At 45.6% G+C, this 71,382-nt stretch overlaps 2 protein-coding genes across 3 annotated transcripts in view; one reads left to right on the top strand and one right to left on the bottom strand.

Annotated features, from left to right (window-relative positions):
• Window positions 1–35,727: 35,727 nt before the first annotated feature.
• On the bottom strand, window positions 35,728–40,830 carry LOC118849623 (nudix hydrolase 24, chloroplastic-like). Of its 2 annotated transcripts, none has more exons than XM_036758546.1 (8): window positions 40,702–40,830; window positions 40,097–40,323; window positions 39,951–40,014; window positions 39,668–39,813; window positions 39,154–39,272; window positions 38,898–39,045; window positions 38,720–38,816; window positions 35,728–38,627 (listed from the first exon to the last, which is right to left on the bottom strand). In XM_036758546.1, the coding sequence occupies exons 1-8, from the start codon at window positions 40,802–40,804 to the stop codon at window positions 38,581–38,583; spliced, it is 951 nt and encodes a 316-aa protein (XP_036614441.1). In that variant the 5' UTR covers window positions 40,805–40,830; the 3' UTR covers window positions 35,728–38,580. The 2 variants fall into 2 exon arrangements, with proteins under 2 accessions (XP_036614441.1, XP_036614442.1); XM_036758547.1 differs by having other exon boundaries at window positions 38,946–39,045.
• A 20,862-nt stretch (window positions 40,831–61,692) lies between these two features.
• The window catches only part of LOC118850106 (extracellular calcium-sensing receptor-like), a 10,860-nt gene continuing 1,170 nt past the window's right edge, over window positions 61,693–71,382 (top strand). Inside the window, exons 1-4 of the mRNA XM_036759292.1 lie at window positions 61,693–61,965; window positions 63,861–64,781; window positions 67,461–67,688; window positions 68,616–68,739. Coding sequence (XP_036615187.1) covers window positions 61,693–61,965; window positions 63,861–64,781; window positions 67,461–67,688; window positions 68,616–68,739 — 1,546 coding nt within the window. The remainder of the gene's footprint in view (window positions 61,966–63,860; window positions 64,782–67,460; window positions 67,689–68,615; window positions 68,740–71,382) is intronic.

The following is a 71,382-nucleotide window of genomic DNA, read 5'->3' as shown; positions in this document are numbered from 1 at the left end:
TATGGATTTTTGTATTTTAATGTGACACAGTGGTCTACCAAAAAAAAAAAACCTTAGTTATCCTAATAAGGTTTATCATGAGCCAAATTTAACAAAAAATAAACTGAGGCATGTTTCTCCAAGCAAGATTATGGTTTATTGGCAGGAGTGTGACCAGCAAATGAAACAGGCCAATGGTTTGCCTTGGTTTCCAGCCAAAGACCCAGAATTGATGATGCAACTCATTTTTATAAGTATAGAACAAAGAACAGAATTGAAAAAATCATAGAATTGATCAGCATTACAGGGGTGAGGGATCATGATTAGAGGGCTCTCTCGGTCTCTAAGGAATATTTTTGTGACTTCATGGGTCTCATGCATCCAGAGGATGTAGAGTCACTGGCACCTGGGGATTAGATAAAAGCACCTTTTTAATTGGCAAGGATAATAAGGCAAACTATGGGACAAAATCAGCTAGTCTGCTTCTCAGGGATAACACACAAACCTTGCAGGTGATGCTGAGATAACAGAGCTTTTCTTTAACTAACAATGGTTATGGGAAAACTTAAACCTTAAGCGTCTAACCAGAGAGGGAGGCTGAACTTTTGAACTAATGAGATTCTATACTCAGAGACAAAGAAGAGGTTGGTTATGGAAAAAAAAACCACTTACAGAGTAAAAGTGAATATATAATACAAGCTCAATAATGATTCTCACAGGCCATTGTTTACCACTGGGGTGAGGTTAAAAACTGGGATTTAAAAAAAATTGTCTTTTGTTTCTCTTCCCCCAACCTTTTTTCCTCTTTGGTATTTCTGTGTTCTAAATCTGTCATTCTCTTTCACTTCTTGGGAGAGGTTCCCTATCATGGATTCAATTTTTTCTAATCTGAAAATTTTATTTTTCATATGTGTTATAAGCTCAAGTTGCTGATCTGTATTTATCGTTCATTTCTTCTTTTATGGATTTTATTTCTCTTCTGGAGTTAGTTGTTGTTTCTTGATGTCTGGAGAGTCCACAGGATTCTGTTTTAATTCAGGCCCTTTTAGCTCACTTTATTTTTTGACAAAAGATGGTGTATGTCTTTGGAAGGAAGGAAAGAAATAAGCATTTATTAAGTACCCACTATGTGCCATGCGCTGTGTTAAGCTATGTTCTTCAGCATCCCTCTCTTCTCTTTTCCCTTTTTAAACTAAAATTCTTTCCTTGATTCCACCAATAAAATGCACACACATGCGGATAAGTGACTGAGAGTTGTGTTTAGGCTAGGAAGGTGTCGGTGATCCCCGAGGCCACAGCTTGGAGCTTTCTTTGGGTCATGTTTTGGATCAAATACTTTACAGACACGATCTCATTTGATCCTAACCGGAACCTTGGGAGGTAGGTGCTCTTATCACCACCATTTTGCAGATGAGAAAATGAAGCGACTTCCAGGTCTCCCAGCTCTGAGTCTCAGGCTGGATTTAAATTGCAGTCTCCTGACTCCTGGCTAAGTGCTCTGTGCACTGTGACGCCCCCTAGCTGTCGTTCTTCCTTCACTTTTCAGGGGCTCATCTGTTGATTTGTCTCCTGGTCCACTGGGCTTTCCCTCCCCTTGAAATCTCTGGTGTCTCAGTCTTTATTCTTCTGTACAGGTGCCAGATACTGGTCCCTTCACAGCATAGACAATGCCAGCGTGTATAGACCAAGGACCTAATGATGCTAAAATAGCACAAGAAGCATGAAGAGCAGCTTGGTTTTTACAGAAAGCTCTGACATTCCAGATGCCCCTGATTTTCACCGGCCAAACTTGGGGATTGGTGTATTGAAGCTAGTTTTGAGTTTCCAACACAGAACTTAGCACAGTGTCTGGAGCAGAAGAGGTGCCTGGTAAATGTTTATAGACTGACTGATAGGAGATAATCAAAGGTTCGCTGCTCATGAGTACACACTAAATTTGTGTGAAATGATAGAACATGGATGGCCTTGGGGCTGGTAGCAGTTGGCATCTCTATTGCCTTGAGTTGCCAGAAAGCAGATGGAAGCCCTGCCTAACAATTGTAGTTGGAAACACTATGTTTGAGACAGAAGCAGTGAGCAGCCTTTGCCACAGAGACATAAAATGCTAAGGCTGCCATGTCACATTGGTTTTTCTTGGTGTTCCTGAAATCACTGATTCCCTGAGGAAATGGGAGGGATCTGAAGATAGGTGCACTGAAAAGTCCTTTCTAATCAGTCATTTTTCTGGTCTCTCTGAGAGGTCAAACAGCCTCTTGGTGAACACAGGGAGGTAGATGCATGATCCAGATGGATAATTTGAGTTCAAGAATGATCAGAATGGAGCTCACCACTGGAATGTGGAGGACTGAGCTTTCAGTTTTCCAGACACTGAAACAAAGGACTGGTCCTGGCAGCTTCTAAGTTTCAGGGAATGACTGCAAATCCCCAGCCATTGTTTCCTCTTCCTTTAGAGAGTATAGAAGGCTTCTCTTCCCCCCATTCTCTACACCTCAAGCCCATCTTCATCATCCCTCATTCTCCCCTTTGCTCCTTCTCCTTGCCAGGGCCAGCCCCTCCATCTGTACTTGAGTCTCTTTTAGGAGCTGCTTGATCAATCATTCCCTCCTCTTCCCTCATTTTCTATCCATCTATAGTCATTGGCTCCCATCCTACTACTTACAAACAAGTCTACACATCTCCCATCTTTCACAATCCTTCACCTGACCCCTATAATATATGCTATATGAAGGTTATAGATCAAGGCAGCCTTCTGGACGCCTTCTCCCATTCACAGTCAAGCACCTAGAAGGGACTGTTTACACTAGTTGCCTCCATTCCTTCCCTGACTGCTCACTTCTCAAATACTTTGCTCCCTGGTTTCTGACCTTACTGCTCACTGAAACTGCTTTCTATGAGATTTCCAACAATCTTTTCAAAGTCAAAACTAATGGTGTTTTCTCAATCCTCCTTCTTTCTCACCTCCACAGCACTTGACACTTTTTCTTGGCTTCCAGGGCATCCTCTCCCCCTGGTTTTCTTCCCACCAGCCTTACTGCTCTCTTCCAGGCTCCTCTCATGGATCTTTCTTTAATACCATAAGTATATAGAGAGATCGCTTTTCTTACCCCCTCTTCCTTGGTCTTTCAATGTGTTCAGGTGTGATTTCCATTCCATTCCATTTTTTTTTCTTCTGTGATCTTCTCTGTTCTTTGTTTGCTCATGAGCTTTTCTCCTATCCATAGACCTGATAGGTGCTTTTTCCATGTTTCTCTAATGTGGCTGTTATATGACCTTTTATGCCTAGGTCATGCATTCATTTGGAGCTAACCTTTGTATAAGGTGTCTACATCAAATTTCTTCCATACTGCTCTCTAATTTCCCCAAATAGTGAGTCCTTCTTCTAGTAGCTAGGGTCTTTTTGTTTATGGAATCCTAGGGCATCCGACCTGTTGGCTTGTGTATGTTGTGTGGATTACCTGTTCCACTGATTGATCCCCTTCCAAACCTCATTTCCTCCCTCTGGAGCTGATCAGGACCAAACATCATCAGTTCAGACTCTGTAGTGCTTCTTGCCTCTGTCCCTTCTCTCCACTCATATAGTCCCTCCCCAGGTTCAGGCTTTCTCACCATCTGTTTCTCTAGCCAAGCAGATGAGCATTTCTGGAAGAAGTTGCCAAAAGGAGCTTAAATTCAGAAGTGAACAAGACATCCTATAAAATCCTTTCATTTTATAGAGTTCCTGGAAGTTTACAGTGTGATTTGTTCAAATCACACATAGTAAGGAACCAAGCCAACATCTTAGTTCAGGTCTTCAGACTCCAACCCAATGGTTCCTTTCACTTTATTCCCTTCCCTAAACTAGTTTCTCCTGACTGTAGCCTTTTATTTATTGATTTTTGACTCCCTGACTCACTCTTCATGACAGACATTCCACAGTTTCTGCCCAAGACCTCAACCCTGCTGCCCTTCAAGAGATGGTCTCAATTCCTAGTTTACTGAGAAACTTGAAGCTATGTGATGAAAACATTCTCAACTCATGTTTTTCAGAACCTTGGACCTCTCTGTGCCTTCTCTCATTCTCTCCCCCTTAACTATTGTCTGAGAGGAAGATGTGGTCCCCATTTTTGTCCAGGATGAGGGCTTCAAGTATTATCTAGGTCCCATCTCTTCCTTTCTCCTCCCAGACTGCTACATCATCCATTCCACACTCCCTCCTAGCAGCTCTGTTACTTGCACCTCATCAGTACCTTCTGTAGTTCTGATTGGACAATAGAGCCATAAACTCCCCCATTAGGGAGGGAGGTGGGACTGACCTCTCCTCAAACATCTCATTTCTCAACTGGCTGCACTCTTTTTGGACTTCTTTGAATTCAATTTCAGATTTCTTGTATGTGTTGTCATCCCCCACTAGATTATGAGCTCCTTAAGGGCAGACACTGGCTTTCTTTATCACATCTGTGTCCCCAGTGCTTAGCTCATAGTGAGCACTTAATGAATGTTTCCCGATTGTTGATTATTGACTCTGTCATGGTCTTAAAGGATGTTTCATATTTCTGCCTTTTGCATTATTTATAACTTCTCTATGGTTGATTTTTGTAAAGGTAGAGTGACATAAAAAATAAATACGTTAATATAAGACCAGAGGTAAAGGGAGATCTGATCACCATGTTCAAGGATTGGAAGGACTATGGAAAGGAAGAGGGACTATTTTTGTTTGTTGGAATGATGGGGGAAGCTCAGAAGAGATAGTTTCAGACTGGATGCCTAGAAGGCCTTCCTAATAATAGGGCTATTCAGGAATCAGAGGGGGCACTTCAGGATCAGTGGATTAGGGTTCATGGGACACTTCAAACCAAGACTGGATGCATACTTACATCAGAGGGGATTCTTGACCTGGCTCAGGTCACACCGGATGAGCTCTGAGTAATTCAAGTCTCACATGCCTTACACAAAAGCATAATTATTAAGAAGCCACAGAATCCCTTGTCACTGTGAGTTTGGCTGTCAAAAGGTCCTCACCTAGAAAGAGCGCTCTCATTTAGGAAGGGGATATAGAAGAAGGATTTTGAAGTGATTCTGTAAATGATGAGAGAACAGTCAGTTGACTTGCAGCTGGAGAGCAGGGAGCACAGCAGTACCAAGGGCTATGCTGACCCCAAAGAAGGTGTGGTAACAGCTTGGGCCCTGGGCACAACCTCTGGCTTCCATTCAGGGAGGACCAACCAGCAATTAATCTGTCATAGAAGGCTGGCCACAGGGACTGGAGTCAAGTTAAAATCAAGTCAACTAGCAAGGGCCTACTAGGTACCAGGCACTGTGTTAAGTACTAGGGATACAAAGAAAGGTGAAAAAATAATCCCTGCCCTGTATTGGCAATTAAAATGGGCTCTTAGCATTTAATTCAACCCTAACCCTAACCCTGACCCTAACCCTAAATGCACCCTTGAAGAGTTTGGCCTTCATTTCCTTGATTAAATTAGGAGTCCTTGATGACCTCCTTGCCTCAAGGGAAAGCCTAGTTTACATGGGTTTGAGTGACATGTTTGTGATATCAGAGGCTTTTAGACCACGTGGGTTTAAGTCACATTTTTGTGACAATTTTAGGTCACGTGGGTGAGTTGCATGTGTGATTCACCCTTGACCGTGAAAAATATATAAAACCAGAGGTTGGCATTCTTTTGTTGGAGCTCTGACCCACAGCAGGAGTATTGTGTGACTCTGGGCCAGCCCTTGTCGAGCTTCCGGCTGAACTGAGATGTTGGTAACTATGAATTGTATTTGGTCTGTCTGCTGATGTTTGTAATTTGTTTGTATTTGCTCTGAAGTTCAGGGTGCTGGCTTTTCCCCCTGAACTAAGTGAATGGTATTTGTATGCTGGATTAAAGTAAGATTGCTAACTCCTTAACGTTGCTTTCCTTAGTAAAGCAGATCAAAAGAACCTGGGATTGCAGCATTCTGTGAGCTGGTTGTTGTTGGTTTTTCACCGCCACAGCAGCTGCTAGGAAGATTGTTACAACATGCCCTCAAGGACTTTACAGTCTAATGGGAGAGACCTCATGTAAACAATGATGTATAAACAAGATATATATGGATAAATTGGGGAAGATCAGCAGAGGGAAAGTGATAAAATTAAGGGGGATTAGAAAAGACACCCTGTAGGATATGAGATTTGAGCTGAGATTTGAAAGATGCCAGGGAAGACAGGGAGTTGAAAGCAGGAGGGAGAGAATTCCAGGCTCAGAGATGAGTGAAAATGCCTGGAGTTGGGGGATGGATCATCTTGTTTCAAGAATAGCAAGGAGACAAGTATCACTGAATTGAAGAGTATGAGGAAAGGAGAAAGATATAGGAAGCGTGGAAGGGGCCAGGTTAGGAAGGGTTTTAAAAACTGAACAGAGGATTTTATATTTGATCTTGGAGGTATTAGGGAACCCTTGAATTTTATTGAATGGGAGGGAAGGGTGACATGGTCAGACTTGTACTTTAAGATACATTTGATAGTTGAATGGAAAATAGACTGGAATGGGGAGAGATTGGAGTCAGGCAGATCCCTCCAGCAGGCTATTGTAATAGTACATACATGAGGTGATGGAGGTATACATCAGAGTGAGGGCAAGGTCAGAGGGAGAGACACTATGAAGGTAAAATCTACAGGATATGGCCACATTTTGGATGTTAAGGGTGAGAAAGAGTGAGGAGTTGATAATGAAGCCTAGTTTGAAAGCCTAAGTAACTGGGAGGATTCTGGTGCTCTTGACAGTAATAGAGAAATTAGAGAGGAGAGAAGGTTTAGGGTGTGTGTGTGTGTGTGTGTGTGTGTGTGTGTGTGTGTATGTATGTGTGTGTATGTTAAGGTTATGACTTATACTATATAAACTATATGAACACAATTACAAAACACTTCTTAAACAAATAAAGTCAGATCTAAACAATTGGAAAAATATTAATTGCTCATGGGTAGGCAGAGCCAATACAGTAAAAATGACAATTCTACCTAAATTAATCTACTTATTTAGTGCCATACCAATCAAACTACCAAAACTTATTTTATAGTGCTAGAAAAAATAATAAAATTCATCTGTAAAAACAAAAGGTCAAGAATATCAAGGGAATCGATTTAAAAAATGTGAAGGAAAGTAGCATAACCATACCAGATCTCAAACTGTATTATAAAATGATAATCATCAGAATAATCTGGTACTGGCTAAGAAATAGAGTGGTGGATCAGTGGACTAGATTAGGTAGACAATATATTGTAGTAGATGACCATAGTAATCTAGTGTTTGATAAAACTAAAGATCCAAGCTTTTGGGACGAAAACTCATTATTTGAGAAAAGCTGTTGGAGAAACTGGAAAACAGTATGGCACAAACTAGGTATAGACCAAAATCTCACATTGTATACTAAGACAAGGTCAAATGGGTACATGATTTACATATAAAGGGTAATACCATAAGTAAATTAAGAAAGCATAGAATAGTTTACCTGTCAGATCTGTGGATAAGAATTTAGGACCAAACAAGATATAGAGAGCATTACAGGATGTAAAATGGATAGTTTTAATTATATAAAATTAAAAAGTTTTTGCACAAACAAAACCAATGCAACCAAAATTAGAAGGGAAGCAGAAAACTTGGGAAAATTTTTCATAACAATTATCTCTTATAAAGGCTTCATTTCTCAAAAACATAGAGAATTGAATCAAGTTTGTAAGAATGCCAGTCATTCCTCAATTGATAAACTGTCAAAGGATATGAATAGACAGTTTTCAGACAAAGAAATCTAAGCTATTCGTAGTCATATGAAAAATGCTCTGAATTAGTCTGGTTAGAGAAATGCAAATTAAAACAACTCTGAGGAACCATGATATAGGCTAATATGATAGAAAAGAAAAATTATAATGTTATAGGGGTTGTGGGAAAACTGGGGCACAAATGCACTCCTGGTGGAGCTGCGAACTGATACAATCACTCCGGGGAGTAATTTGGAACTATGACCAAAGGACTATCACTACTACTAGGTCTGTATTCCAAAGAAATTATAAGAAAGGGAAAAGGACCTATCTGCACAAAAATAGTTCTAGCAACTCTTTTTGTGGTGGCTAATAATCAAAAATCAAAGGGATTCCCATCAATTGGTGTATGGCTGAGTGCATTATGGTATATGATTATAATGGAATATTATTGTGCTATAAGAAATGATAAGCAGGATGATTTCAGAAAAATCTGGAAAGACTTACATGAACTGAAACAAAGTGAAGTGAGCAGAACCAGGAGAACATTGTACACAGTAACAGCAGCATTGTACTATGATCAGCCATGGATGACTTAGCTCTTCTTCTCTTCTTCTTATCATTCTTCTTCAGTGATACAAGACAATCCCAAAGGACTCATGATGAAAAATACTATCCACTTCCAGAAATAGAATTAATGGCATCTGAATACAGACCAATCTACAGGATATACTATTTTTTCTCTTTCTTTCTTTCTTTTACAAAATGGACTAACATAGAATTGTTTTATATGATTGCCCATGTATAATCTATATGAGATTGCTTACTGTCTCAGGGAAAAGTGAAGGGAGGGAGGGATAGAATTTGGAACTTAAAACTTTGAAAAAATGTCTTTTACATGTAATTGGGGAAAAATAAAATACTATTTTAAAAAAGATAATGAGTTCAATTTCAGACAATGCGGAGCTCAAGATGTCTATGAAATATCCAGTTCAGAATGTCTGAACTGGGGGTATGCAACTGGAGGTTAGGAGATAGGATAAGTAGATTTGAGACCCATTTACATAGAGATGGTAGTTAAACTCTTGGCTACTGATGTTATTATCATTAAATAAAATAGCATGAAGAGAAGAGTGCTGGGGACAGAGTCCTCTGGGACACCCAATAGTTAGTGGTATGACTTGCACAAAGATCCAGAAAATGAGGTGTAGAAGGAAAGTAAGGGAAAGAAAAGGCATTTATTAAGTAACCCTTGCATGCCAGGTGCTGTGCTAAGCTCTTGTACAAATATCCCAGTTGGTTATTTGAAATGATGTGGACTGGAAGGTGAGTGGATGCCCCAGTACTGTGTTTTCTGGTCAATTGGAAGGATTGCTGCTCCAACTATCCCCTGCCCAGCTCTGCAGAAAATGAGGCCTAAGCTGTCCATAGCGAGGCCTTAGTTCCTTATATTCCTAGAATAATGCTGTCTCTGCTCAGGGCACCTGGACCTGATGGTTATGACCAACAAAGGTATTTTTCCTGTCTGGTCCACACAGGTCTGATAGGGCAGAATCCAGCCTGGGGTGTCCTATTCTTCCCTGCCACTTATGAATCCATTATCCATTTTCAGCCTCCCTGAGGCCACTTAAGGGTCTGAGTGATCCCTTTAATTATACCTTAGAGTAGAGGCCCTGGAATCTCAAGAAGCCAACAATTATCCAGAACGTATTATTAGAGAGTGAATTATGGAAGTTTGCACATTTGGTGAAACTCCCAGTATAGTAACAGATGCGGAAACTCTTGGAGAAGTCTTGGTCCACCCTATTTGCAGCAATGGCAGTAGAAATGTCCCTTCTGTATGTGAACAGGAAGACTTGGATGGAACTCGTGGTGGACCCCGATTTTCAGGCGCTGGAATCCTTTGCAAAATTCCTATTGTTGCTCTTGCCTGGGCCTGGCTGGAACCCCTGGAAAGATTCTAAAAGCTGACCTTCTGTGAATGACTAGAATGTGAAACCATCGACCAACATTTGACACAGGTTTCTGGTCATTATTTGCAGTGAAATACTTAAAAGAATAATGCAGTTTGATTCCCAAGGCCATCACTCAGCCTGTGTACACTTTGACCAGCGTGATGAACTCTCTCTCTCCCCTTCTCATGCCACCAGTGAGGCTTCTGGTTCAAGACCATATTTGTGCTCCAAAGAGCGGTATGCCTAATAGACAGCCAGACTGAGAATTTCATCTCCTTCTCCCTCATTCCCTTCATCCCTCCCTTTCTCCCTCTCTCTCTCTCTCTCTCTCTCTCTCTCTCTCTCTCTCTCTCCCTCCCCCAATCTGCCCCTCCTGTTTCTCTCCTATCCCTGTATTTAAAAAATTACTGACCATGGAGGAATGATCTGTGCCCAACCCCTGCCTCTTATTCTCTAATTACCACCTTCCTCAACCCTCTTCCTCCTCACAAACCACTCCAATTCCTCCTTCCCTTTTTACTATGTCCTCTGGAATACACATTTCATAATGAACAAATTCTTTGTCTTGGACCTCTGTCTCTCACACTCCTTTCACCTACTTAAGCAGCCAGGTGCTTTCCTGGAGCTAGGGAGATCTGAGTTCAAATGTGTCCTCAGACACTTACTAGCTGTGTGAGCCTGGACACTTAACTTTTTTGCCTCAATTTCCTCAACTATAAGATGGTGATGATTATAGCACCTACTTCCCAGGATTTTATCCTTGTTGTAAGGCTCAAATGAGATAACATTTGTAAAGCACTTAGCCTAATGCTTAGCACATAGTAGGTGCTACATAAATGTTAGCAGTTGTTGCAGTTATCTAATAGCTCTCATCAATACATAATGCTCCCTTGACACTACAAATTGATGTTATCCAATCTTAGCTGGGCCCTCACTGCAACAAGATGATTGTTTTCCTATAAGCAAAATCTCAAAGAAAAATGCAGATGAAACACAGTCCTAGCAAGAATTCCTAGAAGAGTTAAAGAAAAATATTTTTATAAGAGCAAAAATATGAGTTTAAATACAAAGTAATAGTTATAGAGGAAAAGTGGGAAAAGAAATGAGAGCTATCCAAGAAAGTTATGAAAAGAGATTTAATGGAGGCAGCTAGGTGGCACAGTGAGTAGACCACTGGCCCTGAAGTCAAGAGGACCTGAGTTCAAATCCGGCCTTAGACACTTGACACATGTATTAGCTGTGTGACTTTGGGTAAGTCACTTAACCCCAATTGCCCTGCCCCCCCCCCAAAAAAACAACAAAAAAAGAAAAGAGAATTAACAACTTGGTAAAAGAGGTACAAAATCTTCCTGAAGAAAGTAATTCCTTAAAGATTAGAGTTGGCCAAATGGAAACTAAAGACTCCACAAGACACGAAGAAATAAAAAAATCAAAATCAAAAGTAATTACAAAGGAAAACTGCCCAGATGTCTTAAAACCAGAGGGCAAGGTAGAAATGGAAAGAATCCATCAGTCACATTCTGAAAGAAACCCCAAAATGAAAACTCCAAGGAATATGGCAGCCCAAATTCCGAGCTCCAAGGTCAAAGAGAAAATACTGCAGATAGCCAGAAAAAAAGAATTCAAGTACAATGGAGTCACTCTCAGAATCACACAAGATTTAGTAGCCACCACGATAAAAGAATGAAGGACTTGGAATATGATGTCATAGAAGGCAAAGGATTTAGGATTACAACAAATAAGAATCTACTCAAACAAACTGATTATGGTCCTATGGGGGAAAATAGACATTTAATGAAATAGAGGACTTTCAAGAATTCCTTATGAAAAGACCAGAGCTAGATAGACATTTTGATATTCAAACATTTGAATACAGGAGTCAAAAAAAGCATAAAAATACAAATATTAGTGATAAATCATAGGAGGCTAACGAAGGCTAAACTATTTACATATTACTACATGGGGAGATAAAACATGGAACCCCTCAGAACTTTGTGATTGCCAGGGAGTCTAATTAGACAGAGTCTGAGTGTAATTCTATTGTATTTGAATGATCTCAAAAGAAGAACAGAATGAGGGGAAAGACTCCATGAGACCCATGAGAGGGTGGGAAGGGAGAGGAAAAATGGGGAAAATTATTTCCCATAAATGGGGCATACAAGAAAGAGTTTATAAATGGAGGGAGCAATTAAGGGGAGACAAGCAAGCAACACTTGGACCTCACTCTCATCTGTACTGGTTCAAGGAGGAAAAAATACACATACACACATAGTTGAGTACAGAAATTCATCTTTTCCAACTGGGGAATAGGCAGGTTGAGAGGGAATTCTTGAAAGACTCTAATGCAATTTAGGCACAAATAATCTACGTGGACACTTGGAATGGAGATGTCTCTAAATTTGTGTATCTCACATTTCTTTTGAGCTACTTCATTTCTGCTTCACTCAAAGAGCCCAGCGCCTTCTCTGATGTGGGTACATCGTGCTGGGCCAGTGTCTCCCAGGTCTCACAAGTGATTCCAAAGTTCTTCAGAGAGACCTTAACAGTGTCCTTATGTCATTTTTTCAACCATCATGTAAATGCTTGCCTTGTGTGAGTTCTCTGTAAAATGGGCTTTTAAGCAAATATATATTTGGCATTCAAACAACATGGCCAATCCATTGATGTTGCCCTCTTTGGAATGGAGTTCAAAGGCTTGGCAGTTCAGCTCAAGCAAGGACCTCAGTGTCTGCTACCTTCTCTTGCCAGGTGATCTTCAGAATTTTCCTAATTTCCTAATTTCAATTCAAACGGAAGCAATACAGTTTCCTGGCATGAAGCTGGTAGACTGTCCAGGTTTCCCAAGCATACAACAATGAGGTCAGGACAATGGCTCTGTAGACCTTCAGTTTGATAGAAGACCTGATAGTTCTCTCCCACACTTTCCTTCAGAGCCTCCCAAAGACTGAACTAGCTCTGACAATACATGCTGCAACCTCATCATCCATGTGGACATCCCTAGAAAGTGGACTGCCAAGGTAAGTGAACTTACTCACAGCATTTAAAATTTCTCCATTTGCTGTAACTGATGGTTCTGTATATGGATGGTGTGATGCTGGCTGGTGGAGAATGATTGTTTTCTTGATGTTAATTGTGATGCCAAAATTTGCATAGTTGGCAGAGAATTGACCCATACTCTTTTGCACTTTGGCCTCAGAAGCTACATTGAGTGCACAATAATCTGAGAACAAAAAATCATGCACTAACTCTCCCTCCACTTTAGTCTTGGCTTGAAGCCTTTGCAAGTTAAATAACTGACCATCAGTGTGGTAGCTGACCTTGATGCTGTTTTTGTCCTTGTTGAAGCATCCAACAACATCTTGCTGAAAAACCTGAGAATAAGCACACAGTTCTGCTTCACTGCATTGGTGCCTGAGAAAGTGCAAGAGCATTGTCTATTATCCACAACCCATGTAAGTATGCCATCATGAAACTGGCATACAATACTGATGAACTTCTCTGGACAATCCAATTTCGCCATGATCTTCCATAAGCCCTTATGACTGACAGTATCAAAGGCCTTGGTCAGATTGATGAATATTGTATACAGATCTTGGTTCTGCTCCTGGCATAGCTCCTGGAGTTGTTGGACGGAAAACACCATATCAACCATTCCACAACCCTTTCTGAAACCACACTGGCTTTTTGGGTAAATGACCATCTTTCAGGTGAAGGATCAGGGGAAGGAGGACTCTGGCAAGAATGTTGATGGCAATTACTAAGAGAGAGACCCTTCTATGATTGTCACAGGACAATTTATTTCCTTTTACTTTATAGAGATGGACAATGGAAGTGTCTTTGAAGTCCTGGGTCATAACCTCCTCTTGCCATATAACTCAGGGGATTTTAGTCAGCTTTTGTATGAACACCTTTTGCCTTGTAAATGTCAGCTGAGAATCAGTACCAGGTGCTTTGCCACACAAGGGGAGCCTAATGGCTTTCAAAACCTCTTCTTCAGTTTGGTTATAGAGGGATTGGCTTCAACCTGAGGTAAATGGTCAATGGCTTCAGCATTGGTTGATGATGATATGTTGAGAACACTATGGAAGTGTTCAGCCCATCTGTCCAGGATCCCATCCTTATCACTGATCAATGTGGCTCCATCAGCACTGAGTAGTTGAGGTGTACCATAGGTCTTTGACCTGTAAATAGCCTCCAGGGCATTGTGACAGTTTAAAAGTTTGAGAGACATAAATTCTGGGTAATTTAATCATTTTGTTAATAATGCCAGCATATTTATTAATAAAAGGATAGTCATTTGGCCATTTCTCTTAGACCAAAGACAATCATGGCTTACAGCTTATATGCCCTTTGGAAGAGGAGTGTTCCTGATGGTGGCAATAAACTCTGATTGATTAACAATTAATGAGAGAATGAATATGACAATGAGGGTCTGACCCTATTCTAATGAACTTTGATTATGTCATCTGCTCCTGAGTTCCCCCCAGCCTTCTATTCAATCTATTCAAAGAATTTGTTCTCACCAAAATCTGAGCAGAGCATAATGGCTTCCCCACCTGGGTGGGGTCTAGATAGTGGAGAAGGTTAGCTCAACCTTCAGAGACTGAGATCTTTGAATGAGGATAAAAGAAAAAGGGGAAAATCTGAATCTCCCCAAATCATTGGTTATTAATATTTCTCTCAGCATCATACCAACACTTTGGGTTGTTACTATCAGCATAAAACTGAGCCCACAATCCTGCATCTCTCCAAGCTTCACTGACACTTTACTTTTGATGGAGTTAAATGCTGCCTTCAAAGTGAAGGAAGAACTATCCTGCTGGAGTTCTCATTTTTTTGTTCAGCGGCTTTTGAATTTTTCCGTTATTTTTTATCAAACCAATCTTGATGTTTATGAGTGTTCTGGCCCAGATGAGTAAATGAAGTGCTGTGCACCACATCTCTAAAAGCTTCCCTCTCCTTTTTTTTACTCCACTGCTGCCAACAGTGTCTTGACTCAGCTTTCCCTCCTAGTTAACAACAAATTGTTCACACATGGAGAAGCACTCTGATCTGTTAACATTAAGTCTTCTGATAGTCATCTTGCCTTGGGGCCACCATTTTGTTGAATGTGAATGTCTAGTTTGTAGGTGATAAGTCTATGATCAGTCCATCACTCTGCACCACACATCACCTTCATCACTCTCACATCCTGTTTGACTCTTCTCCTCTAATGACATAGTTTATTGAATGCCAATGTGACTCACTGTGACAGTGAATCCACAAAATTTTATTGTATTTAGGCAAATGGAAGACAGTGTTGGTGATGAGAAGGTCATGAGACACACAAGTCTTCAATAGTAAGTGACCATTGCTGTTGTTTCTGACTTCGTTCCTTCTCAGTACTCCCCTTCCATGTCTGATAGTCTGTGCCTACTCTGGGATTAAAGTCACACAGAATCACAAGATTGTCCTCTTTCAGCACATTGATGATGAAGGTCTATAGGTCTTCATAATTTTTCTAAATCTCATCAGGGTTCATTACAGGGGGTGGGGGGGAATAGGCACTGATGATGGTGGTATATTTTCCGGCAAGTGGCAGGAATTGTGTTGTCATGAGCCTGTCATTCAGTCCTTTAGGGAGGCATACAAGCTTATTGACTAGATTAGATTTGATTGAGACACCTACATCAGCTTCACAGTGCTCCCTATCACTGCAGCCACTCCAGAAAAATGAATATCCAGCTCTGACTTATTTGCCAGCCTTGTTTCACTTAGGTTTGCTATTTGGATGTGATACCTGCTGAATTCTGTTACAAGAGCTATTTGTCTTTTGGGTCTACTAGATATCATGTTGTCCATAAGCATGTGAACATTCCATGTGCCAATAGCAAGTGAAATAATTTCCTAAAAGTTTTTGTGTGTGTGTGTGTGTGTGTGTGTGTGTGTGTGTGTGTGTGTGTGGTGTGCGTGCGCGCATGTGTTTTGACCACAGGGTAAAATCCCTGCCTGCTGCAGCAAGCAGGCCAGGGTTAGGTCGGCTAAAGCAGGCAATTTTTAGGGCAACTTTTCTAGACCTTTCCTTGTGCCAAGAGGTAAGCAGTGTGATCCTTAAAAAATGACTGCTCAGACACCCAAGGATCTGCCAAATCCCACTGCTCTTTCAGGGAGAAGGTGACCCTCTGGTATTGGCCACCTGTGTGCAGGGCTTCCTCACTTGCTGCTTCACCACTTTTCCATCACCACAGGACTTCCAGATAGGTAAAAATGGTAAAATGGAAGTGTAAAATGACTTGTGCATGAATTGTATTTAAGTGAAACACAGTTGCTTGAAGTCATCTGCCTCACTCTGTCTTCCAGAGTCATCAGAGTCCAGTGGCAAGAAAAAAGTCAAAATAACTGGTAATGGCTCAGGATGCAGTAGATGACCTTGCACCTAAATAACTGAATACTAAAGAATGGCCTGTTCAAAGGATAAATTATAGAAACAACCAATAACTTCATTAAAGATAGTAAGAATGGAGGCGGAGCCAACATGGCAGCTGGAAAGCAGGGACTTGCGTGAGCTCCCCCCCAGGTCCCTCCCAAAACATATAAAAATGGCTCTGAACAAATTCTAGAACTGCAGAACCCAAAAAATAGCAGAGGGAAGCAGGCTCCAGCCCAGGACAGCCTGGATGGTCACTGGGTGAGGTCTATCGCATGGAACTAGGAGTGGAGCAGAGCCCAGCGTGAGCCATGCCTGGAGCAACCAGACCCAGAGCCCAGTGGAACAGGCTCTAGCATCCTGAATCAGTGAGCTGTGGCAGTTACCAGACTTCTCAATCCACAAACACCAAAGACAACAGAGAAGGTTATTGGGGAAAGCTGCGGGGGACAGAGTGAAAGGAGTTCGCAGTTCGGCCACCACCCCAGGGACAGCAGGGGTGGTGCAGCTACAGAACTACAGCTACAGTTACTTCCGGCCCCAGGCCCACCTGGTGGGAGGAATTAAGTGGCGGGTCAGAGCGGGAGTGCAGAGCTTGCTTGAGATCTGAGTCAGGTCCGGGTTGGTGGTTCTTGGGGGAGGAGGAGCACTGGTGTGGCAGAGCTGGCTGTATAGAAATAGCTCTGAAAACAACAACACATCCCCTCAATCTTGGAACAAAGTACTCTCTACAAGCAGTCATACCCCCACGAAAAACTCAAGGGTCAAGTAGTAGGCTGGGAACATGAACAGGCAACGAAAACAGACTCAGATTCAGTCCCAGACTTTGGAATCTTTCTTTGGTGACAAAGAAGACCAAAACATACAGCCAGAAGAAGTCAACAAAGTCAAAGAGCCTACACCAAAAGCCTCCAAGAAAAACATGAACTGGTCTCAGGTCATGGAAGAGCTCAAAAAGGATTTGGAAAAGCAAGTTAGAGAAGTAGAGGAAAAATTGGGAAGAGAAATGAGAATGATCTGAGAAAACCATGAAAAACAAGTCAACGACTGGCTAAATGAGACCCACAAAAATATTGAAGGAAACAACACCTTAAAAAATAGACTAACTAAAATGTCAAAAGAGCTTCAGAAAGTCAATGAGGAGAAGAATTCCTTGAAAGGCAGAATTAGCCAAATAGAAAAGGAGGTCCAAAAGACCACTGAAGAGAATACTACCTTAAAAATTAGACTGGAGCAAGTGGAAGCTAGTGACTTTATGAGAAATCAAGATATTGTAAAACAGAACCAAAGGAATGAAAAAGTGGAAGACAATGTGAAATATCTCATTGGAAAAACCACTGACCTGGAAAATAGATCCAGGAGAGATCATTTAAAAATTATTGGACTACCTGAAAGCCATGATCAAAAAAAGAGCCTAGATATCATCTTTCAAGAAATTATCAAGGAGAATTGCCCTGATATTCTAGAGCCAGAGGGTAAAATAGAAATTGAAAGAATCCACTGATTGCTTTCTGAAAAAGATCCCAAAAAGAAAACTCCTAGGAATATTGTTGCCAAATTCCAGAGCTCCCAGATCAGGGAGAAAATACTGCAAGCAGCCAGAAAGAAACAATTTGAGTATTGTGGAAACACAATCAGGATAGTACAAGATCTAGCAGCTTCTACATTAAGGGATCAAAGGGCACACAAACACATGCACACGTGTGCACACACACACACACACATACACACACATAGACAGAGGGCACAGGGTGAGTTGAATATGAAGGGATGATATCTAAAAAAATAAAATCAAATGAAGGGATGAGAGAGGAATATATTGAGAAAGGGAGAAAGGGAGAGATAGAATGGGTAAATTATCTGGCATAAAAGTGGCAAGAAAAAGCAGTTCTGTAGGAAGGGAAGAGGGGGCAGGTGAGGGGGAATGAGTGAATCTTGCTCTCATCAGATTTGACCTGAGGAGGGAATAGGAGTGAATATACACTCAATTGGGTATCTTACCCCACAGGAAAGAAGGAGGAAGAAGATAAAAAGGGAGAAAGAAAGGGAGATAGAAGGGAGGGCAGATAGGGGGAGGAGGTAATCAAAATCAAACACTTTTGAAAAGGGACAGGGTCAAGGGAGAAAACTGAATAAAGGGGGATAGGTTAGGAAGGAGCAAAATATAGTTAGTCTTTCACAACATGAGTATTGTGGAAGGGTTTTGCAGAATGATACACATGTGGCCTATGTTGAATTGCTTGCCTTGTTAGGGAGGGTAGGTGGGGAGGGAAGAGGGGAGAGAATTTGGTACTCAAAGTTTTAAAAACAGATGTTCAAAAAAAAAGTTTTTTCATGCAACTAGGAAATAAGATACACAGGCAGTGGGGCATAGAAATTTATCTTGCCCTACAAGAAAGTAAGGGAAAAGGGGATGAGAGGGGAGTGGGGTGACAGAAGGGAGGGGTGACTGGGGAATGGGGCAACCAGAATATATGCCATCTTGGAGTGGGTGGGAAGGTAGAAATGGGGAGAAAATTTGTAATTCAAACTCTTGTGAAAATCAATGCTGAAAACTAAATATATTAAATAAATTAAATAAATAAATAAAAAGATGGTAAGAACAATGAGACAACATATCAAAATTTGTAAGATACAGTCAAAGCACTTCTTAGGGGAAAACTTATATTTCTAAATGCTTACATCAATGAAGGAAGGAGTAGATCAAAGATTTGGATATGCAACTAAAAAAATTAGAAAACCAACAAATTAGATTAGATACCAAAACAGAAATCCTGAAAATCAAAGGAGAGATGAATGAAATTGAAAGCTAAAAAACTCCCATAGAGTTAATAAATAAAACCAAAAGCTGGGTTTTATTTCTGGAAGAAAAATAAACAAACTGAACAACAATGGCTAATTTGATTTTTAAAAAGAAAACAGAAAAACAAATTATCAGTATCATGAATTTAAAAGGTGAATTCACAACTAATGAAGATGAAATAAAAGCAATTACTAGGGGTTTTTGGGCCCAATTATATGCCAACAAAACTAACGATCTTAATGAAATAGATGAATATGTACAAAAATATAAATTACCCAGATTAACAGAATAGGAAATAGGATATTTTTAAAAGTTTATCTTAGAAAAAAATTGAATTAACTGTAGGAAAAAAGCCCCAGGACCAAATGGATTTTTAACAAATTCTACTCAACATTTAAAGAAAAATTAATTCTAATACTACATAAACTTTTGGGAGAAATAGGCAAAGAAGGAATTATGCCAAACACCTTCCATGACACAAATATGGTCTTGATATCTAAATCAGGAAGAATCAAAACAGAAAAACAAAGCTATACACAATTTCCCTAATGGATATTGATGCAAAAATTTTAATAAAATATTAGCAAGGAGATTGCAGCAATATATCACAAAGATAATACACTATGACTAGGTGAGATTTATACCAGGAATGCAGGGATGGTTCAAAATTAGGAAAACTACCAGCACAATTGACCAGTCAATAACAAAAACAAGAAAAATCATGTGATTATCTCAATAAATTCAGAAAAAGTATTTGACAAAATACAACCCTCATTCCTATTAAAAATACTAGAAAACAGAGCCATAAATGGAGATTTCCTTAAAATGGTAAGTAGAATCTGTCTAAAACCACCAGCAAGCATTAGCTGTAATGGGGATAAGCTGGAAACCTTATCAAAAAGATCAAGGGTGAAGCAAGGACATCCTTTATCACCACTATTATTCAATATTGCATTATAGATACAGTAGTAAGACAAGAGAAAGAAATTGAAGGAATAAACAATGAGGAAACAAAACCACCTCTCTTTGCAAATGATATGATGATTTACTTAGAAAACCCTGTAGAGTCATCTAAAAACCTAATAAAAGCAATTATTAACTTCAAAAAGTTGCAGGATATAAGATAAGCCCACACAAATCACAAGCATTTCTGCATGTTACCAACAAAATCCAGTAGGAAGAACTAGAAACAGAAGTTCCATTTAAAATAACTACAGATAGCATAAAATACTTGGAAGCCTACATGCCAAGACACACGCAAGAACTATATGAACACAATTACAAATCTCTTTTCACACAAATAAGGAGAGTTCTAAATAAGTGGAGAAATATCAATTGCTCATCAGTAAGCCAAGCGAATATAACAAAAATGCCAATACTACCTAAGTTAATTTACTTATTCAGTGCCATACTAACCGAATTAATAAAGAATTGCTTTAGAAAAAATCATAACAAAATTCATCCAGAGGAAGAAAAAGGCAAGCATATCAAGGGAGTCAGTTTTTTTAAATGGAAGGAAGGAGGCCTACCAGTACCAGATCTCAAACTACATTATAAAGCTTTAATTGTGTAAAGTTTGGTACTGGGTAGGAAATAGAGAGGTACGTGGTTCCTCCCATTGGTTCTAATTCTTCTTTACAACATGACTAATGTGAAAATATGTTTAACATGAATGTATATGTAGAGCCTATATCAGACAGCATGCCATTTTGGGGACGGGAGAGGGGAAGGAGGGGAAGAAAATTTAGAACTCAAAATCTGTAGAAGTGAATGTTGAAAACACTAAATAAATAAATAAACAAACAAACAAATAAATAAATAGACAAATAAATAATTAATTAAATGGACAGGCAAGCAAATAAATAAATACATTAATTAAAATAAAGAAATAGAGAGGTTGATCAATGGAACAGATTAGGTACACAATGTACAAAGCAAATAAGCACAGTAACCTAGAGTTTGATAAACCTGAAGATCTGAGCTATTGGGGCACAAGCTCATTATTTGACAAAAACTGCTGGGAAAATTGGAAAGTAGTCTGGCAGAAGCTAGGCATAGAACAACATCTCACACCATAAGTCAAGATAAGCTCAAAATAGATACATGATTTAGACATAAAGGGTGGTATCATAAGCAAATTAGTGGAGCATGGAAGAAATTAACTGTCAGGTCTGTGGATAGGGGAAGAATTCACTGCCAAATAAGATATAGAGAAGTTCACATCAAGTAAAATGGACTATTTGGATTACATAAAATCAAAAATGTTTACACTAACAAAAGCAATGTGGCTAAAATTAGAAGAAAAGCTGGAAACTGGGGGAAATTTTTGCAGCAAGTTTCTCTGATAAAGATTTTGTTTCTAAAGTACATAGGGAACTGAGTCAAATTTGTAGGAATTAGAAAAATTCTCCAACTGATAGATGGTTAAAGGATAGGAATAGGCAGTTTTTAGAGGAAGAAGTCAAAGCTACCAATAACCATATAAAAGTGCTCTGAATCACTAATAGTGAGGTACCACCACCACTCATCAGATTGGCTAGGATTATGGAAAAAGAAAATGACAAACACCAGGGGCTCTGGGAAAATAGGTTGCACTAAGTGTGAACTAGTAACACCATTCTGGAGAGCAATCTGGAACCACAGTCAAAAAGCTACTAAGCTATATACTTTTTGACCCAGTGATGCCACTACTAGGTCTATGCCTCAAAGAGATCAAGAAAAGAGGAAAAGTACAAAAATACATGATTACAAAAATATTTATAGCAGCCTTTTTGTGGTTGGAAAGAATTGGAAACTGAGGGGATGCCCACCCACTGGGGAATGGGTGAACAAGTGATGGTTTATGGATGTGATGGAAGACTATTGTGCTGTAAGAAATGATGAAAGGGATGATTTCAGAAAACCCTGAGAAGACTTGCATGAACTGATGCAAAATGAAGTGAGCAGAATCAAGAGGACAATTTATACAGTAACAACAATAGAGTAAAGATAATAAGCTTTGAAAAACTTAGTAACTAATCAACACAATGACCCTCCATAATTCTGAAGGACTCATGATGAAACATGCTGCCCACCCACCTACAGACAGAGAGCTGACAGACTCAGGGAGGGGTGAAGTGTGTTCTCTTCAATTTCTTTATTTTCCTTGCCTCTTTTGAATACAGTCAATTTGGGAATTTATTTTGCATGATTATTTTCTTTTTCCCTTTTCAATGGAGGGGGAGGGAGATTATAAGGGGAAGGAGAGAATTTGTAACTAAAAATAAAATAGAAAATGAATTTTAAAAAGAAAGTGACTGAACTGGGTTATGAGCCCAAGTCCTCTGGCTCCAGAACCAGCACCCTTCCCTGCATACCACACTGCCTCAGCTTAAAGTTAAAATGACAGACTTCTGGCCACAAAGGGCAGACACCTGACAGAATCAAGTGGGCATATGGAAAGGCAGGCAAACGGGCAGACATGCAGACAGATATGCAGACAGACAAAGTGGTGGAGGCAGGTGGATGGGACATTCGGGAAGCATACTGATAAAGAAGGCAGACAGAAATACAGACAGAGAGACAGACAGGTAGGGAGGCCAGCAGGTGGGAAGTTTGGCAGACATATTGGTAGACAGATATATTGGCAGACAGACAGGAAGGGGGGGATGCTTAGTAAGAGATGAGATGACTGAGGAAAACAAAGGAGTGATCTTCTAAGCATATCAATTTATTAAGCAATACATGCCAATTGCCCAGTGAACCAGGACTGTGGTCACTAGGTGGCACAGTGAGTAGAGCACTAGCCCTGGAGTCAGGAGGACCTGAGTTCAAATCTGGCCTCAGACACTTGACACACTTACTAGCTGTGTGACCTTGGGCAAGTCACTTAACCCCAATTGTCCTGTCTTGCCCCCTCCAAGAAAACAAAACAAAGCAAGCCAATGAACCAGGACCAGACCTCCTCAGCTCAGGCCTGGATCCTAAATGCAGGGGGAGACAAATTTTTGCACATTAAAAATAATTAATTAAATAAGGCCAATTAGTTAAATGGAACAATGCCAACATTAGGTAATCTGATTTCTAATTGGATGAAAGATTAGAGACTTTCCAAGTTGGCAGAGGGAGAGCAAACAGGTGCAGTTCTCCAAATTCAGAAGAGAAGGTATCACACTCCCCAAATATCTATAAACAAGCAATGGAACGTGGACTAATTGATCGGTACTGAGCCATTTTTCAGATAAGACATGTGGGTTGCTTGAGATGAATAACTGTGAGAAAACTTTTTGCATCAATCTTTGGATCTGACCGGGACTCTGGTCAGCATAACCCAGGTCCTTGGTTAAGGTGTTATGAACAGCACGGAAAGGGGGTCCAATTTCCCAGTTACACAGGGAGAGGTTCAAACAATGCGATAAGGTTTCCTCCCAATTCCCACAATTAAATAAAGTTTTCTCACAAGATAGAAATTGGACTAGACCCATAATTGAAGAGAAACTAAGCTAGCTCCAGAACTGAGTCACAAGATGGAGTTCGTGTGGTTCATTCTATTCCCATAATCAACTACCTGCTGTCCTACTCTCCTCAATTCCCTCACGAGGCAGGCAGATGTGGAGTTTGGTTAGGTATAGGCAGACAAACATATGGACAGAGAGACAGGGGCAGGCAGGTGGGAAATTTGGTCATCAGATGTGTAAAGGCAGACACACGTATGGACAGACAGGCAGACAGGCAGGCAGGCAGATGGGATGGAACTATAGAGACGGATGGAGGGAGGGCCAGAGAGAAATAACAGTAGTCCTATGTGTGGGTGCCTCTGAACTAACTAGAATTTTTTTTAAAAGATTATGCTCTGGAAGCATCACTGAAAGACTTTCATTTCTATGGGCATGAGACCCCCAGGGGGAAGAGTTCACCATCTCTTTCTCTTCCCAGTTCACCATATAACCCTGTAAAATCAGATCTCTTCGGCTCACTGGATATCCGGGCCTGAAAGAGCCAAGGTCATAGACGCACACAAGTCCTATCAACAGCTGCAGTTTGTCTGCACAAAGGACAAGAAGGACTGAGTGGGAGCGCCTCTTCCTTTCAAGTCCTCCAAGTGGGTGGCTCTGCTGACCTTCTCTGGGGCAGCCCTAAAAGAGGTCAGGAGGAGATGGAGACCTGGTGGCTCCCTGGAAGGCTCCAGGGCCCAGCCTCACCCTATACATGAGCCAGGGCATGGCCACTGTTACAATGGCTGTCTCCCTTCCCTTCTTTGTCTTCTTGGTGTTTCCTTTCCTGTCTTCCTTCATAGCGTCTTCTCTCATTTTCTCTTCATCCCATGTTTCTGGTTCCATGTTATCCTATTAACTGGCTATAACATTGAACTAGGCCATTTAAAAAATTACAACGTTTTACAAATAAAGAGCAAAAAATCATACCATTAAATAAATACAACTTATGCATTTCTGTTTATTGAATAAAATGTTGTTTCCTGGTTTTCATTTCAAATATGGGTGAATTGGTCTTCTTAGACTTTGCAGAGGAGAGGAAAAAAGGAGGAGGAGCTAGAAAGAAAAGGAAGGGGGAGCAGGAGAGAAGAGGGAGAAGAGGGAGAAGAGGAGGAAGGGAAGAGGGGCATAAGGAGAAGCAGATGCAGAGAGGAGAGGGTGGGGAGAAGGGAAGAGAAGAAGCAGGAGCGGGAGCAGGAGCAGGAGCAAGCCAGAGGAGGAAAGGGAGAAGGGGAAGGAGGAGGAAGGGAGGAGGGGCAGCAGGAGAAGATGGAGAGGGGAAGGGGGAGGAGGAGGTGGGGAAAGAATGAGGAGACGAGGAGCATGAGTGAGTCAGAGGAGGAAAGGGAGAAGGAGAAAGAGAAGGGAGGAGGAGCAAGTGAGGAATGAGGAGCTGGAACAGGAAGAAAAGCAGAGGAGGTGCCCCCCTCACTCCTGGCTGGTGAAGGGAGGAGGGGAAACCCTGATTTTTTATTGTTTCCCTCTTCAGCTGCTCAGTGCACTCTCTCTTGCTCTCTCCCTCTCCCTGCCCCGCCCACATCACTCCCTCTCTCTCTCTCTCTCTTTCTCTCTCTCTCACCCTCTCTCTCTCTCTCTCTCTCTCCCTCTCCACCCCCTTCCTCTCCAGGCCAGGTGGGATGATAAAAGGCGGCTGGACCTCATTTGGCTGCTTCCTCAGGCAGGGCCACCTCCAGGCCACCCTCCTGTTCCCCACCCCCAGGGCCATCTTCCCTCTCCAGGTCCCCTAGGGGGGAGCTGGGCCTTTAAGGCCACCCAATCTTCCTGTCTCCCCGGGGCTGAACTCTGGCTCAACAGGGAGTGAGTCATCCTTTGGAATTTCCTGGGTTAGAGCACCCCACCCCCACCTCAACCCTAGACTTGGGACCACTTCATTCTCCACCTCCAGAGGGTCTGTTGGCAGAGAGGAGGACCTGAGACAGCTCCCTTCCATGGGGCCCTATCAGAGGATCAGTCTCACTGTCAATCATCAATCCCCAGGGCCCGCCCTCTGCGGAGAGGCAGAGGGAATGTGAGGGGAGGAGGGAGGAGGGAGTGAGGCCTCTCTCTCCAGGATCTTTCCTTCCCAGGCCTCTTCCACTGACCCTTCAGCTCCTTCTGGCTTTGGGAGGAGTGGAGAAAATGAAAAACAGGCCTAGACACTGAATCAGGGGACTGTATGCGGATCCTGACCCTGTGACCTAGTGAGGCAAGGGCCTCAGCCCATCACTAACCCACTTAGCCGTTCGGGGTGTGGATTAAATGAAGGGGTCAGGGCTGGCTGGAAAGGGGCTCAGACATCATGCAGGTTCTGAGCTCCCTGGCTGCCCACAAGAATTTCTAGCCCCAAATCAGTTTCCTGACAGATGAGTGATCTCATCAGGTTCCCTGGATTCATTGGCCATTGCTATACAGATGATCTATCTGTCCAGCCCTGCCCTTTCCCCCGGCCTCCAGTCCTGCATCTTCCCCTGCCTTTGTGACATCTTAAACCAGACGTGTTGTCAACGTTTTAAACGCAACGTGTCCAAAATGGGACTCTCCCCCTTTCCCCTGCTGCCTTCCCTACTTCCTCCCTTCTCTATTATTGCCCGGGGCACCAGCATCCTCCCAATCACCAAGGCTCACAACCTAGGTGTCCCCCGCTGCTTGTTTTCTCCCTCCTCCCTGGAACATTCACCTCTCCCCCGGCTTCCTTCAAGCCCAGAGAAGAGCCCACCTTCTGCAGAGAGCCTTTCCCAGTCCCCCTGAATTCTCCTGCCTTTTTTCTGTTGGTCATTTTCCATTTGACTCTATCTCAAGCTTGCTTGTCTGTACATGGTTGTTTGCATGTTTCTCCCACATTAGACTGGGAGCTCCTTGGGAAGGTCTGTTGCCTTTCTGTGTGTACTCAGTGCCTAGCACAGTGCCCGGCACACAGTATAGATGTCCTTCATCTACACACACACACACACACACACACACACACACACACACACACAGCCAGGGCTAGGAGTCTTCTCAACTATGTTCTCTATGCATTGCCCAAGAAACTTTTGGATAGAGTGCTGGACCTGGAGTCAGGAAGACCTGAGTTCAAATCCAGACTCAGACACTTACTAGCTGTGTGGCTCTAGGCAAGTGCTTAACCTCTGTCTGCCTCATTTCCTTCAACTGTAAAATGGGCATATCATATTAAAATGAGCAATTGTAGCACCTACCTCCCAATGCTGACCCAATACGAGGGTCAAACATGATATTTCTGAAACACATAAAAAGGGGAAAGGACCTATTTGTACAAAATATTTACTGCAGCTCTTTTTGTGGTGGCTAAGAACTGGAAATCCAAGGGCTGCCCAGTAATTGGGGAATGGCTGAGCCAGCTGTGGCATATGGTTGTAATAGAATATCATTATGCTATAAGAAAGGACAAGCAGGATGATTTCAGAAAAGCCTGCAAAGACTTACACGAACTGATGGAAAGTGAAGTATGCAGCACCAGGAGAACATCGTACACAGTAACAGCAACATTGTACCATGATCAACGATGAATGGCTTAGCTCTTCTCAGCAATACAGTGATCCAAGACAATCCCAAAGGACTAATGACAAAGCATGCTATCTGCCTCCAGAAAAAGAGCTGGTATCACTAGAATACAGAGTGAAGCAGGCTATTTTTCACTTTCTTTCTTTCTTTTTTTATTCCAGTCTTCTTGCACAAAAGGATTAATATGGAAATGCTTTACATAATTGCACATGTACATCGGATTGCTTGCCAGTTCAGGGAAGGAGAAGGAGTGAGAGAGGAGTAGAATTTGGAACTCAAAACTTTAAATAAAAATGTTAAAATAACAGAAAAAGAAAGACAGGCTAAGATTTATATTCTTAGGAGGATAGCAGGAGCCCACAAGAAAAACCCTCCAATGACCAAGGGACTAGTCACAGAGCTTTTGTCTTGACTTCTCTCCCATGATGCAATGTTTTTGTTCAGCTTGACTCTTATTCCTCTGTCCTCCACCTCCACCCCTCAATCTCTCACATAGGAGTGCTATGTGGAAATCAACTCAGAAATTCCTTGCCCCTGGGGGCCCTCCCTCTCTCTGCTTGGAGACAGTGGAAGGCTGCCTTGGGAGAGCTCCTCCCACTATTTAAGGATGGCACAGGGGAATTCTCTTCACCATTTCCTATGGGTCTACTTTCCTGGACTTCATCATCTTCAGAAACTCATTATTCTGCAAGATGAAATCATGTCAGAAACTCATATTTAGCCTCATCCTGCCCTGCCCCCCCCTTTATATATGTTGTGTCCTCCATTAGATTATGAAATTTTTGAGGGCAGGGACTGTCTTATTCCTTTCACTGTATCCCCAGGGCTTAGCACAGTGCCTGGCACATAGTACGTATTTATTAACTCTCCCTACATATTTCCATTGGGCTGGAACTTATTACCCTATTTTATAGAATTATAACTTTGAATAGTGTGAATTTGAACACATGAAGAAGAAAAAAAGTCAGAAGAGGAAGCTGGGATATCTCCTCCTAGGGGAAGACTTCCCTGACCCACCCTGTGCTTGGTGCTCTGTCCCTTCCCTCAAATGATCTCATAGGCACTCATCAGCTTATATTCAGCATCTGTATCCCATTCCTACACCTTCCCCTCACCCCCAATGAAAATGTTAGTTCCTTGAGGGCAGGGTTTATTCTTTGTTCTGTCTTTGTACCCCCAGGGTCCAGCCCAGTGCTGGAACATGGAAGATATTTGTTAAGTGCATGTTAGATTGAATTGGAAAAGAGTAAGCTAGATTTCTCCAGATCTTCCTAGGAGCACTTTTTCAACCTTGTCCTCACTTGCAAATGATCCTCTCCCAGCTGAGAACCTTGTTATGTTTGGGCAACGTCCCAGTAGGGCTGCTAAGTGGGCACTTGCTTCCTTGAAAAGATTCTGAGTCCTGCTGTCTAGGAAGGAGGCCGTTATGAAAGGGACTTCACCATTTGCTTTGGGACCTAAAATAAAGTCACCTTTAGCCTAAATTGTGAACAGCAAGCAGAGAAAATGGCAGTCTTCTTTTGCTATAAATTAACCTAACAAAAAGAAATTACAAAAAAATGAAAGGAACCAATGGAGTTTTTTTCCAACTCCACCTCTTTCTCTGAAAAGCACTAGGGAAAATAATAAATAACCACAATTCTGCTGGGAAACACTTGTAAACTCGTTACTCTGTAAATTCTTTAGACTTTTTGACTTGTGTGTGTCAGCAGAATGTAAGCTCCTTGGGGGAATGGCCAATGAAGGTACAGTCCTAGGAGAATGAGCAGGGAGCTGGGCCTTCCAGCAACTCAAGTGAATTGTTTGGTTAGCCTGTTTCTAGAGACTGTGATGGGGAGGAGTGGAGGGTCCTGGCATAGGTCACTGGAATAACTTCATCATTCTAGAGGATCTCAGCAGCCTTGGGACTGTATCATCTGTATCCTCTGCTTGTCTGCCTGGGGAATGGGGCCATAAGGGAGAGAGCTCAGCTCAGACCTCTCATCTCTCACCTGGCTGCCCTGCTTTGAGACTTCTCCAACTGGCTTCTCCACCACACCTCCAAACTGGGCACCTTCTCAGGCTGACCACCACCCCCCTTTTCTGCTTCTGCTTCCTTTTGTCTGTTGTCTTCCCCCATTAGATGGTAAGCTCACTAAGTGCATTTCCAGCACTTAGTACAGAGTCTGGTGCATAGTACGTGCTTAAATATTAGTGCATATCTTTGCTGACCACCACCAAGAGTTGGGAGAGCTGAGGATCTATCAGCTTTGCCCAGAATATCTTTGTGGCTGGAGCCTGCAGCTGCTTGGTTTTCCTCTATTGTCTCCATGACCTGAGCAGTCCTGAGGCTGAGAGACTGGCCTCAGACCTGCCTCACACCCCCTTGGTTCCTGGAGCTGACGTGGCTGGAACTGGATCCCGGCTTGAGGCTTTGCTTCGAGACTGCAGCCTTGGAAGGGGTATGGGGACTTCAGGCTCTCTTCCAGACATATCCACGTCGACTGTAACAAAAAAAGTAAAAATCCAGCTCCTAGGGCCAGACACATTGGCTCCTAGTCAAGACCCATCCCTTTTATGGCAGGCAAGTGGGAGAGATTTTGTCCAAGGAAGCCAGGGCTATTTTTTTTTTGTATCTCCCTCTCCGTTTCTGTGTGTCTCTTGTCTGACTCTTTTTCTCTCTCTCCCTCTTTCTTTCTGCTCTCTATTTGTCTCACCTCCTCTCTCTCTCTCTCTCTCTCTCTCTCTCTCTCTCTCTCTCTCTCTCTCTCTCTCTCTCTCTCTCTCCCCCTCCCTTTCCTTCTCCCTCTCTTGCTCTCTTCTCCTCTTTGTCTGTCTCTTTCTCTCGGTTTCTGACTCTCTCCCTCTCTTTCTCCCATCTCTCTCTGTGAACTCCCAACCCTCCTTCTCTCTCCGCCAGACTCTTGTTCTTTCTCTGTGTCTCCAACTCTCCCTCTTTCTCTGTCTGGCTGTCTCTTATTTTTCTCTTCTTTTTAACAGGGCACAGAGAGCTCTGGGGTGGGGCTGGGGTACAAGGTAAGGAGAGAATGAGAGGGAAATTTCAGTTCTTTTTTTAAAAATAGGATTTAAAGTCTCTTTATGTAATTAATAGCTTATAAAGAGGAAGAATGAATGCCTTCCTCAGAGGCTCAGCAGTCAGTAGGCCAAGGAGGACATGACAGATATGCTTGGCCCCTGCCCCTGGGGCTTTTAGGTGAGGAGGACGAGAGGAAAAGCAGATGCCAGCCCCTCCAGGATTCTGTGATCTTCTCCAGTGAGGACCCTTTTCACTGGTGCTGAATGTCGTCACCCAGCCACACTCTTGTCTCCTGTAACTCTCCCATGAGGCTCTGCCCAGTGGCTTGGGAGCCTCCCTCTAGGCCTCTTGATGTCCCTACACAGGGCTGGCTACCCCTCAGTTGTCCTCACTCATACCACATGACTGCTTCACTACAGTTTTTGGTCACACATTTCCCTGATGGTATTTTTGTGCCTGTAATAATCATTGCTTGAAATGTATGTCCTGCTCCTGCCCACCATTGCCCTCTCCCCTTCCCCTTGAGTGACCCAGGGCCACAGTTCTTTGAAGCTGGCACCATTGCATGATGCCCAGCCCTGTGGCATTGCCTGGACATTGATCTTGATGGGGGCCTCCATAGTGGGAGAAGTATGGGGCCGTTAAAAGTGCTCCACAGTTGACCACATACCACCTGCCCTGCAGTCCTTTTCCTTTTCCTTTCTGGGCCCACAGTGTCTGCGCAGGTCATAAGAAGTGATGGACAGGCAGCATGGTGGCTTACTGGATAGTGTCTCCTAGCTAGACAGCCTAGCATTCTTCAGCCCCCTGACTTTTCCGGTAGGACTCACGGTGCCCCTCTCTTTCAATTGTTTAGGGAGCTCATTCCAGAGGCTTCATGCCACCAGCACAAGGGCTTCCACCAACAGGATCCTCTGCAGACCCTCTTTCCTCACAGAAACAAGAACCTCAGGGGTATGTCTCCTTGTGAGATGCCTCCACGGATCCTGACAGCAGAGACTTGTCAAACAAAGGTGTCTCTGTTGCTGTGTCACTCAAGGAACCTTGAATGCTCTTAATATGTGCATGGAAGAGGCACCATAAATGTTGAGCAGAGAGCATTCGAGATACATACCTGCCTTTCTCTGGCCATCAAAATGCTGGTGGTGCAGATGTAGGGACTAGGCAGGGGCACTGAAGGGTGGTGGGACCACTTCAGATTGGAACCAGGTCAGACTCTTGGGGAAGCCTTCCCTGAGAAAGTGGGACATGAGCAGGACTTGGAAGGAGAGGAGGGAATGGGTTGGTAGAGAACTGAGGTTGTCAACACTTTGGATGGATCATGAGAGGTGCCTTGGAGAAGATTGTTTGTATGCAAGGAACTAGTATGTGTGGGGGGGTACTGGTCAGGCTGGAGATAGAAGATCAGATAGAGATGGTGGGAGAGAAATGGAAAAAGGGGCTTGGAGCCTCACACAAGTTTCTAAAAGGGGGATGCAGTGTCAAAGGGACTGGAAGAGAGGAAGAGAGTAGGCAGTGGAGCAGAGTGAAGGGGAGCATTGAAAGATCGGAAGAAAATAAGAAAACACCACAAGTGACCTGGCCTACCAGTTTTGTGGTAGATGCTCGGGGGGAGTCTTTCTCTAAGTTCACAAGTGAAATCCTGGTCAAATTCCCTCTCATTTCTGCAGCCTTCCTGTGTCTTTTATGCCCAAGCTAGACTTTCTTTGGTTCAGGAAGCCTTAGGCTATTCTCTAGGTCACCTTCTCTCTTCTCCCCCTGCTCCCCAGGGGGAAAAACTAGCTACCTAAAAGCTAGGAATGACTTTTTCCTAATGTATTTATTGAAGGTTATGTATTGATTTTATCCTTCTGGGACCTGAGATTCTACTGGTGTGGATGGCAGCTTCTTTAGCCAATACAGATTGTGCCTTTCCACTCCAAACCACATCCAGTGGACCTTCATGTGTTTCTGTAGGAAAGGCTGACTAGTGTGCAGGCAAGGGTCACCCAGGCTGTCACTTTGAGGCTCCTCCTTCAAACTCACAGGTTACCCATGATGACCTCCAGAATAGGAAGGCATTTCTAGAGAACTTCAGAGGAGCAAGGCTACTATCGCTGCCAGTCTGTTGACCGCTAGGATTCTGGAAACAAGCAACCCTCCCAAAGAAACATTTGTGCCTTCCTGTATCCCTAGTGATTTCTTTTTTCCAAGGGCCTCAATCTGCCTTCACTGAGGTGGAACATATATCTCTTCACAAGCTTCTTGTTCTATGGTGGCTCTTCCCCAACCCTGGCTCAGTGTCTGGGGCCAGTTTTCTTGGAGCAAGTTTTTATCGGCCTCTCACTTTAAGACCTGTGCCATGTTGCTTTTGAGTTTCTTAAAGATTGAGAAAGCCGTGTGTGTGTGTGTGTGTGTGTGTGTGTGTGTGTGTGTGTGTGTTGTTTTAGGTGTATGTGTATGTGTGGTGTGTGTGCATTTGTGTATGTCTTTTGTCTCAGAGGCATGTGTGTGTTGTGTGTGTATAGGTGTTTTATTTCAGGGGCTTGGGGTGTGTATATGTTGTGGGTGTATGTGCTTTGTTTCAGGTGCATGCTTGTGTGTGTGTGTGTGTGTGCGTGCGTGCGTGTGCGTGCATGTGCACCCATACCCACGCAGCTTAGGATGGTGACTTCCATGGCCAGGAGTTCACCTCCACGCCCTTTGTAGGCTATTACTGAGTCCCAAGGTGCATTGAGAGCTTTCTGATACTGTCTTTAGAAGAGCCAATGGTCCTGGACTTGAGCAAGAGCGGCATCTTGTGGACAGAGCAGGCTTTGCAGGAGGAGCAGCAGCACAGTAGAAAGCAAGCTTCCACAGCATTCTGTGCAGCGGTCTTCTGAGATTTACTCCTTAGGGACCATTAATCCCACACCTGATGGGTGCCATGCATGGACGGCTTAGGGGTGCAGGGAGAGCTTCCTAGCTATCTCTCCCTCTAGCTGGGCCTTGAGGGAAGGGAATAATTTCAGAAAATCCAAAAAAGAAGGGTCCCAACCAAGGCACAGAGAAAGTGGAGGACTGTCTGAATGAGAAACAAACTGTTTCCCAGAATTCTAGGGAAGGCTGGTTAAAGGTTCAGTGTAAATATGAGTCTGAGATATTGGACAGTATCTGTGGCCTCAACTCCTAGGTCAGACATGCAGGGCAGGGGCAAGGGGAGATTGTAATGGTTAAAGACTTTTCTTTCTCCCAATGAGTGGGTGAGAATGAGCAGGTAGGAAATTTAGGACCCTCTGTATCTGGGGGTCTTGCTGGTTTTGGAAAGAGAAGAGTTGTGTGGGCCACTGCTATGTCCCTACATGAACCTTGGTGTTTGAAGGGAGGGGGTGGAAATCCTGACCCTAACTCATGGCTTGCAAAGGACTCTGGCAAACAGCAGGAACACAGACAGAAGCCGTTCCCTGGACCAGGAGAGATTTATGCTAAAGTATCCCAACTCACATCAGCTACAGTTATGGATGAAGAATGCCCTCACCCTGGGCAGTTTGGGGTGTATGAGACCTGGGATGAAGGGCTGAGGCAGGGGGCAGTTCTGGATGGTCTCTTCTCAGGCGAGGGGAGACCTGCTACCTCCATCTGTCTCCCCAAGTGGCCCTGGCTCATCTTTCTTCTGCCTATGCTACAGGTTACTCCTCCATTCTGTGTGTTGTGTGGTGTTTGTTGTATGTTTGTGTATGGTGTGTGTTTGTGTGGTGCATGTATTGTATGTGTGTTGTGTGTGGCGTTTGCGTGTGTGGTATGTTTGTGTGTGTGTGTGTGTGTGTGTGTGTGTGTGTTGAGTCTTGAACAGAGGAATCAGATCTGGGGTCCTGTTCCAGTGAGACCGTGGGCCCCCTGAGGATATTTCCTCATTGGTTAGATGAGAATAAGTCTCACATCAATGATTTGGAGGGTCAGGTCAAAGAAAGGGCTCAGCCAACTTTAGTGCTGTGAATCTGAACATGGTCTGGACACCTAGGGGCCAAAGAGCTGGTGATTTACCAGTTACAGTTTGATGCAAATGTGGCCCATACTCAGCCTTTCCCAATCACACCTTCCAGAGGTTGGGCTGTGTTGACAGAGACTTTAGAAACAACTTCCAGGGGAGATACAAGTGAAACCAACAAGGAATAGAGCACCGCACTCATAGCAGGTATGGAAGGCTGGGGAAATGTATGACTTGTACAGGGGATGCTTCCTTAGAATTTCTGCCACTCAGGGGACCAGTGACTAGACAGGCAGGTTTTCCTCCTAACCCAGAAGATCAATGGGCTCAAGGGACACGTTTCAGCTATCTTGGTTTTCAGGAACAGTCTCTGCCTGGATGCTCCAAGGCATCTCAATGTCAACACTTCCCAAATGGAACTCAGACCTCCCCTCCAATGAATATCTACTTGCACTGATGGTGCCACCAGGTTACCAGGGTCAAGACCTGGGCATCAACTTTGACTTTCCCATTCCTTCACAACCATACCCAGACATCTCTCACATTGAGGCCATTCCTGCCAATCACACAGCCACCACTCTGGTTCAGGCTCTAACATGGATTCTTAAAAATTCTTTTTTTTTCTTTATTCATTCAACTCTCAACAATTGATTCAAAGTTTAAAGTGGTGAGCATCAATGTCTTACAGTTGACATTAGAATCTCTAGGAGGCTGTAGGCAAGTTGCTTTTCATTGTCTTGCTTTATGGGGACCGACTTATCAAAGTTAATGACCATCTCTATACCAAAGATTCTCCAATCTGCCTGTCCTGCCCCAACCTCTCTGTTGGCCTTCAATTGCGCATGTCCAACTGCCTTTCAGACATCTCAAAGTGGATGCCCAGTAGACATCTTCAACTCAGTATGTCCAAAACAGAGCTCATGAGCTTTCCTCCTATCCCTTCCCTTCCCCTCCCCACCCCACGCCTGCCTGTCCTGTCGCTGTGGAGGGCAGCACCATCCTCCCAGTTCCTGAGGTGTCAGCCCTTACTCCTCACTGTCTCTCTGTCCCCTCCCATATCCAATTTTTTGCCAAGTCCTTAAATCCATGTGGTAATTTCATCTTTGCAATATTGATGACCCAAGTCTTCTCATTGGTCTATCTGCCTCCAGTCTCTCTCCATTCCATCTAGCCTCCATTAAGCTGAAGTACAAGCCATACCCCATGCAACATAAATCACTTCATGATCTCACTTATTCGTGTCACACAGCATTCCAGCCCCATCAGCCCATCATTCCGGCCCCTCCCTTTGTGCTTCTTCGGACTCCTTGGCTCTCTCCCTCCACCCACAGACCTTTTGGACTCTCCAGTTGCCTTCGAGGTTCAGTCTAAGAGCCAGATCTTGCTCGAGACTGATTCTCTCAATGGCCAGTGATTTTGAATTTGTTTTGCACCCATCATGTCTGTGCTTATCACAAAATGTATGGGGGCATTTCAGGTTGTTTTGCTTTTGACTTTTTACCTCCAGGACCTAGCACAGCACTGGATATGTTGTAGGCACCTAATAAACGTTTGTTGGAAAACCAAAATGCCCTGTTGGAGGCCATCAGTGGCTGTCAGGACTTGTGAGCATCAATGATTTTATCATTTCTATGAAGGCATCAAAAGTCATCCAGACTTTGCTATTTTGGGTCTGAGCCACAGAGGGAAACTCGGGCAGCTAGAAAGCTGGAGACCAGGGAGATGCCTGTCAGGATGACAGAATGCTTCCCTATAAGGTGAGAGGACATCTAAACCTCCCATTTAACATACGAGGAACCAGAAGAATGGTTTCATGCCTCTCCGGGCTGCCCTGGACTTTCTCTGCCAAGCCACAGAAACCTCTCCCCCCAGGAAGCTCCAACCTTCCCACCCCACCCCCACCCTGCCCCAGTACATCTCTCATTTGGAGAGCCCTGAGGCTCCTCCTCCTCCGAATCAGCCAGCTCCTTCCAGAAGATCCAGTTTGAGGAGGAGGCCCAGGTGGAAGATGTTGACATCCCTCTCCAGGCTGCCCTGCTGACTCATCTCCCCACGACTTTTCTCTACCCACGCATTCAGCTCCCTTTGCTCACAGATGTAGTCCCAACATTTAGCCTGGCACCTAGCACATGGTAAACATTTACTACAGGCTTGCTGGCTGACCAGTGGGATACACAGGCCTGGGAGTCACCTTCACCTCACTCTTAACTGACCCCATGAACCAGGAGGGTGAGGAAAGAAGAAAAACCCAGCAAAGTGTTAAGCGCACTTGATGTAAAGTCAGGGGACTTGGCTTTGAACCTGGCAGTTACTTGATGCCTGCCTGACTTTGGGTGAGTGACTGAACCTCTCTGACCCTTAACTACATCATCAGTGAGATAAGGGAGTTGGCCTAGGAAGGAGTATGCAACCCTTCCGGTGTCTGCTGCAACCTGTGGACCCTTTCTCAAAATCGTTGCTTTTTCAGTCCATAAGAGAAGTGAATATTGGGGAGAGATGAGTGAAAACAAAGGTATTTACTCCCCATCCAAGTTCACAGATCCCAGGTTAAAAATCCCTTGCTCCTGAAGCCCCTTCCTAGCTCTCACTCTACGTTCCTAAGAGGAGGCCCTAGAACAGCCTTGGCGACACCCACACTTAGGAACAGGGGATGATGAGTGAGCCAGGCAGACAGGCAGGAGAACCAGAGGACCATCTGCTTACCCCTCACACATCATGCCTGGGGCATTCAGGACATGGGTTCCAGGGGCTCTTGTCTGACTCACCTCACGCAAAGCTGGACCTTTTTGTGAACACTGGGGGTGCCCCCATGTGCTGGGCTGACATCTGTTCTGGGGGGAGAGAGTATCTCGTACTATTGTCATGGAGAAGGTGGAAAGACATGGATTAGCCAATAACAGAGTCATATGGATTCAGAGCTGGGTGGATGATGGAGTCAAGGAGAAGTGAATGACTCTATGCCAATATGGGCGGGGGCTCTTAGGGGAATACCTTGGGGGCCTGCACTCGCTCTCAGGTTATTTAACACTTTTATTGAGGATTTGGACAAAGGTAGAGATGGTGGCAATATTAAGCCTGGGACTGGAGGAATAATACACTGGATGGTCTTCACATGCTACAGCACCGGGTGACTCTTATGAGATGAAAGTCAGTTAGGTCAAATTCAAAGTCTTGTACTTGGGTACTAAAAAAAAAAAAAATCAACCTCCCAAATATAAAATGGGGAAAGGGCTTAGTTAGCAGTTGTTCTGAAGATCTGGGGATTTGAGAGAACTGTAAGCTCCATGGGTCAGCAGAGGGATAAGGCAGGACAAACCCAGGGGACTGGGGTTGAGCTTCTGGGAAAGGAAAGGTCACGTTCCATGCCATCCTGAGAGCCTAGCTGGAACTTGGGTGCAGTTCTGGGCACCATTGTTTCATATGGACACAGAACAAACCCTTCCGAGGAGGAGTCCTGGTGCGGTAAAGGCTTTGGGTCCATGATGGATGAGAATGGGCTGAAGGAAGTGAGGCTGTGGAGATGAAGATGATGACTCTAGGATATGGAAGCTGTCTCCAAGGATTTAAAGGGCAGTGGGGGTTACATGGAGGTTGGTTTAGGCTCAAAATCGGGAAGAACTTGCCCGAAGCCAGACAGGGCCTCAAGAGGTGGGGGCTGTCCCCCTCCCCAGGGACGTTTTCAAGGGGGTCTTCAAGGGAATGGTTGGACTCAACGAACTGAACACTGAAGGCCCTAAACTCTCCAATTTCACCTCTAAAGATGACTCAAGTTTACATGAGCTGTTTTGGCTGCCACAGCCCCTGTTGGGGGATAGGGGCAGGAACCCTGCTTGTTTCTCTCTCTTTGACTTTCTCATGGGCAGATTACCGTTTAACAGGTATGAGACATCACCTGTAGTACCAACAACTATTGGACAAATGGAAGAGCCAACCGGCTCGGACAAGAGTCCAGGTGGCCACTGCAGGAGAGGATCAGAACCCGTACAGATCGGGTTCTGGGCAACTGATTCTGACCTGAAGGGGAAAGGAAGGGAGGGGAAGAAGCATTTCTACAGTGCCTGACTTAGGCCAGGCACCGTGCAAGCACCTTACAAATGTCCTGCTAGATCCTCACAACCCTGGGAGGCAGGTATCATTATAACCCCACTTCACAGTTGAGAACACTGACTCGCAGAGAGATTAAGGGATTTGCCTGAGGTTGCCCAGTTATATCTGAGGCCGGATGTGAATTCTGGTCTTCTTGACTCTAGGCTGTGCTCTGTGGTGCCCCCCAGACCCCTGGGTGAGGGGACAGAAGGGACATAGACTGGACCCTGGGAGAACACAGCAGGGACCAGGGACCCCAACACTAGCTTGACCATTTCGGGGGGAAAGGTTGAAAGAAGGCTGTCTGTGACTTCCCCTTTCTGTACCTGTGGACTCAAACCCCTCACTCCTTCACCTTCTGGAGGTTCCAGTCTCTGCCCTGGGAAGATCACTGGATTTTGCTGTACCATGTCCCGAATCTTCCTTTCCTTCCTGGCCTTACCTGGGGCCTCTTAGCATTCACTTCCTTCTTTGGATTCCTGCATGTTCAATGGCAGACACCTGGGTCTGGGAGGACCCTTCTGAGCACAGTTCTGCCTGGGCTTTCCCATGCCTTTTATTGGGAAGCTGCCATCTTGGAAGGTTCCCCACCTTGTCTGTCCATAAAAATAGCAGAAGCACCCCAAATCTGGGCTCTTGTCCCCCTTCCCTGGTCCTGCCTCCTGCTGGCATCCTGGGCATGGCTCATAGGGCTTGGTGCATCACTGCCATGAGCTCTGGGTACAGGGGCTCTGGGAAGAGTGAAGCAGCAAGAGCAGAGGTCTGGTCAGGGGCCTGCAGCCCAGCTCAGGCCAGCCCATGCCCTCCTGTCCTTCCTCCTTACCCTGGTCCGGATGTAGCAGTCCGTGTCTGAACAGGAAGTCCACCACCACTAGGGCACAGTTGGGCTTGAAGCTGTCAGAATTCACAGCTTCCCTGACCTGGGGGAAAAAAGGGAACAGGCTGTAAGGCTTAGACTGCTGCCCACCTGCTGCAACCCATGCCCCAAGGCCGGCCCTGACCTTGTCCAGGGGCCAGAGGTAGAATTCTTGTGCTTCCCCATCACCCACTTGGGGGGTGAAGTCTTCAGGCACTTCTAGGTCAAAGATAAACAGGCATTCTCGAACCACAGCCCCAAACTCTTCCCCATCCATCTCCTCATAGGTGTAGCTGGCCGACCACAAGAAAGGAGGGGGAGGGGGGAAGGAACCGGTCAGACAGAGGCTCAGGCCGGCCACAGCAGCCCCCTGCCCACCAGACGAGTAGTGCTGCTTTTACCTGAGAGAGCCCACTGGCTGGGCTTGAGCTGCCAGCTCTGGGGGCACCCGGGCCTCCTCCCAGCTCTCCTTCACCATGGTTTCCTTGACGCCCAGCCCAGCACTTATGCCCCCGGCTGCCTGATGGGGAGACAGGCGAGACCCTGAGCCAGGGCATCCCTGGAGGTCCTGCCTTACATCCTGCACACTTAGAGCCAAAGTTCCTGTTCAGTTATCATTACGAGGCCAGAATTCAGATGGCAAAACAACTCTTAGTGGTCGGTTCTATTATTGCTCCTGATTCCAGAAGAGGAAATCAAGACCAGAAAAGTCATGGGGATCCCCAGGGTGGCACAGAGGCCCAGTGATTCAGGAGTCACTTGTGTCATCCTGATTCCAAGTCTAGCATGTGACCCCCTGGGCTAAGGGATTGCTCTTGCCTTCAGGGCCTGAACTGGATAGGGGGCCTGCAGGGAACCTGAGAGCCTGAGGGGCCTGCAGAATGGAGGAGAGCAGAGGGCTTGGTGGGGCTATACCAGGTTGTCCAGCAGGCCTGGGTAGGTGGCCTTGTGAGGGGACCGCCTTGCCAGCCACATGAACATCTGCCGGGATCCTGCTGTATCATCTTGACGGTGCACAAAGGCATTGAGATGAGCTCCAAACTGGAGGACTCCCAGCAGGGCTATGGAGAGAGAGAGAGAGAAGGAGGGAGCCCCCAGGGCCTGCACCCCCACCCGCTCCAGAGATCCCAGACTGTCCTTCCCCTGACTCCTGCCCACTTTCATTTATCCCAGGATGGCGGGAACCTGAGGCACTCACCGGCTGCTGCTCGCTCCACGTTAAATAAGGCTGGGGCTCCGAAACTGGGCCGCACCTCATATGCCTGCCCCAGAAGAGGGATGGGGGATTAGGGTGAGGCAGGCCCGACATGGTGCCCCAACTGCTGTCACCCTTGGGGCATTCACCTCATCTCGCCACTTTGCCAGTCTTGCCAGGCGGCCCTGGGTCCGCAGTTGTGCCAGGACCCCTGCCACAGCCTCTGTGCGCTCCTCGGGGCAACGACCCCCTCGAAGCTCCAGGCCCCCTGCCACTTCCACGAACACATCGGGAAAGGCTCGCAATTCCCTGGCAACAGCTGGCATCACCAGTCCCACCTGCTGGCCCTCCACCACCAGAGGGAGGCATTGGAATCCTGTGGGTAGGCAGGTGGTGCAGTGAGAGGGGGAAGAGAAGAGGAAGAGAAGGAGGGGGAGGAAGGGGAGGAGGAGGAAAAGGAGGTGAGGTGGAGGGGAGAAGGGGAAGGAGGAAGAGGAGGAGGGGGAGAAAGGGGAAGAGGAAGAAGGGAAAGAGAGGTGGGGGGAAGGGGGAGGAGGAGGAAGGCAGAAGGCTGCTTAAGGGCAGCCAGGGCCCAAGGACCCCCGAGCTCAGGGTCCGGAGCCCGGGAGACAGTGCCAGCCTCGCAGCTGGGAGCCCCGAGCGCAGCTGACGGGCGCCCGGAGCCCCCCGACCTCAGCCCAGGCAGCCCCGGGGTCCCCCAGAGCCCCCAGCTCCGTCCGGCCCGGCCCCAGACCTGGCCTCTGCGAGAAGCTGAACTGCCGCAGCAACCGCCGGATCGCGGCCGGCCAGCCCAAGGCCGAGCCTAGGCCGCCCGCTGTCCCAGCCGCCACCGCCATTTCTCCCCAGGCAGCTCTAGTTCAGGTTCGCGGTGGAACTCCGCGAGGCTCCTCCTTCTGAACTCATAACCTGGGCCCGCCCCTCGTCTCCGCCCGCTCGGCAGATCAGAGGTGCGAGAGCTCCGGGAGCAGCAATTCGCTTCCATTCTGACCAATAGGAGAGCGAATGTGGGAGCTCGTACGAGACTCCACCCCTCTATCAATTTCAACTTTAAGCTTGGGGAGTGGCGGGTGGGGAATGCATACCCGGCGAGCCCAGGCGGAAGACTTGGGCTTGGGGAGAGGCCGATAGGGAAGTTTTGGGGGCTGGAGCTGGGTAGGGGAGGCTCAGGCCAACGGACCCTCGCTCACGATGCGCTTCTTAAGCACGAATCCAATCCGATAAACAATTAGGAAGTGCCTTCTGTGTACCAGGCACTGTGCTAAGCTCTGGATATTTAACTAATAAAAAGAAAGATTCTTTTTGCTCCCAAGCAGCTTATGATCCAGTAGGAGGGGAGGGGATATTCAGCTCCAGGCATCTGCACCCTCCAGCCCTCCGATCCGAGTGGGGAGGTGGTGTCCATTAAAGCTTGGTGAGGAGATGATGAACTTCACCGGGGAGCTGAAAACAGGCCAAGCAGCACCGCCCCTCCACCCCCACCCCTAGGAACAGGTGTGAGGTGGCCAGATACCGTAGGGGCCCCTGGCTGGGCTCTGGGGATACACAGACAGCTCCTTGCCTCCAAGGAGCTCCTGTTCTCTCTGAGGAGGGGACCAACAGTAGAGAGCTGGAACTGGAATCAGGAAGACCCGAGTTCGAACCCGGCCTCTAATACTTCCTAGCTAGCTGTGTGAGCCTGGGCAAGTCACTTCACCTCTGCTTGCCTCAGTTTCTTCATTTGTAAAATGAGGATAATCATAGCATCTCCCTACCAGGGCTGTGCATTCAATGCAGCCTCTGAAGCCGAGATGCAACAAAGTATGGCTCAATTCTCCGCTGTTTGTGCTCATTTTGGCCTAAGGAAACACAGGGGCTCCATCAACCATCACCACACCATCCACACCTGTTACAGCAAATGGAGAAGTTTTGAGTGCTGTGGATGGGGTCACTTCCCTTGGTAGTGTCCTTCCCAGGGATGTACACGTTGATCATGAGGTTGCCACACGTATTGCCAGATCTAGCCCAGTGTGTGGGAGGCTCCTAAGGAAAGTGTGGGACTACCCAACCGAATGTCTACAGAGCAGTTGTGCTGCATGCCTGTGAAGCCTGGACAGTCTACCAGCGCCATGCCAGAGAATGAAATCACTTCCATTTGAGTTGTTTTAGGAAGATTCTGAAGATCTCCCGGCAGGATAAGGTACCAGACACTGAGGTCCTTACTCGAGCTCAACTGCCAAGCATTCAGACTCTCCTGCAGAGAGCGCAACTCCAATGGGCTGGCCACATTGCTCAAATGCAAAGGTACACTTGCCAAAAACACTATTTTATGGAAAATTCATACAGGGCAAGTGCTCACATGGTGGTCAGAAAAAATGATACAAGGACACTCTTAAGGTCTCTCTTAAGAACTTTGGAATTGGTTGTGCGACATGGGAGACGCTGGCGCAGGACCATCAGAGAAGGTGCTGTGCTTTATAAGAAAGCAGAATTGAGACAGCTCAAAGGAAATGCAGGATGCACAAGTTTGGAGCATCCATCCCAAATGTTCACACGGACTGTCTGTGCCCGACCTGCGAGAGAGCATTCTGAGCTCCTATTGGCCTGGTTGGCCACAGTCGAACACACACCGTACCTTGACATGGTTTTGTAACTATTACTGCTCCTGTTTCTGTCATTGCTACTGTTCGCTACCACCTGCACCACCACTAACACTACCAAAAAGGAGACAGACTAGTAAATTGGAGAAGGGGCAGGGTTTGTTTCCTTACCTCACCACCCCTTTGACCTTTGGATTAGAAGAAAAATAATTATATCAGGAGACTTGTACATCTGTTCCAATGCAATGAAGAGGGGGAAACAGCCCCTATCTGTCTGCCCACTAAGCTAGAAAGCACAGAAAGTAGGTAGAGATACCTCAGAGTTCCTGAATTTTGGAGAAAATTCAAAAAAGGAGTCAGTAAAGACAACTCTGGCCTCAGCTGTCTAAACAAATGCTCAAATTGTGGGCCACAAGCATGGTGAATGAGAGAACCTACCACAAGGAGGCAAGTCTGATCTCGGCTCTCACCAAGGCTTGGTATGATGGGCCCAAGGACTGGAATCTATCTCCAGGATGGAGGCCAGCATGCTAGCACTCCAGCTTCAGTTTGGCCATTGAGGCATTTGGGCTAGATGATTTCTGATATGTCCTCAACTCCAGTGTCTTCTCAAATGAGGAAGAGTATGTGAAAGGCTTTGCAAGCTGTCAGTCATCTCATCCCAGAAGGGGTGACAAATTGTAGAGCTAGAAAGGACCTTAGAAGTCCTATGGCTGGAAACAGAGACCCAGGGAGGGTAAGTGGCAAGACCAGGGACACACACAGGGAGTCTGTTCCTGAGGCAGCATTTAAACCCAGGGCCTCTGGCTCCAGAGCCCATGTTCTTTCCACTGAAGTCGGTCATTCCTTCTGTGGAAAATTGTGAGGGCCTCTGACCTAATGTTTTAATAATCTGGCTAGCAGCTCCTGTGGGGGCGTAAGATCCCCCCACAGCCAGCACCCAGGAGGCTGCTGGCATGCCGGGAAAGCACAGGTTCTTTTTATCTGCTTAAACAAGGAAAGCACAGTGAAGGGGTTGACCAGCTTACTTTAATCCAGTATTCAGTTAGCATACAGACAACATTCATTTAGTTCAGGGGAAAAACGCCAGCATTCAGTTAGCATTCAGTTAGTTCAGGGCAGCATACAGACAAGCATCAAGAGACAGACCAAATACAGATTCATTCACTTACTTCAGGGGAAAAAGCCAGCACTGTGAGGTTCAGAACATTCATTTAGTTTGGGGGAAACAAACCAGCACCCCGAACTTCAAAACAAAATACAAACAAATTACAAATATCAACAGATAGACCCAATACAATTCATAGTTACCAACATCTGGGCTCAGCCGGAGAGCAAGGGCTGGCCCAGAGTCACGCTTGCCACTGCTCCCACGCCAACCGGAAAAGGAAAGAGAGCTCTTCAAGCTGTCCTCTCCCCTCTTATAGAGTTCTTGATATCATCAAGCGCCGCCTGAATGACCAGGGCCGATTGGTTCTTGAATTGGCCCCTCCCCCTAGCGTAGACTAGGTTAACGCCCAACAGGGCATGGCTCTGGAGTTAACACCTCCCCTTAGCCAGCCCCTTGACTCATCACACAGGAAGTTCTCTGCTTCCTGGCATGGTCTCTGGGCTTCCTGTCCCGGAAGAGGAGCAGCAGACCCAGCAAGGCCCAATGAGGTAAACCAAGCCACCCAAAGAAAACAAAGGCCACTCTGGTCACACCTAATAGAGTGGATAAAGTACCCTTTATCCAGAAAGGGTAGGGGATAGAGTCTGCGGATCAGACAGATGGGTTAGCAGCCAGAGACTGTACAGACCGGTTAGTGCCTATGGATTTAATAGGAAGTAATTGGTGCCCGTGGGGGGTAAGGGCTTCCAGCTTCCATGCTTTAGGTGTTTTTGCAGTTTTCACTCCAATTTACTTTGCTCCTAATTGTGCTCTGTGGCCAGGTAGAAACATTCTGCCTCACCCTTAGTTCTCCTCTTAGCTTCAGTTTATTCTTCTGAAAAATGAATCATATTTGTACTTCCTGCTTCAGAGTAAGTTGTCAGGAAAGTGTTCTGTAAACCTTAAAGTGCTGTGCAAATGTGACATTATCACTGAAAAGACCAATAACTTGTCAGGTGGGTGTGATTTTGGTTAATGACATTACCATTCTCCTATTCTCGAAGCCACAAGGTTATTTCTGAGTCTTCTTTCTTTCTCTAAATCTATTCTGATGACATACTGTTGATTTTCCCTCCAGAATGTTCTCTCATGAGCAGGCCAAGTGATTCAGGAATCAATCTCGAATTATCCTGATTCCAAGTCTAGCATGTGACCCACTGGGCTATGGCAGGGCTGTCCAGTCTTAGGTTTTTATTGAAACAACAGACAATATATTTTGATTTGCCATTTTAGTGAGAGCTCTGCGGTAGCTCGGCTTCATTTACTAAAGCGTTTATGTCCACTTCTATGCTTGTAGGCGGGCCGCATAAGTCACACTGCTGCATTTTGGACAGCCCTGGGTTATAGGATTCCTCCTGTCTTCTTCTTCTGAACCAACAGTTCTCTCCTTAAATCAACTTTTCTGAATCTCTTGCCTTTGATGGAGAACAGTGATGAAAACAACATGCCCACAGTTACTGATTGTCAGTTTCTTACCAAGACTTTACCTCTGTCAATGCCTTCTAGCTGCCTTCAGATATTATCCTATTTGGGAAGCTGTTCTTCATCTATATGGAAACCTGAGCATGAACTGTATTCAGAGACTTCCCAGGGTAAATTTTGTGTGGGGTGTAATAAGAGAAAGAGAGAATGATAACTGTCATCATCCAATACCCTCCCCCCTCCCCCACCCCCAGGAAAAAACTCATCACTGGGATCGCATCAGTTTTGGGACTCACCCCCAGTTGCCTCTGCCCCTGGGATTGAAGGGCTGGACAACAACAAAAAACAAACAAACAAAAACAAAAAACAAAACCTCCCCAAAACTCAATCCTTCCAAAGCCCCGATTTGAAAAGGGCTCAGAAGCCGAGAGGACTTCCCACCAAATGATTCCACCATTATCAGACCTCCAAGCAGGGTATCTTCTTCCTCTTTCCTCCAACTTTTCAGCTTTTGTGCTTTGTCTTTCCCTGTTACATTGTAACATCCTTGGGGGGCACTTATCACAGCCCTGGACATATAATAAGTGCTTAATAAATATTTATTATTGTATTGATAATTTGCATTAGCCATTGGGTTCAGACTTGGTCTAAGGAGGCCCAGGGAGTCCTGGGTCACATTGATCTCTTGGTCACCTTTGTCCTTGTTAACAATAATGCAAAGAATCTGTTCTATCTCACTCTCCAAAGCCAGGCTAGCTACATCTACCCCTCTGGTTTCTAAGGGTCTTCCTGTAAGTCTCACAAACTCAAGCTTATGGCAGAGGAGAAAAGAGCGCCCCCTCTATTTTTAGGCTCCTTCTCAAATTTTTTTAGGCTCCAGTGACTAGTGTTCCAATTCTGTTTCACCACTTAAAATGAATTAATTTTTATGAAGGTATATTTATTTTGATGCTATAGCAAGAAAAAAAAATATAAACATTTTCTCCCATCACCTTAGGGAACATTCTTGTTTCAGTTTCTACACAGCATTAGGCCCACCAAAACACACAAGATTGGACCAAGGACTGAGACCAAGGAAGGGTCCAAAGCCCCTTCCCTTAAAGCATAGTCCTTCACTAGACTAAAAATTGTGAATAAGAGAGCTGAAAGGATTAAGGCCAGAGGGGCTGCTTCAGGGCTGCCTCTGTGGTCAGTCAGAGAGTCTCTCGTCCCCCATGTGGTTATTAGATGGGGGCCAGTCCCTGGAACCAGCCATGGCCTCTCCAAAGGACTTGGATTTCATGGCATTGATACTGTCCCTGAAGCAGGACCCCAGCTTCTCCCCAAGGAAGACACTGTTCAAGGGGCTCTGGACAGGGCCATTACAATGAGAAGGTCTGAGGTATTTTTCAAGCCTTTTTCAGATACTGTGAGAATCAGTTCTTTAATGCATAGAAAGGGTCTGTCTGGCCATCTCATCACAGAAATAGGAGGGAAAGATACTTTTCTGCAACTGATATACTGCCACCTGCTGGTACACTTTGGAATTGCTCTGCTGCAGCAGCAGGGAGGCTCCATCTGTCTCACTACTGCCATCTTCTGGAACTGTCTTTGGCTGCTACTGACTTTTTTTCCTCAGAGTATTTTCATTCTTTTGTGAGATGGACCAGTAAAAATGTGCCCAAAGTAAGGAGCCAAAGGCTAATCATTATCTGTTCAACTCTTACTTGTCTTGCCTGTCAGTGCACAGAAAAGAATTGGTCTCTATTTTTTGTTGTTGTTGTCTGATATGCCCAAATCATTCACCCTAGCCCTTCCTGGGAGTTCCCCCAGGGACTTGTTGGATTTTTGTGTTGGAGCAAGAAAATTCTGTGCAACTCCTATTGAAAAGGCATCAGCTGGTACCTGGGCCATGGAAAGGACTCTGAGCTTTGACAGTCTTCAATGCCACACTTTGGGCTGCAGCTCATGAGCTTTCTCTGCAAGTACGACCAGGCCACCGTCCCAATCACATACAGACAGTTACCACTGGAAGACACGATTCCAAATTGTCTGTGTATTGTCATACCATCTCCTTATTACATCAAAGATCAAAATTAGTACTGAAAAACAGAATTAATAACATGGCCAAGAAGATGTGGCAAGCAACACATTCAATTCTAGCCTGCCCCATATAAAACAGCTGTTTACACTGAACACACTTTGACACAATCTCTAATCACTTCTTAGGAAAGTTAAAGTGATATCAATCAACATAACAAGGAAACAAAAGGAACTAGAAAATACCTTCTCCAGCAAATATAGATTTCTTTGCCCACCAGTTAGGAATAGGAGTGAAGGGCAGAATCAGTTGGGTAAATAAATTCATTTAAAAAATCACATTGGAATATCAGAAGCAGGATAGCCCTGAAAATAATGAGAGGCAGGGGAAAGAACCAGTGACAACTTTCCTTGGTGATCTCATCATCCCATGGTTTCAGTTATCATCTCTGTAGATGACCCTCAATCTGCTTTTCCAGCCTGAGTCCTTCTCCTGATCTCTGGCCTATCAGGCATCTTCAACTGGGTTTCCCACAGACATTTTAAACTTAACATGTCCAAAACCTAATTCATTCTTTTTTATCCCAATCCTTCTTCCTAAATTTTCTATAACTATCAAAGGTACCACTGTCGTCTCTATCACCCAAGCTGGCAACCTAAGTGTCATCCTCAACTCCTTACTGTCCCACCCAGAGCCAATCTGTTGCCAAGGCCAGTTTTAGCTGGTACATCTCTTGAATTTGGCTCCTTCTTTCCTCTTATACTGCTGCCACCATGGTGGAGGCCCTCATCTCCTCATGCCTGGACTATTGCAGCAGATGACCTGTTCTTCTGCCTGCCACAAATCTCTCTCCATGCCCATCTATTCTCTCCTTAGCTGTCCCAGGGATCTTCCTTAAAGCACATGCTTGACCACATCACCCCTCCCCTGTTCTCTACAACTCCAGCAGTCCCAAATCACCTCCAGGATCCAAAATGAAATCCTCTGTTGGGCTTTTAAAACCCTTCACAACCTGTGCGCCTCTTACCTTCCCAGTCTTTGTATAATCCCCTCTGCATAGTCTGTGACTCTGTGACCCTGGCTTCCTTGACACAGGATGAAGCATCTCCGGACACAGCACTTTCACTGGTTGTTTTTCCTTCCTGGAATGCTCTCCCTCCCTGTCTCTGTCTCCTGACTTCCCTGGCTTCCTTTAAGCCTCGGCTAAAATCCCGCCTTCAGGAAGAAGCCTCAGTTCCCCTTTAATGCTGGTGCCTACACTCTATCTCCAGTCCATCCTGGATATATTTTGTTTTTTTATATAATTGCTTGCATATTGTCTCACCCAATAGATTGTGAGCTCCTTGAGAGCAGGGACCATCTTTTTGCATTTATCTCTATCCCCAGCACTTAGCACGGTGCCTGTAGATATTTAGTAAATGCTAATTAACTTGACTTGACTATATAAATTTTGGTAGGACAGTCAATTAAAATGGATAATTCTAAGGGCATTTAAGGATAAAACTTGCAAAACAGATAAAAATCTAAAAAACCCAACAACCCCAATATTTGAAAAGATGCATATAACAAATTCACACATCATTATCTCAGTGGAATTTTTGAATTTTCACCCTGACATCATGGTTCATAAATGGTTGCAAAGAAAACCAAGTTTTATAGTTGGACAAGATCGAATTGAGCAACATGGTCGACATCCCACCGTTTTGGGGGTGGTGGTTGTCAAGACGGAGGCGAGAAGAGAGGAAACCAGGCGTTTGAAGGAGTTCTGCTTTGCTGTGTTATGAACCAAAACAACCCCAAACAAATATTATAAATGTGAAAATGTCAGTACCTAGAGCCCCTTTAACCATCTCTACAAAATCCTTCTGAGAATCATCTTTGCAATCTCATTTCTGACCCTGGAGCATTTTCCCTAAGATTCTCCTAAGTGGCGGAGAGGGATGGAGTACACATTTACTAATTCCCTACTGTGTGCCCGGCACTGTGCTAAGCATTTTACAACCATTATCTTCTTTGATATTCTTGTTATTATCCCCATTTTGAGGGGTTGAGAAAACTGAGGCAGAAAAATGTTCAGTGACTCACCCAGGGTCACACACCTAAAAAGTGTATGAAGTTGGATTTGAATTCTGGTCTTCCTGACTCCAAACCTCTCTTCTCTCCAATGATAAAACCTTGTGTTCTTAGCAACTATTTATGAACCGTGATTTCTATGAGTCTTTCTTAGGAACACTCTATCTGTTGCTGACTAAGAGCCCTTCTTTTCTGTATCCTAACACTTATCCAGAAATACAAAGCCTGATCTCAGACACCACCTCCCTAATTCATTTCCCAAATCTGCCTTTCTCTTTTGAAGCCTTTGCTTGCAGTGGGCAACGTAGCTGAGAATGCCAGCAATGTCCCTAATGTGTTCCAGTTTTTCCACAAGACCCCAATCCTTGGGAGATGTTCTCCAGATTCCTCCTAGAGAATGATCATTTGTGCCCTTGTGACATGGTGGATATAAGTTGCAGTTGACAGCTTTGATACATTTTGGGACTCTCTCATATACCTGTGCTGGAAAGACAGCTGTCCTTTCTCTTTTCAAAATCAAGATGACAAACTGCTGCATCAGCACTTCTCGGCAGGAAGGCACTGCCACTCATTATTACTTACTCTGAGCACCCGAGGGTCTATGTGATCATTCCTTGGAAGACACGCAGCTGCTTCCTCTCCACAAGGTCCAATTCCACCCTCCATTCTCTCCCAGAGAAGACTAATTAGGAATGTAGTGATTGCTATTGTTTTACTCTCCCAGGCCAAGCTTGACTAAATATCCTGCTCTGCCCCCCACCCCCCTCCACACACATACACACACTTCTGAGAATACAGGGCTATCCTTGAAGGGTTGAGGCATCTTTCTGTACTTCTATCGCTTTAAGCCCCCATTCTTGTATGTTTTATCCCCCTCCCCCCAATTGTTAGCCACTGGTGACTAGCTTCCCGGTGCATTGAGCCAATTAATATCAATGATCTTTTACAGAAGGACATTAAATTCAAAGATATAGCAAGAACTGAAGTACCAACATTCCCTTCCAACACTCGGGGGAAGCACCCATTCTTTTGACATCTCAGTTTCTGGGGAAAATGGGCTCAGATTGAATATAGCTTCTACCTAGTCTTATTTCCATCAGTTTCACATCTGTATATGGTGTTGATGAGCCTTGGTTACTTCAGGGCTGAGCCCTCCTAGATCCTGGGGCCTCAGCCCTGGAATGGTGGCAAACCCATCCCGTGTTCTGCTCCTGGACTTCCTGGTAACTCAATCTCCTGACTTCTTAAAGTCTACATTCTCTATCACCTAAAATCAGGAAAAAGTCAACTAAGAAAGACTGGGACTTGCTGGATACCGGTTGGCTTCTTCTGGGGAGGAACAATCTCCCCCCTCATGGCATGCTTTTTTCATCTCATCAGAATGCCTCCAGGCAGGAAGGAGGCACAGCCACCAGCTGATTGGTGCCTTCTGAATGTTTCTGTTGTTTCTGCCTGCATAGCCAATCAGAGAGGCTCCTCTTCATCACATGGCCAGCTACAGAGCATCTGCACCTGCTTCAAGGCTCTTGAAGGTACTTCCATCGCATGCCATCATGCCTTTCCCTAAGTTGGCTCCTGAACCTCTTCCATGAGGGGGGATACAATATCTGAGTTCACTGATGCCTCTTCACCAGTCCTTCCTTCTTCTGGTACCTTAACCACAATCCTTTAAAGGTTCTTTCTCCCTTCCCTTCTGTGCAACATTCTTCTACCTTCCAACCTCTGGACACAGGTTGGGCTGCAGCCCTACTTCTTTAGATAAGTTTTCTTGGTAGAGAGGGATGACATGTGGTGAGGTCCCACATGTGGCAAAAGGCTATTCCCGCTTGTACCATGGGGGTATCACTGTGTGTCCCAAAGGGACACAGGAGAGACATCTCTAGTCTTTCCCCTCCACCTTCTCCAAGAGAGACTTTCCTTCCTGCCAAGAGGGGAAGCAGGAAATTAGGACTGGAGGTCCCTCTACTCTCCTTAGAGAGAGGGCTAGAATAATGTCTATTGGCTCCCATAAATATTGATAATTTAGTGGATGTGATCAGGTTCAATCTAACTTCTCATTGCTATGTTATTTTGGGGGGAAGGAAGGAGGACCCCCAGGTTTATGCCCAAGATTTGACACCTTTCCCACACCAGCTCCACACATGGTGGATAACCAAGAAGCCAATTTATCCAAATCACTAGCAAAGAAGAAACCAGGGAAAGTACACATAGAAGAATGTATGCTGGGCAATACAGAGTGAAGGAACTCTCCCATTGAGAGCAAGGTAAGTGAGAAAGAAAGATAGAGACAGAGAGTAGAGAAAGGTAAAGAAGGGAGGGAGGGAGAGACAGAGAGAGAGGGGAGAAAGATAAAGAGGAGAGGGAGGGAAGGAGGGAGAGAAAGAGGAGAGGGGGAGGGAGAGAGAGAGAAGAGAGAAAGATAAAGAGGAGATGGAGGAGACACAGAGAGACAGAGAGGGGGGAGGGAGAGAGACAGAGAGGCAGAGGAGAGGAAGATAAAGAGGAAAAAGAGGGGAAGGAGAGGGAGACACACAGAGAGATAGAGACAGAGAGCTGGAGTGAGAGAGATCTAACCTAGATCTTACCCAAGGGGAAATTCCCCCATCTCTGGTTCGACAAGCTGGGAATAGGGATGTGATGGAGACTGGCAGCTCTTCTCATGTCTTCCTGGAGCCTTTTCCTTCAGTGATCTGAAGTGGGGTCAGCCTCTTCCATCCTCCCTCTTGGAGCTAGAAGCCAAATGTATGCTATGCTCAGACTGAAGAGGGCTGGATCTCTCCTGCTCTCACCCTAACCCTCATGGAGGGCAGGGTGTTCGCCTATGAGGAGAGAACCCCACACCAATAGGCTTCGGGACTTGTGTTCTATGTTCTTGGTTTTACACACAGAAATGCTCCTTTCATTGCTGTTTTCAACAGAACACACTATTATCACTGATCACCTTGAAAAAAGGGCCTCAAGCCTAACCCTCAAGTCTCTTTAACTTTTCTTTCAGAAGGCAGCTGGCCTGTGCCTTGAGCATTCCAACATTGCTTACCCAAGGTAGAAATATAAACCTCAAACACCCCATGTGGGCCCCTTCAAAGTTCTCCCCACTCTAGGCTGGCTGAAAGTGAGATTCCCAGTTTTGGTCATGCTTACTAGTAGCTCCCCTGGAGAATCAGTGTGGCAAAATCCAGGTGCTCCTGTTTTGCGGCGATATGCTAATTGCGCCAAGCCTCAGCATATTTATTTCAGGGCCTTCTCCTCGAGATACATGATAACTCAAAACAGAGCACCCTGACAAATATGTAGAGGAAGAACTGGTGGGGTGAAATAACATTCAAATGATGCCATCCAGTTGGTTGGGCAGTTCATCAAACCGGCCCATCACTGCTTATTTCTGGGATGGGAACAGAAGATGGACGATGACCTGGACCCACAATCAACCAGGAAGAAGAGAGTGAATTGGATGGCATCTGGAAATGTAAGAGTATTTTCACTGTTTTCAAGCTGCTCCCCAAAGGCTTAACTTTGGAATACACATGTATTCGTGGCTACACCACAAGACTATGAACCTAAGAATGCTGCAGTCTCTAAGGAATCAAAGTGGGAGAGGAGGGGGTGACTCAAAGCATAATTCAAAAAGCCTGATAGGAGCCTGTGATATCCTCCATATAAGACAGGAAGCCAAGGTCATCATCAAAGAAACATGAACAAAAAAGGAGGTAAGTTGGCCATGGTGCTAGAGTTGTACCTGGATAACTAGAAAAGGTCAAAGGGAGAAAGCCTCCCTCTTTCCTGAGCAGATGCTCTGAGGGAGTGAAGTCAGTTCTTCACTTATAGCCAGTGAGACCGTGTGACAAGGATAGCTTTAGGATGACCTGCTCCTCTCCCCTCCCTGACCTGAGGCCCTGAGAAATGGTCCTGGGTCTGGGGAGTTTTTAACTCACTCTTTCCCTTTCTAGGTGCCTGGAGGAGAGTATCCAAAACTGGTCTGTAGCTATGGGGATCTGGGGGCCCAGGCCTGCTGTTGCTGCCAACCCACTGGTGACTTCCAGTAAAGCAAGGATCTTAGGACTGAAGCCCATCAGAAGTTGGCTTTGGAATTTGGAACTATGCCCAAAGGGCTATAAAACTGTGCATACCCTTTGATCCAGCAATACCACTGCTAGCAAAGACATCCAAAAAAGGGAAAAAGGACTTATTTGTACAATGATATTTATAGCAGCTCTTTTGTGGTGGCTAAGAATTGAAAACCAAAAGGACGCCAATCAATTGGGGAATTGCCAAACAAGCTGTGGTGTATAATTGTGATGGAACACTATTGTGCTATAAGAAATGACAGGCAGGATGATTTCAGATAAACCTGGAAAGACTTCCATGAACTGATGCATTGTGAAGTGAACAGAACCAGGAGAACATTGTACACAGTAACAGCAATATTGTTTAATGAAGAATTGTCAATGACTTAGCTATTCTCAGCAATACAGTGATCCAAGACAATCCCAAAGGACTCATGATGAAGCATACTATCCACCTCCAGAGAAAGAAGTGATATCGACTGAATACAGACTGAAACAGCTACTTTTCGCTTTCTTTCTTTCATTTTTTTCTTTTATTCAAGCCTTGTACAAAATGACTATTAGGGAAATGTTTTACATAATTGCACATGTAGGTAGCACAAAGAGATAAGAAATATAAGGGGGACCAAGAGGTCCCAGAAGGGTGGTAGTGAGGTGGTGGGTATGGGTATTATCTAAGATGGAAGTCAGGTACTCAGATATAAACAATTGTTAAGGGGTATGTATGTGTATAGGCGTATGTGTACCCCATGCAGGTATGCATATACATACACATATATGCATGCATATATATGTGCGGATGCTTGTGTATATATGCATGCACATGTATATATGCTAATATATATATCATATATATGTGTATATACACATGTGTCATGATAGTGTGTGCATTTACATAACCCTTCAAGATTTGCAAAGTTCTTTACAAACATTGTCTTATCTGGCCTTTACAACAACCTAATTCTAACCCCATTTTTTAAAGAAGAAACAGGCAAACAGAGATTAAGTGATCTGCCCAGTCACACAGGCTAGATTTGAACTCAAGTCTTCCTCTCTGTAGGGTGAGTACTCTATGCACTGTGCTACCTAGCTGCCTTCATCAATAGTTATAGATGGAGTCACTCACACCCACTATATGCCAGGCACTGTGCTAAATGTTGGAGATACAAAGAAAGGCAAACACACTGTGCCTGCTATCAAGAAGCTCCCAATCTCCTTGGAGAAACAATATCCAAATAACTGTGCACAAGCAAGATATATTGAGGATACATTGGGGATTATCTCAGAGGGAAGGCACCAAGATTAGGCAGGATTGGGAAAAGATTTCATGCAGAAGATGAAACTTTAACTGAGGCTTGAAGGATGCCAAGAGGCAAAGATGAGGAAGAGAAGTATTCCAGACATGAGGCACAACCAATAAAAATGCTCGGTGTCCAGAGGCAGAATGTCCTATATGAGGGACAGTAAATAAGCCAGTGTCACTGTGCTAAAAGGCCATAGAAGGGAGAAAGTACAAGAAGACTGAAAAAGTAGGAAAGGGACAAGTTATGAAAGGCATTAAAAGCCAAACAGGATTTTATATTTGTCCCAGAGATAACAGATAGCCCCTGGAGTCTATGGATTGGACAAAGGTGATATGACCAGACCTAAATTTCAGGAAAATCAATTTGACATGAGTGGAGAACAGACTGAAGTGGGGAAAGACTTGAGGCCCCCCAGTAGCTACTGCCATAATCCAGGAATGAGGTGTTGAGGGTCTGCACCAGAATGTTGGTAACATCAGAGAAGAGGAGGAAGATTGGGATTGCAGAAATGCCAAGACTTGACTCTTGATTGGACATGGGTGGGGGGTGGGTGAGAGAGAGGGAGGAGTTGAGGATGACACCTGAGATGCGCACTTGAGTTACTGCAAGGACATTGGTACCTTTGACAGTATAAGAGAGATTAGAGGGAGGGAAGGATTGAGAGGGAAAGTAATGAATTCAGCTTTGGACATCTTGAGTTTAGGATATCAATGGAATATCCAGTTCCATATATCTAAAAGGCAGTTGGAGAAGAGAGAGAGAGATGAGGACTGGATGAATAGATCTGAAAGTCATGTACATAGAAACAATGATTGAAACCATGGGAGCTGAAGAGATCACCAAGAAAAATAGTCTAGAAAGAAAAGAAAACAGGGTCTGGGACAGAGCCTTGGTGCACTCCCACTGCTAGGCATGAAGTAGATGGAAATATGGCAAAGGAGACAAAGAAGGAATGGTCAGACAGGTAAGAGAAGAACCATGAGACATCAGAGTTTCAAAAACACAGAGAACCAAGAATCAAGGAGAAATTGATTGACAGTATCTAAGGCTACAGAGGGGTCAAGAAGGATGAGGATTAACTAAAGACCTTTGGATTTGCTGATTGAGATCATTAGTAACATTGGAGAGAGTAGTTTCAGCTGAATGATGAGGTTGGAAGCTGAACTACAGAAGCTTAAAAAGAAGAAGAAGAAAGCACTGAATGTAGATGATTTTATCAAGATGAAGGAGAGATAGTAGTGTAGATAGATAGATGAAGGGAGGGATTTTCAAGGAAGAGAAGGACATGGTCATTTGTAGGAGTAGGGAAGCAGCCAGTGGGCAGGGAGAGATTCAAGATTCATGAGAAACCAGAGATTATGAGAGGGGCAATCTGTTGGAGAAGACGGGATGGAAAAGGATCACTTGTGCATACAGAGGGGCTTGCCTCGGCGAAGACAAGGGCCACCTCTTCTGAGATGGACACAAAAGAGGAGGTCTTTGCCAAGGGCATCTGTGTGATATAAAATGAGGAGGTGACAAGAAGTCACTCAGAAAAGGACCTCACTTTTTTTCAGTGAGGGGAGGGGGAGGTGTGGGAGGTTTGAGAAGGGATGAAAGGGTTTGGAAAAGCAGCTGTGGTCAGTGGGATAGTAAATCAATTATGATTACCTTGATGCAGGTGGACCTAGTTAAGAGTATGTAATATAAAATTGTCATAGACCCAGTCAGCACAGTTTCATGATATTCTCCAGTTTTGTTGGGCAGGATGTGAGTCAGAGTGAAGGAAGCTGATGGTATGGGTGATCCTGGGCAGATGCTTCACTGGGAAAGATCTTTGATAGGGTAAGGGGGCAAGGGGCTCAAGAGAAGAGCGGAATGTGGAGTTGAACTGGATCCCAAGGCTGGGAAAGGGAGGGAGTGTAACCAATGCAGGGATGATGGCCTGGGAAAGAACTGAGGGATGGTGGGACCAGAGATCTCAGCATGGATGTAGAACAGTATGTGGAGTTGTCAAGTAGAAGGAAAAGTGGATATGTGTGCATACGTTGATACTGCCTGTGTGCATACATACAGATGCATACATAGATTTCCCATGACTGAACTTGCTGGGTTCTCTCCTGAGGCTTTGTCTGCCAGGAGGACACCAGCACAGAATGAGAAATGGAGGTTCAGGAACTGAATTGAAGAGGACAGTCAATGTCAAAGCAGCTACCTACAGCTTTCTAATGTTGAGCTGCAATGGGATGTTTGAAAAAGTATGAAATTTGCCAAAAACACGAGGGACACAATGGAGGTTGCAAGGTGGCAAGGCCCTCATGTTATGGCCCCCTGAGCAATGGGAGCCCTGGGGCGGGGATAGGAAAGCTGATGATGCTCAAGAAAACATCCCACCCACCCAGCTCTGGCTGAACCCAAGAGCTAGAGGTGAACTGGGACAACAGACACTTCACACCCTTTAATATTGAAATTAAAAAACAAAAACAAACAACCAACACCTTAATGGAGAGATTCCCACCAGTGTAGATGGGCATCTTCTATGTACCTTAGATAGCTGCTCTGAGCCCAGTCCAGGGTCACACAGACAACTGGTGTCAGAGCTGGGATGATCTCAGGTCTTCCTGGCTTTGAGGCTAGCTCTCTGTTCAGGATGCCGGGAGGGGGACACCTGTTTTGGATCTGGAAGGAAGGGAGGAGCTCCAATGAACAGATGTGAGGGGACATTTACTCCAGATTTCCAGGATGGGGTGAATGAGAGCCTGGGGATAGGAAAGGGAAAGATGAGAATGGAGCCAGGGAGTAGATGAGAAACAGCAAAACTGGAAAGGCAGCCCAAGGCCTGGCAGGGCAGGCCCTTGGATGTCAGGATGAGAAGTTTGTATCATGAGTCAGTAATAGGGACATATTAGAGGTAAGAGGCAGGGCCTGATGTGACTGGAGGCAAGCAGCCCAGTTAACAGCCTCCTGCCATGGGGTAGGCCAGAGGCAATGCTGGTCTAGACTAAGGTGCAGAAGGTTTTGATGTGGCCCACTGGATCTCAGGTAGTCCAGTGCTCTGAGCCAGGTTCTTCTTTGTAAAATGGAGGTTTCAAAGTCAGTCAATAGTCAGGAGCATTAATATGTGCCAGGCACCGCGCTAAGCCCACTTCTTACTCCAAATCTAAGTATAAGAGGAAGGATGGAGGTGTGATTGCAGTTCCTTAGTAGATACATTTGGTCTGTGTTTTCTGGGGCAGAACATACCCCCTTCCCTGAGCTGAAGTTCCCTTATCTGTAAAATGAAGGGATTCCAGTGGATGGCGCCCAGTGCTTCTTCCTGTTTTGCGTCCCATGAACATAGAAGACAAGTGATGGTGGCTTCTTCTTGCTCCGCATCCCATGAGCCTTGAAGACAAGTGATGGTGGAGTGGTCGCCATGAGCTACATTCTGGCCTGGCTAACTTTGGGCAGGGTCAGGGTTGGTTCCCTTCCAGAGTCAGAGTTTTGTCATGTTTTTGGAAGGTCTTGTGGCCTCCTGTTTCAGCTCAAATTTCTGAGTCATGGGGTTGTCTCCCAGGGGAGGTTGAGCCCCAGCTGGAAGCTGAATTGGCAGTAAGGGAGAAGGACTATGGAGACCCTTCTTGGCTTTTCTGACACTCTGGGGTTTTCCTAGCCCTGACAAAGCCCCTGGTGACCCCCCACAAAAGACTGGGAGAAGAGGAGGGGACCAATTGGCAAATCCCCAAATCCCTGAGCCACTGGCATCTGTGCTGGAGTAGGGTCCCAGGGCCCCTGCGCTACGGGTTGGCTTCCCAGAAGTGGAGCACATACAGGCAGGGGATAGCCTAGGGGCTTAGCTATCCTCCTAGGGTTCAGGACCAAGAACTTTTAATGACTGACATGCTCTTATATGAAATCCCTGAGGCTTCTGGTTCTTCAGCCTCTGTGGAGCAGACACCAGGAGGGGACAAAAAGACCTTGATAGGCTCAGTGGAGCCAGCAATGCCACTGCTCCTTGGCCCTGGGCTGCTGCCCCTACTCCTGCTCCTTCCCTCCACCAATGCCAGCCTCCTCATGAGCCATGGCCTCGGCAGAGGGGAGCCCGACTTCCAAAGACTGGGGGACCTTATCCTGGGAGGTGTCTTTGCTGTTTGTAGCCGTCCTCACCAATTCCTACCCCAAAGGGTTCTGGGTGCCCAGTCAAAGCCAGAGAGGTAAGCCAAGACTGGACAGGGAAGCAGGGAGAAATTCTAGTGCCAGACTAAGAAGATAGTGAGAGGCCAGGCTGAGTGCTAATGGAGGGGAGAATATCTCGTATTCCTAACCTTGGGACTTCATTTCAAAGTGTCTCTTGGTTTCAAGGCTGGGGTTTCTGACCCTGTTGGGTTGGTAAAGGTCATAGAGACCATTGAAATCCAGCAGTATCATTTTGAAGAGGAGTCAGAAAGATCCAGGAAAGAGAAGGGAGGTGACTGAGGATATAAAGGTCAGAAGTAGTGGTCAGGATTTGAACCCATGGCCAAATAACCCAAATTTCTGTCTAGTTCTTGGGCCACTGTACAGTTATCCCTCTTTTTTAAAAATCCCAATTCCCCATCCCTAGAAATGAGCCATTGATGCTCTTAGCCATGTCTTTCTGTATGTGCCCCAGCTTTAATCTGCTGGCCACACCCTAACACGGATCTCTGTCCTGCTAAATGGTCAGTGAGATTGCTTCTAACCCCAAACTGGACGAACCTAATTCTTACGTATTTGTACTTCCAATGTGAACCCAATTGTGACCTTGGCTACGTTCAGTCGAGAGGAAGGGAGAAAGGGTTGGTAAGACCAAATCTAGTCATGGAGGAGTTAAATGTTGGTGCCCTGGTCATGGCTCTAGGGGAAAGGAAGGCTGGCCCAGGGTACTCCACAGAAACCCTGGAGAGTGAGCAGGAATCACAAATGGTCAAAACATCCTCTCGGTCAGAATGGCAGCGTCTTGTATTCGGTCTGGCCTGTCCCTCTGTCCTGCCATCCCCTAATGCCTGCAGGCCCAGCCCTCCCTCATCCATGCTTCGATGTTGCCCCAATAGGCCTAGGGACACATCTCTCCTGTCTTTTGTTTGCCTTCTCTATGACTCATTGGCACACAGGGTCACCACACTGTACCATGCTGCCAGTCTGCCCTCAAGTCCCAGTGCTCTTGGAGAGCAGGGTCTCAGTTTACCTCCTGAGTAACCTGACTTTGTTCCTTCGAGGTTCCTATTTCTGTAGCCTCCTCAGGCTACAGAACCCAACCTGAGGCTGCCAAAGTGCTTCACAGCCACAGTCTCTGGTGATCCTCAGCCAGTAGATGGTCCTTTTCAGATGATATGAGAGGACCGCACCTCCCCTCCCCAACCCCATCCTTGGAAAATCTTCACTTGCCTTTCCATTCTCTTGCATGTGTGTCCTTTTCATAGCCAGTTTCCTGAAAACATCACAGTAGATTCGTCCCCTCCTTTTTCTCTCCTCCCACTCTGTTCCTAAGCCCTTCCATTCTGGCATCTCTCAGATGGAATTACTCTCTCCAAAGTCACTCATGGTCACTTAGTGACCACATCCTTTGTCCGCTGTCCCTCTGCTGGACCACTCTAGCATTTGTTCTGACCACCCTCTCCTTTTGGGAATTCTCTCTGGGATTATGCAACACCCTCCCACTGTTGTTCTCCCATCTTGCCTACTTTTTCTCAGTCTGATTTGCTGGACCCGCATTGATGTCATGATCACAAAATGAAGGTGTCTCCCAAGACTTTCTCCAGGGGCCTCTTTCTTCTCTCTCTGACTTTTCTCTCAGTGATCTCATCACTCCCATGGGTTCAGTGATTATCTCTGTGAAGATGACTCTCAGATCTATCTCTCTATCAGTGAATTGGTCCCCTGAGCTCCAGGCCTGCATTACCAATTACCTTTGGGACATATCAAACTGGGTATCCTGTAGGCATCTCAAATTCAACTTGCTCAAAGCAAAAACTATCATCTTTTCGGCACAATGCACCCCTATATTCTCTGAACTTTCTTCTTTCTGTGATGGTCCTACTGGTCTTTCAATCAAACATTGGCAACTTTGGGGGCTCAGTTTCCTTGTTGGAAAAATGGCAGGGGGTGGGGGTGGGGAAGGTAGGGATGGGTTGGATTATATGTCCTTAAAAGTGTCTTCTCACCCTAAATTTATGACCCTGTGGTCTTCTACATTCTATCTCCACAATATCACTCACATCACATCAACACACACACACACACCATCTTATTTTTGGTCCTCACTAATTTTTGCCCAAACTGTTTCAAAAGCCTCCTAGCTGGTATTCCAGACTTCAGCCTTTTCCACTCTCCAGTCTAGAAGCCCCACCAATGCCAAGTGATTTACCTCAAGCTTAGGTCTGATTATTCTACCTTCTTGCTCTAATGGCTTCCTGTTGTCTGTGGGAGCAAACACAAAGTCCTCTAGCATGGCAGGCCTTTCCCCATCAGCCTCCAGCCTTCCCCTCCACGGGCTCTTTGATCCAGCTGGATTTGCCTTGGCTGCCCCTGGCCTAGAATGCGCTCTATTTCTTCCCTTCCACCTTTTGGAGTGCCTCAGTTCCCTCCAAGCCCAGCTCCTACAACACTTACCCCATAAGAGGCCCACTGACTGTGTCTCTCCACCTTAATTCTCTGGTGTTTACTGCGTATATTTTGCATCTGCTTATAGCTGTTCTTGTTGTTTTGCCAGATGGAATACGAAGAGGAGCGGGACTGGGGAGAACTGTTTTGTTTGTCTCTGTGTCCCCGGTGCTTTGCACAGAACCTGGCACATGGGAGGTGCTTAATAAATGCATGTTGAATGATTGGCCTCAAAGGACAGAACTAGAAATGTAGGGGTAGGGTGAGTTGCCACATGGAAAAACTTGGGCTTGGTCTAAGGACAAGCTTCTTAGTATTGAGGGCTGTGCAAAAGTGAATGGCACATGCCCACAGGATGCAGTAGGTAGAGGGCCCTTCCTCAGGGATACTGGAGTGGCTGCCCCAGGTCCAAACAGGGTTGGATGAGGTGCCTACTGAGGCGTTTTCCATTTGGGTGTTTCTGTCAAACTGGAGAACTTACCCTGTCTGCGTGGTTGGGATCTGTCTAATGCAGGTTCTCCTCTGCTCATTACCGAATGGTCCAGAGTTTTGTCTTCACCATTGAGGAAATCAACAATAACCCTCAGCTTCTTCCAAATTTCACTCTGGGCTTTGCCATCTGGGACTCTGGGAGCTCTGAGTTGGGGGCCCTGTGGGGGACAATGGCTTTGTTGACTGGCCAGGGGTATTCCATCCCTAACTACGGTTGTGCCATCCCTGAGGCCCCCCTGGCTGCCATCCTTGGAGAGGATCGGTCTGCACTCTCCATCCCCATGGCCACATGGCTGGGTCTCTACAGGATTCCCCAGGTAAGTGCCCACCTCACCCCCTGACTGCCCATTCCTGAGTCCTTCCTCTAACCTCCCCTCCTCTTAGAAGTACCCTTAGAAGATACACATTTAGAAACTGATAGTGCACATGTCTAAAATTTCCAGCTCTTTTCAGAATTCACGGCTGCTTCTTTTTTTTCCTCCTGTGATGCCAAAAAGAGTTACTGACATATGAGGTATCTAAGACTCTAAGGGATGTCTAGCCAAAGAATATTCAACACATTTGAGGCCCAGACCCCCAATCAGGCATGGAAGTAACTTCAGAGGAGGAGCTGAACTCACTAACTTATATGCCTGGACGCCAGTTTTCTTATCTGTAAAATCAATAAAACAAACAAACAGAAAAACCTAACCAGCTCTTTCAAGTTTAACCAGATGATTTCCAAGACCGCTTCTTGCTGGAACTCCTCTGAATCTCCACAAGCAAGGAGATAAAGGGAACACACTGAATGGCAGTCAGGATTCTAAATGATCTTGACAGGCTGGAATTCTGGGCTATGTATAATATGGTGAAATTTATTGGTAGACAAGAATGTGAGGTGCCTGACACATATTTGACATTTAATCAATGTGTGTTGACTGATTGATGTGGGTTAAAGCTTTGAGAGGGGTCCATCAGAAAAACCAGCCAAACCATACTTGGGATGAGTCAGCGAGGTAGGGAGCCTACCTGAAGAGAGGTTGAGCTCCTGGAGGGCTCGAATGGGGCTCTTGCCTTTCCGTGTCCCTGGCAATTTTAGCACATAGCCTGGCACATAGTACTTGTTAATATGTGCTTGTTGCCCAACTGAAAGAATGACATCATTGGAGAGTTGGGAGGGAGCAGAGTGGCCATCAATTCCAAGCCATATGCAAAAGTAAGGCCCCCTCTTACAGACCCAGTGAGTGGTCCATCCTCTGCTTGGATACCACCAAGAAAGTGAATCCCTCACACCATCTCTGATCACACCTCAGGAACAGGGTTAGAGATGACACATTATTATGGGTCTTTGGGTTGATGGCTTATGTCCGGACCAGACTGTAAGTGCCCAAAAGGCAAATAAAGTCTCACCTCAATTGTGCATTCACCCTTGTCCAGGACAGAGAAGGGCTGGAACTGTAAAATGGCATCAGGCAGGGTTGTTGTTGTTCAGTCATTTCAGTCCTGTCTGACTCTTTGTGACCCCATTGGCAGAGATATTGGAGGGTTTGCCGGCTCATTTTATAGATGACGAAACTGAGGCAAACAGGGACTTGCCAGGAAGATAAGTCTTCCTGACTCTAGGCCTGGCACTCTGTCCACTGTGCCACCTAGCTGCCCCTATCAGGCAGGGAGGCTGGGAAATAGAATGACCTCAGTGGACCCTTAGTTCCAATTCTCAAACATCACATAAAGCTAATAGGGAACCATTAAGGTTCCTTGGACAAAGAGGCAGCCAGACTGACACCTTAATTTCTCATTTCTAACCCAACCCTAACCCTCCAACTCTACCATGGCATGGCAGGGTGGCCTGGAGAGGGAAATCTGAAAATCATCCCCCTAAACGTTATACAGTCATCATCTGGGAATTTATCTTAATCTCCTATCTGGAATACACTTGTTGAGGACGTGGGACCCTAAAGAAATGGGGAAGCAGTGACAAGAGCCCGATGAGGATCCCTAGGCCGTTTAGGGGTGGAGTCTTGGACAGTCTTCGATGTTTCTGGTTCTGTTTCCACATCTGTAAAAATAAGAGGTTGAACTTGTTGAGCCCTAAGCCCCTCTTCCCCCATCTCGACATCACATCAGTGCTAATGAACTATCTAGACTACTTGGAGGCCACAGACAGTGGAGGCTCAGGAGTTCTGGGTCTGGGGTGCCAGCCTTGATGTGGGGCCCTTCTTCTTGTTCTCAGGTGAGCTACGGATCCACTGTGTCGGTCCTCAGCGACAAGAAGCGCTTCCCCTCCTTCCTGCGCACTCTGCCCCCTGATGAAGCCCGGGCTCGTGGGATGGCGCGCCTGGCGGCCCACCTGGCCTGGTATGCAGTGGGGCTTGTGGCGCAGGATGACGAATATGGGCAGCGTGGGGCGCGGACTCTGCGGCTTGAGTTGGAGGGGGCCGGCCTGTGCGTGTATGTGGCAGCTGAGCTGCCCGCCTCTGGGAGCCCAGAGAAGCTGCGTAAAGCGGCTAGCACCCTGGCCGCCGCCCAGCCCCTCACCCTCTTAGTCTTCTCGCGTGCCCAGGAACTTCTGCTGCTTGCTGCAGAGCTGCACCGCCAGGGTGCTGGCCGTGGCCACCTCTGGATTAGCAGCGAAGTCTGGGACCCAGCGCTGCTGGATACCCTGTCCCTGGGAACCACCCTGAGCGGGGCACTCTCCTTCTCCGGCCATCGCGGCCGCATCCCTGGTTTCGCGGACTTCCTAGGGCTGCTGCACCCGACACGCAGCCCAGAGGACAAGTTCCTGGAGCCCTTCTGGGAGGAGACATTCCGCTGCCAGTGGTTCCCCAACTCATCCTCTTCTGGTCGGGCTTCCATGGTAGGAGGAGCAGAAGCCGAAGGACTACTAGGGGTAGTGGAAGGAGGAGGAAGGGGACAAGAAGCAGAGGTCAAGACCGGGGCTGGGAGGGGCACACGCCACTGCACTGGGGAAGAGACTCTTCATGGACAGGACCTCCCCTTTTTGGACATGAGTGACCTGAGTGTGACCTATGCTGTGGCCAATGCCGTATCCAGTGTGGCCCACGCACTGCACGATATGACCATCTGTGAGGCCGGGGACGGACCTTTTGTGGAGGGCCAGTGTGCAGATATGCCCAATTTTCAGCCCTGGCAGGTAAGAGGCCTTCCAATTTGACGCAGCCTCCCCTGGCCTCTTTCCCTGATCCCCAGTCTTTCCTAGCCTCTTCCCTCCACTCTCCTCTACCTTTTCCCTCCACCCCCTTCAGTCGCCTGTGGTTAGACCTCATTCTCCAAATCCAGCAGCAAGGAGGGACATCATAGAAGAGCACCAATCTGCAATTTGGAGGCTCCCTAGCTAAAGTGTGTGTGTGTGTGTGTGTGTGTGTGTGTCCACACAGTCCTAAGGGGTAGGGTCAGGCCAGCCACTATTTTCCTACCGTAACATGATTTTTGCTGACCACTGGGTGATGTGGTCCAGTAGACGACTAGAGATGGAATGGGAAAGGTTGGGTCCAGATTCAGATTCACCTTTGACAAGTGCTCAATTTCCAGAAAAAGTCCCACCTCTCAATAGCACAGGTCACTGAAGGAGACTAAGTGTCACTGTAGGGAAGTTCTGGTCAATTGGATGGTTTCCCAAATCAACCTGACAGGTTAAAATGGGTGAGCATCTGAATGGAGATCTCAGAGGGGCACCTTCCCGTAGAGTGGCCATGCTGTCTGATGCCTTGATTGTTGAGATTTGGAGGCTGGCACTGGTACAAAGTGACTGAGGTGCAGGACGACGTAGGCAAAGAAGTCTGCCCCTCTCTGTGTGGTATGTGAAAGTAAGCTAACAGGCCTGCTTGCTCTGGCCTTCCTCCTTTTCCCTCTTGCTCTCCCCTTTTCCTTTCCCCCTCCCTTTACTCCTTCTACTCCTTTTCTGCCTCACTCTCTGAATCTGCTCACTTGTCCTTCTCTATTCTTGCCTCTGTCTGTTTGTGTGTCTCTCACTCAAAGATGAGCCTACAGCAGAGAGGACCTATATCCTAGTGAAGGAAACTGTGCCTTCCCACACTTTTCTAGAAGTTTCTGAGAGCAGGCTTTCTTCTGGAGCTGCTTAGATGTTGAGAGGGTTTCTGCAAAGCACATGGCTGAGTTTTATGTGCTCGCACATGTCCCCAAAGGAAAGGCACTGCCTTGAGCATGATCCCACAGTGCAGCTTAAGCACCAGCCTTGTACTGAAAAAAAAAAGATGAGAAGAGGAGATGGAGAGAAGGGCAAGGGATGGGGGAGGAGGACAGGAAGGGAGTGAAGGAAAGAGCTGGTCTGTTCGTTTTTTCTAAGCCTCTGAGCCTCCATCCTCTTTCACCTGCATTAGCCAGAACTGATCTCAGGCTCTGCAACCAGGCAATAAAGGCACTCTTTCTTCAGAGGTGCTCCTGGGACACCTCTATAGAAAGGTCCTTGACTATTAATCTGTCATGTTCTTTGGGAAATTCATCTAATTGAGAACTCCCTTGAACAATTCTCCTTCTGTCCCTTAATTCAGTCTTGGAGTGTTGTCTTTGGGTATGAGAGGTTCAAGGACTTGCCTGCCCCTTACCTATAGTCTTAGTTTTCTGGGGGCTCACCCCCTTAATATAGTCTTAGAGCATTGACTGAGGGAACTGAGAAGTTCAGGACCAAGTTCCTTGAAATCTAAATGATAGAGGAGGTACAGATAAACATTAGCAATGGGAGTTTCCATGCCAGAAGTTCCCTGAACCAGTGAATTCACAGCCTTCCCCCAGTGATATGCTTGGAAATATTTAGAAACTGGCTCTCAAATAAATGTGGAGAAGACACGCTTTGAAATTAATCTTCATTATGGACATTTTCTCCAGCATTCTCTTAAGTCTAGACACTGACAAACCCTTTTCAAAGTGTGATGCCCAGAACTTGATACCACGGAATCTTACCCACCTGGAGTGACCCCTCTGCCATTCTCTTCCTTCCATCCTTCCTCCTCTCTCCTATGCTGTTGCAGCTTAAAGTCTCTTTGGATGAATTTGCAAGACTCCAGGCAAATACACTTTTACCAGGTCTTCATAAGGGGCATTCCATCCCTGGATAGGAACCTGCCATTGCTGTACTTTAAGTTGTCCTTTAGAAATACAGACACTGCCCCCCCACCCCTCTGACCCTTCTCTTTGGGATGATACAACCACAAGGTAGTTCCTTGGATAGAAAGTCTTTCTTTTTAAAAAAATTTCATTTATTTTTAGTTTTCAACATTCACTTCCATAAGATTTTGAGTTCTAAATCTTCTCCCCCTTCCTCCCCTCCCCACTCCCCAAGATGGCATGCAGTCTGATATAGGCTCTACATATACATTCATTTTAAACACATTTAGAAAGTCTTTCTTTGGAGGTTCAAGACACCCAAGCTATGGGCCAGTTTCCCTTCCTCACTGCTCAAATAACTGTCACCTCCTTTCCAGTTGTCCTCATGGCAACCCTGTGAGGTAGGATGTGTGAGAAGAATTACAATCATTCATGGATGAGGAATCTGAGACTTGGGGGAGAGGAAGTGACTTGGCCTGGGTCACAGAGTGTGTCAGAGCCTGAGTGGGCATTCCTATCCACATCTTCTATCTTAGCCCTCAGCTCAGGCTTCTTCTGCTGTAGCCTTAGCTACCTCTCCACTGGCCCCTTGCAAGGATTGTGAGGGAGAGCTTGGGCATGGGGAGGGGTGTTCCTTCTGTGACCCAGGGGACTCCTAGAATCCTCTGCAGCAGAAGAGTGAAGGGACTGAAAGAAAGAGGTGTGCTCCCCATGGCCTATGCTTCTGTTCCTCAATCTCTGCCCCTAGCTCCTGCATTACCTGAGGAGAGTGAGATTCCGAAATAGCTATGGGGAAGAGGTGCTCTTTGATGCTCAGGGAGATCCTCCAGCTCTTTATGATGTCATGAGGTGGCAGCCTGGCCCCCGGGGCCACCTTCCCTTCCAGGAAGTCGCCAGATTTAATGACACAGCAGCCCAGGAATGCCAGCTGCAAATGAATGGCAGTGTACTCGCTTTGGAAGGGATGGAAGAGCAGGTAGAGAAAAAAAAGTCATTCATTTATTCATTTGTTCATTCAGCTAACATTTTTTTTGGAGCAGCTATACATGATTAGTCACATTTCAAAAAAGCCTTATCTGCCCTAAGGTTGAGGAATGAACTCGGCCAGCACATCATAGTAGAGCCACGGCCAAACAGCAGTTCATTTGAGAAAGATCTGGGGGACTTACTGGACTGCAATCCAAACGTGAGTCCATAGTTGGACCTGAAGCCCCAACAGTCTGGTAGAAGAGAAGTGATCGCTCTTCTGCCCTCTGTGATGGTCAGGCCGCATCTGCACTGCTGTTTTTGGGTGTAGGCACCAGTTATTAGGAAGAAACAGGAGCACATCTGGATGAAGAAAAACTGGTTGGTGAAGGACTTGGAGACCATGGAGTTTGGTTTGTGGCCACTAGGGGGTGCCAGTTAGTGGGACTCTGGGGCAGTCACTAATCTTGCTGCTTTCCCTGTGATTCTGGCCCTCTTTGGTTTAAGGTTTGTGTATGTGGATTAACCAATCTGATCATGGCCCAGCCCTCATCCTAAATATTAGACCCAGTGCTTAAAGGACCTCAGAAGCCACCTAGCCCATTTTATAGAAGAAGAAACTAAGGCCTAAAGAGAAGGCATTGGCCAAAGGTCATACAATCTGCAAGTCGCACAGCCAGGACTTGGAGAGCCCTAGGCCTGGGGTTCAAGATCCAGTATATTACTTTCCACTATACCACATGGGACAATGATGTGGACAGAGCAATGGATTAGGAAGGTGGCAGGTACCATGGACAGAGGGGACTAGAGGCTGATGAAATGGTCTGAGGGAGATAATGAGGGGGGTGGCTTTGGAGATGGAATGGAGGGCTGGAGGGTGGAAGGCATAAAGAGTCTCCTGGATTAATGAGGTGACATTCCCATGCCATACCCCCAGGTCTCTTCCGCTGTCTGCCAGGAGACTTGCCCTCCTGGAACCTGGAGGACCTCCCAGATCGGCCAGGCAAGCTGCTGTTTTGCTTGTCCCCAGTGCCCTGTGGGACAGGTGTCTGAACACAAAGGTGAGGATCTTTCCAAGCCAGAGCCTGCTCTTCCTGGAAACACTGTCATAGGGTCATAGATTTAAAATAGGAGGGACCTTAGACATTATCTAGCATAATCCCTTCATCTTACCTGGGGCATGGGAGTGGGAGGTGAGAAGGAAGTTGTACTCTTTACTGTCCTTCACTCCACAGCTTCCATGGAAGCTTTTTCCCCTCAGTCCAGGGACTAGCTATATCTCATCCTTTCTATCTCATATCTATTCTATGCTCATCTCTTTCTCTGTCCAGCAGGCAGAGCCCTGCATGAGAGATATCTTTTGTTGGACTTGGAGTGGAGAAGCCTCAGGTCTATGAATGTCCTAACTGTGGGACTAGACAAAGCCTGTCCTGGGTGTCAGCCCTCATATCTGGAAGGCAGGACTAAGGGTCCATACACCCAGGCTTGCTAGATTGGTGTGAGTGGTAACTCATAGGAGACAGGAAAAGACACAGTCCTCGTGACCATGGCCAGCTGTAAAGTTGCCTCTGTGTGTGCATGTGTGTGTGGGGGAGGGTTTCTGGGGTCTTCTCACAAAGAACTGGACTTCTCTGTGGCTGGCTGGACAAATAACTCTTGAGAATGCTAGCTTTGTCTACTGAGTCCACTTGATCCTAGGATCTACCAGCTGGATGAGATCTCAGAGGCCAAGGGTACCTAAACAACATCCCTAGTATCTACACCAGACTTGAAGATGTTTACCTAGCCTCTGTTGGCTGATCCCCAGTGCTGGAGAAGTTACTACTGCCTTTTGCACTCTGGGGCACGTTGGTCAGGAAGGACATGGACACCACAAAAACTTCAGTTGGCTCTCAGAGAAACACTGGCTTCTATGTTTGTCTCTCTGGGAGCTTTGGAAAGCTGTGAATGAGGGAAACAAAGAAGGGGAGGAGTAGCAAGAGTCTTGGCTCCAGAACCAGAGAGCTTGGCTTTGAATACCAGCTCAGCTACTTGCTACATGCCTGGTCTTGGGCATATCACTGCCAGCTCTAGAGGCCTTAGCATCTTCATCTTTGACAGGAACAAATTAGAGTAGATCTCTGGGACCTCTTATAAGTTAATTTTTTATAAATTCCAAATCAAATTTTAGTTTATTTTCATTGAAGATCCAGTTTCTGTCCCTCCTGTCTCTCCCACTACTACCATGAGAAAGAAAGAAAAAACAAAACCATTTTTTACAAAAATGTATAATCTAGTAAAACAAACTAACCCATTGACCATGTCCAATAGACTTTGAGTCCATCATCCGTAATGGGAGGTGGGCAGCATATTTCATCATATGTCTTCTGGAACTGTGGCTTGTCATTGTGTTGGTCGAAGTTCCTTAGTCTTTCAAAGTCTTTGTTTTTTGCGATATTGCTATTATATACATTGTTCTCCTGGCTCTAAGCTCGCTTCACTCTGCAATATTTCATACAAGTCTTCCTGGATTCCTGGAAGCCATCCCTTTTACTATATCTCACAGTCCAGTAGGATTCCATCAAAGTCATAGACCTTCAGCTATCATCCTACTAATGAACAATTCTTTGCCACCAAAAAAGGATCTGCTGCAAATATTTTTGTGCATGTGGGTCTTTTTACTCTTTCTTTGAGCTCTTTGGGGGCATAGACCTGATATGGATATCCATGGGTTGAAAAGCATGCCCAGTTTAATAGCTGTTAGGACCTAGCTCCAAGTTGTTTTCTAGAATGGTTGGATCAGCTCATGGCTCCACCAACAGCTCAGTTTTCCTACAGTCCCTCCAGGGTCTGTCAACTTCACCAATCTAATCGGTGTGAGGTAGAACCTCAGAATTAAAAAAGAACTTGCAATTATTGAATTACAAGTGGTTTAAAACATTTTTCCCCACATGGTTATTGATAGCATAGAATTCTTATCCTTAAAACTGCCTATTCACATCCTTTGACCACTCATCAATCAGAGACTGGTTTTTATTCATGTAATTTCAATGAGCTCTGTATATATCTTAAAAGTAAAACCTTTATCTGAGAAATTTGCCCTAATGATTTTTTCCTCTGAGAAATTTTTAAATCTAATATAACCTGAATTTCAAGATTGAGGTATCTTTGTGAGGTGTTGCTTAGGTACGATTTGGTGTGTGAGCTTTGAAGAAGAGAGACATTAGTAATTCCTTCTTTGAGAATGTCCATGTGTTTAGGGGACCAACTCCAGACACATGGAGAGAAACAGACCTAGCAGGGCAGAAGTGTAGGGGAAATTGGCTTCTCTGATTTCCAGCTTCCCTCCCTAGAAACAAGGAACTTCCCCTTAGGCCAGATCAGGGCCTCTCTTGGCTCAGTGATCTCACCCATCTGTGTATTTTCTGGCATCTTCTCATCTATAGAAATTCTCTGCTTCCTATTTGCTTCCAACTTGAGTAAATGGGTTTACTCACTATTTGCTTTTCTGGATGGTCTTTTGTGTAACCAGCATCTTGTGGGAAGGTGTTGTTAAGAGGTTGCTGTCAGGGAAGCAGCTTGAGACTAACCCTAAATCATGCATCTATCTCAGGAATATTTAGAGGGGAAGGAGAGATAGAATTATAGTCCAGGTCAGAGTTGGCAGGTCCTTGGTCCCTTCTCCTGCCCTCCTCCAGAGATGAATCAGAGCCTCCTTTGGAAAG

This window comes from Trichosurus vulpecula, chromosome 5, assembly GCF_011100635.1.
Source record: "Trichosurus vulpecula isolate mTriVul1 chromosome 5, mTriVul1.pri, whole genome shotgun sequence".
In the NCBI taxonomy this organism is placed as follows: Eukaryota; Metazoa; Chordata; class Mammalia; order Diprotodontia; family Phalangeridae; genus Trichosurus; species Trichosurus vulpecula.
The sequence above is the reverse complement of the archived record's forward strand: the minus strand, read 5'-3'. Positions and strand labels throughout refer to the sequence as shown.

Coding starts and splice junctions, on each gene's coding strand:
- LOC118849623 (XM_036758546.1), bottom strand. CDS start 40,804: ATGGCGGTGGCGGCTGGGACAGCGGGCGGCCTAGGCTCGGCCTTGGGC. Junction 39,273..39,667: donor CAGGCCTGCTGGACAACCTG/GTATAGCCCCAC, acceptor TCTCCCCATCAG/GCAGCCGGGGGCATAAGTGC. Junction 39,046..39,153: donor CAGCCAGTGGGCTCTCTCAG/GTAAAAGCAGCA, acceptor GTGGTCGGCCAG/CTACACCTATGAGGAGATGG.